Source organism: Etheostoma spectabile, unplaced genomic scaffold (assembly GCF_008692095.1).
Source record: "Etheostoma spectabile isolate EspeVRDwgs_2016 unplaced genomic scaffold, UIUC_Espe_1.0 scaffold00001853, whole genome shotgun sequence".
In the NCBI taxonomy this organism is placed as follows: domain Eukaryota; kingdom Metazoa; phylum Chordata; class Actinopteri; order Perciformes; family Percidae; genus Etheostoma; species Etheostoma spectabile.
In genome coordinates, this window is record NW_022602819.1 from 115492 (window position 1) to 187580 (window position 72089).

General features: G+C 42.1%; 2 protein-coding genes, 2 non-coding genes and 1 pseudogene across 4 annotated transcripts in view; 4 read left to right on the top strand and 1 right to left on the bottom strand.

Annotated features, from left to right (window-relative positions):
- The first annotated feature begins 12802 nt into the window (after positions 1-12802).
- LOC116675377 (zinc finger protein 91) lies at positions 12803-39799 on the top strand. Its single transcript, XM_032507242.1, has 5 exons — positions 12803-13596; positions 17968-18019; positions 23282-23362; positions 25516-26169; positions 37894-39799. Exons 1-5 carry the CDS (start codon positions 12944-12946, stop codon positions 39001-39003), a joined length of 2550 nt encoding a protein of 849 aa, XP_032363133.1. The 5' UTR covers positions 12803-12943; the 3' UTR covers positions 39004-39799.
- Positions 39800-43724: 3925 nt separating this feature from the next.
- LOC116675379 (tripartite motif-containing protein 16-like) lies at positions 43725-46589 on the top strand (annotated as a pseudogene).
- A 7151-nt stretch (positions 46590-53740) lies between these two features.
- On the top strand, positions 53741-53813 carry trnak-uuu (transfer RNA lysine (anticodon UUU)). The gene has a single exon. It is a non-coding gene; the product is annotated as a tRNA-Lys (tRNA).
- Positions 53814-56620: 2807 nt separating this feature from the next.
- On the top strand, positions 56621-56694 carry trnan-guu (transfer RNA asparagine (anticodon GUU)). Its single transcript has one exon. It is a non-coding gene; the product is annotated as a tRNA-Asn (tRNA).
- A 13391-nt stretch (positions 56695-70085) lies between these two features.
- The window catches only part of LOC116675378 (uncharacterized), a gene marked incomplete at its 3' end in the record, with an annotated part of 5470 nt that continues 3466 nt past the window's right edge, over positions 70086-72089 (bottom strand). Inside the window, 2 exon segments of the mRNA XM_032507243.1 lie at positions 70086-70771; positions 70774-71418. Of these exon segments, the coding sequence (XP_032363134.1) occupies positions 70086-70771; positions 70774-71418 (1331 nt within the window).

Consider the following 72089-nt stretch of genomic DNA (forward strand, 5'->3'; position numbering starts at 1 on the left):
TCCCAGAACAAATGCCAGACTAGTAAAATAATCATTGGAATTGGTCTATTAAGCACATTTTTTCCTACAACACTTGAAAGTAATTCTAAACAAAATCAAATACAACATAATGTAATTCAAAATGTTTTATTAACATTCAAATGAGAGGTATGAATCACCTTGCTGCAACTCAACTCCTACACTACAAAATATCCCTTTTTTATATGTATATAAAAGTCTTAATATAAAAATGCCAGGAGCCTATGTACAGTTGAACACACAGACACAGTCTCGGGGTCAGAACACAGGACCTTTAGAGCCAGCTAGAACAGCCTGGGACTCAACAGGACTAGATCCACAATCAGAGCATCAGTCATTCTCTACAAATACAGTAGGCCTATACAACTACTCCACATTCCAGCCCTGAAGATTGCAGGGAAAGATGAAGAGTTGCTCTCTACGTGTGGTCCCTCCACGCCTCTTAGGTTGAGGCAGCTTCTTCACCACATCTGCTTTGGGAACATGTGCCACATCTTTTTCTTTAATAGCAAATGTGGGTCTCTCCCACACTTTTGTGTTTCCCTGAATTTTTCTAAGGAATTGGGTAAGAATTTCATCATCTTCAACTTTTCAACCATGCCAATATACCGGACGCTCCTGTGTTTGGTTGTAAAGTTAATCATGACAAAGTCACCCACAGACAGATCTTTGTTTCCTGGATCACTTCTCTCATCCTCAGAGCTCTCTTCGTCATTATCAAGTGGGACAGGGACATCACTCTCCTCAGAGCTGCTAACTACAATTTTCCTTTTGGTTGCTTTCTTTTTCGGTTTTCCCTTTTCTTTGCTATTTTGCTTTTTCCCCGCCAGTTTCTTTTGTCTTTCTTTATAAGCCTCTTCAATTGCCTGCTTCTCGGGAGTATCAGTTATGATGGCTGTCTTCACACGCTTTCGTTTGGTTTGTGTTCTGGGGGGACATTTGGGAAGTGGTAGTATTTCACGAGGAGACACATATCCAGGTCGGCTGGGAACACGTGGCACATCTGAGTCAGCTGGCGAGGCACATCCATGTGGACCATGCACAGTGGATGGATAAGCATCAGCGGGTGAATTGTCTGCAGCGGGTGGTTCGTCTGCAGGTGGATCATCTGCAGGGGGTGGACCATCCAGATCATCTGCAGTGGCAGGCTGCAGCTCAAGGTTTGGCCGGTCTGACACCATGGATGGTGCAAACGCTTCATCAGGGAAAATGTCTTGGTTATATGGGAAAATCCCAGTGGACCTAAATCCAGAAGTGATGTTGCGTGGTGTCACTGCTGACATGAAAGCCTCATTCACAAGTCCTGCAGTCTGGTAGATGGAGACTGTTTTGCCGGGGTTAGACCTCATCAAGAGCACGGCTGTATTGGGTCTTGAACGGGCCATACACGGTCACATCGAGAGGCTGCATGCGATGGGATGTGTGGGGTGGGAGGGTGAGCAGAACAATTCCGTTGCTCTTGGACATTTCTATTGCCTTGAGTGAGATGTGAGCTTTTAGATTATCCAGGATTAGCAGCATGGGACGATCAAGGGTGCAGTTAGTGTGCTGTATCAGGTAATCAAGGAACTCAGGCCAGATGTCTTCATTCATCCATCCCGTTCTGGTGGCGGTACCTTTGGCTCCTGGAGGTGCTCCTGTCATGAAGCAATCCTTAAACTTGACTCTGGGGAAGACAAACATGGGAGGTATGGCATTTCCAGCAGCATTCACTGCACACACCACAGTCACCAGTTCTCCTCTTTCAGCCGATGTGACAGAACCAACTTGCTTTTTTCCTGTCTCTGTCACAACCTGATCAAATAGAAAGTTTAGAATCAATGGCATGTGCAACCAGTATTCTACTACTGGTCTAAAGGTACAATGAATTTCTTTTCATGTCCAGTTCACAGATTCACAACATTACCACAGCATTATACAAGTACCAGCACTTAACTGTCCACTGCACTTTTATATGCACCAGCACTTTACTGTCCACTGCACTTTAATATGCACCAGCACTTTAATGTGTACTAGAACCATACTCTTAACCTAATCTGTACCAGCATTTTAATATGTGCTAGCTCTTTAATATGCTCTCTAGTGTATGTGTAGTTTACCTGCTGTGGCTTTTGTACTGTAAAGACACCTGTTTCATCCACATTGTAAATCATGTGTGGAGGGAAGGCATGCCTGTTAAAGATGAGAGGCAAAGTAAGAACCTTCTCAGAATCAAAGCCAAATCTTACAGGTAATGCCTCCGTAAAGCATTTGCGACTAAATAATTAATTCTGTCACCTGTCCATCACTACAGCCAGATTGTCAAAGAACTCCCTGACTGTAGTTTTATTGAAGGCTGTAGCCCTTCCCAGGGATGTTGCCTCTGGAGTTCGGATAGAGAGATGGCGACGTGCTAGGAAGCTGCGAAACCAATCTTCACCTAGAGTAGACAATTCATTATTATAAGATTTAGCTGTGTGCCAAGATCAGTTGGCCTTAATTAACCTACAGAATCATGTGATCTCTTGCACACCCTAGCCTACCTGCACATTGTGTCTTTGTCCAATTGTCAGGGACAGGGATATGTTTCTTTCTGCATATTCAAAGGCCAGTTGACGGGACTTAACTGGAGGAAGGCCATGGAACTGTTCAGCTAGTTGTTTCAAGTGTTTGGCAAGCTCCTCCTCCATCTCATCTGTAATAATTCTCTTTGCCTTAGCTACTGCACCCCAGGCTACTGTTTTTACTTCCCCTTTCTCTTTTTCTTTATGAATCTTAAAAGGCTTGACTTGTCAATATTTCTGTCCCTTGCAGCTGCTCTGATAGACTTCTTTCCTTCCTTGACCTCAGCGGCTGCACTCTCCATCTCCTCGAGGGGTGTTTTGCCCCAGGTTGTCTTCCTGGTGTATTGCCTTGGCATGATGGCTTTTCTACAATGTTTATGACATTTAAAATAAAATGTAACATTACATATTAATTAATATGTAATTAATATTAATATTACATTACATATGCAATGTAATATTACATTAAAATATGTTTAAAACTAAACTTAACTTGTGCCTCATGGTGGGGTAAAGTGAGACACTGTATCACTTTACCCCACAGCATTTGTCTCAATTTACCCCACCTCCACCATTTTTGAAAAAATGACCTTTCTTAGCAATTCAGGCTAACCTTCAGCTAGCATCATCACATGGTTTTATATGTTGGTAGTTCATCAACAGGTATGATATAAGTTTTTCTACCTGAATCAATTTGCTTTGGCACAACAGTTGATTAAGTTGACAGCAAGAAAATTTACTTTTACATGCAAAAAAAACATTTTGTTGGAAAAAGCATGCTTACCTCAGCTAAATGAGCTTCTCTCCTTTATGGCCAAGGGGAAATGGGAGGAGCTTGGAAACAAAATGGTCACATGGGCACAAATGTGTTCTGTTGCCTAGATACAGGGGTTGTCTCACATTACCCAGTGTCTCACTTTACCTCACTCTCCCTACTTTTTTACTCGTGGGCGAGTGTCTCGGGCTCAGAGGGTTAATAAAAATAAAGCAGAGCACATGCAGAAGACAACGGAATAACTGTTAAACACACTTTTATTTCAGAGCAGAGCTGCAGCTGATTTGACACATGAGACTCCAGGATTAATCTTAGCCTGGCTGTTAGCCTGCTCTGGACCAGGCTAGCCTCAAAGAATAAATCTCCATGGTTACTTGGCTGGGTTTAATTCAATCTGGTTTTGTGCAACCGAGATCAAGCTAAATTCATCCAGGATAACTTGAATATCCCAGATCAATCCCTTATCCTAGTTTCGTGCAACAGGCCCCAGCTGCTGAAATCAAAGTTCAGTCTGTTCACCATCACACACACTCTGCACTGTGAAGCAGATCTGAGACTCAAACACAAAAACATTCATCTGATTTCATCTCTGGTTATCAACATTTGAACTGTTTGACTAAAACACTTCATGATATGTCACATCTAAAAAATAGTCAACTGTTATTGGTCACTATTATGTCCTTTATACTTTCAATCATATTGTAAAATATTTAAAATGTGGTAAACAAATGTTTTCAACAATCATCGTATAGTCTAATGTTTCTAAATGCTTTTAATAAAATCTATATGTTTCACCATTTGTTCATTTGATAATATCATGATTTCATTCATCAGTTGTCTCTCTTTACTGGGATTGATACATCCCCCCATGATAAAAAACTATGTACCTCAGTGCAACCTACTCAAAATAACTATTATATTTCCTTTACATACTGTACATGGAGACATTTGCACCATAAATTAATGCAGAAAAGACACAAATTGTTGCAGAAAAATAAACTAGAATGCAGAAAATGAAGTGTCCCCCCCCCCCCCATGTTGAACCCAAGGTCCCCCCCGCCTGACGTGGATCTCCTCATGTTATGTTGCCTCACGAAGTCATAATTAAAGTCAGAAAGTCAAAGGTATAACTACTATTCTAAAAGTCTGACAACATTATGGGATGGATCCCTACAGAGATAGACCTTTTAGTTAAAGAGTAAGAAGCTTTTAGTTTAACATGAATCAGCCCCGAAATCATCATCACCAAACCCACCAGACTCCATGTAAATAATCACTACTTTTAGCGTGTATAGAGCAGCATATCTCCACCAGACTCCATGTAAATAATCACTACTTTCAGCGTGTATAGAGCAGCATATCTACACCAGACTCCATGTAAATAATCACTACTTTTAGAGTGTATAGAGCAGCATATCTACACCAGACTCCATGTAAATAATCACTACTTTTAGCGTGTATAGAGCAGCATATCTCCACCAGACTTCATGTAAATAATCACTACTTTAAGTGTGTATAGAGCAGCATATCTCCACCAGACTCCATGTAAATAATCACCACTTTTAGCGTGTATAGAGCAGAATATCGCCACATTTATTTCAGCTTGAATGTGTGATACACCCTTAAGGGATAACATAATAACCAGCGTAGCGTTTAGTACGAATTTCAAATTTTATTGGTAAGCAATATTAACGTAGCGGGGAAACAAAGAAAGCGGAACCAATGTGCGGGGATCGGTACACCACGGTGCCCAGGTGACGGACACTCTTTGGAGACGAGGATGGCGGTTTGTTTTCTCACTCACTGATGCCGTAATTCTGCTTTCCAGGTTGGTACTCGGTAAAATGACAAACGACGGTTTCCCTCTGACGTGTGTATGGTGTACTGAAGCTGTGGTGGGTTAGTTATGGAGTTTATGATGTGTAAAGGCGAGCTACAGAGCCGCGTTTGTAACCGGAAACGGGTTTCGTAAACAATAGAGCTAGCGGCTAGCTAACAGGTGTGTATCGTGGTGGGATCATAGACAGCTAAAGAAATGGACCAACAGGTCCCGTTGTTGCCATGGAGACCAGTGAAGTCTATTAGAAGCTCTTTCCCGGTGATGCTGAGCGTTACTGCGCAGACTCCAACTGAGCTTGAAGACGTAGATGTGACGTGAGTCTGAAAGCTGTAAGTCTTCTGGTAGCTGTGCAAGACAAATCTCAATCATTCCCAATCAGCAGAGATGGAGAGGTAGGTATATGTTAGGAGATAACGTAGACACAGGCTAATTACTGCTAACTAACATGCTAGTTAACATTAACATAGACACAGGCTAATTACTGCTAACTAACATGCTAGTTAACATTAACATAGGCACAGGCTAATTACTGCTACTAACATAGGGTTGTGTGTGTGATTCTGGGTGCTGGTGCTTCCATTCCCTGGTAATGAGTTATTTTGTGGTTTTCAACGTATCCTGACAGGATTGTTAATGTTAAAATGTTGTTTAACTCTTAAAGGGGAGTTCCTCCTAAAAGTTGTACAGAGTATTAGTAAAAAAATGTATTATAAGTTGAACTATTATCCCAAGTGTATGATGGTTCATGTTTTGACTCTGAAGTCGTGTGAATATTTATTTTCAGCCAAGAGGGTTTATGATTTCCATGATGACATTAGTATAATGGAGGAGTTTTGGAGGTAGAAAGAAGATATATATTATTATTGAAACGGTGCAGTAAGGGTGATATTTATTTTGGGAAGGACAAGACTATTTCTGGGAATTTGAGTGCGGAAGATTAAAGAAAATGGTGTTCGGGTTCTTAAATTGAAGTGAAACATGTTTCCACGAGGGGAACGTTGTTGTTGACGACTGTTTTATGCTTTTGTGTTTGGGAGAATTTGTAATAAACAGAGATTTGGAGACGAGGACGGCGGTTCGTTCTCTCACTCACTGACTCCTTGATTCTGCTTTCCAGGGTTTCTCCTCTGAGAGTTAAGTAGTGAACCCCAATCAAGAAAAAACATTTGTTACCACGGTTACTCAATTTGAACCCCCCCTCCCCCCCTGGGGCAGACGTCAAGCTGGCGACTGGAGGAAGAAAGAAGGAGGAAGAGGAGGAGGAGCCTGCAGCAGTGAAGGAGGAAGAGGAGGAGGAGCCTGCAGCAGTGAAGGAGGAAGAGGAGGAGCCTGCAGCAGTGAAGGAGGAAGAGGAGGAGGCGCCTGCACCAGTGAAGGAGGAAGAGGAGGAGCAGCCTGCAGCAGTGAAGGAGGAAGAGGAGGAGCAGCCTGCAGCAGTGAAGGAGGAAGAGGAGGAGTATGTGGTGGAGAAGGTTCTGGACCGCAGAGTGGTGAAGGGAAGAGTAGAGTTTCTGCTGAAATGGAAGGGGTTCTCAGAGTAAGTATGAGTCTAGAATATTAATAATTGTGATTTTGGTCCTGATATATATATATATATATATATATATATATATATATATATATACACACACACACACACACACACACACCACACACACACACAGCATCACACAACAGCATCATTTTCGGCATTCTCAAAGTTGAAGGTTTGGTATTTGACACTAAGGTGCAGACCCGCAAATAACCGTACACCATGGCAACAGATAAAAGGAATGATCCAAATTAGCAGCTAGAGTGAGAATGTATTTCCTAAAAAACAAAGTGTGAGGAGATGTTCTTCTGTCTGCACTCACCTTTCCAGTGAGGAGAACACATGGGAGCCGCAAGACCACCTGGACCTGGACCTGATCACCGAGTACCTGCAGAAACACGAGGAGGAGGAGAAGAAGAAGAAGAAGGAGGGCAAGAGGAAAGGTGTCAGGGAGGCCTCGGAGACTCAGAGGAGCGAGAGAGCAAGAGGATGAAGGAGGTAAGTGAAGGAAAGAGGTTACTCCAGACTAAAGAGACCCAGGAATCTATCTCAATATTAATGAATGCACACAGACGCTTTCACAGAGAGAGAGACACACACACACACACATAGAGAGAGAGAGAGAGAGAGACACACCCCACACACAAACACACACACACACACACACACACACACACACACACACACACACACACAGAGAGAGACACACGTGCACACAGAGAGAGAGAGAGAGATAGTCTTGATAATATTACTGTTGCTGTGTTTCTTATTGCGTAGCTGATAGATTTTCAGATTGTTTAATATGACTTGTGCAGCCTCCATATTCAGGTTGTTGATGTTTAGCTTGTTTCCTAGCAACGGGTAATCACCAGTAAACAGACCAGCCTTTGGAGCCACGTGCTTCTCTGTTAAAGGTGTATTACACTGTTTGCTCCGTTATGGATGTGTGTGTTGTAATAGATGAGGCTTATTCTCAGTTTGTTTTACTGAGCAACATGTTCCAGTGTTTCCTCTGTTGGTTTTATTGTTGTGCATCGTCATGGTAACAGTTCTTCTGCCACGCTATCAGAAATGGGGCTGACGCACGTTGGCTGCCGCTCACAATACAATTGTTGAACTCATCATGCTGTTGTGTTGATGGACGATGAAACGAACATCTCCACCAAAACCGTCACCGCCCGGAGACGGCTTTGAAACGCAGATACCAAATTCAAGTTAGATGATTTCAGATGTCAGATGTTTATTCAATTAAATTTTATTTATATATCGCCAAATCACAACAACAGTTATCTCACTGCGCTTTCCATAAAGACCAGGTCTAGACCGGACTCTGGGATGTTATTTACAGAAACCCAAAAATTCACCAAGTGCAAGCTCTAGGCCACAGAGGCAAGGAAAAACTTCTTTTAAGAGGCAGAAACCTGGAGCAGAACCATGGCTCATGGTGGGGGGCATCTGCCTCGACCGGTTGGGGGTTAGAGAGAGAGACAGACAGAGACAAAGAGAGAGAGAGAATTGTAGCAGAGGGTGTCGAGCAGGAACATGGAGTCAGCAGGTGACTCCAACTACAGATCCAGACTCCACAGATCCAGAACCAGAACCACCTATGGGAAGTGATAGGAGGGAAAGGGAAGAAGCATACAGATAGAGAAAAGGTTGAGGAGAGAGGTGCTTCTAAATCATCCTAAATTGCTGAGTAAAGCAGGACATTGGTGGAGGGAATTTCTTCAAATTTTGCAAAAACATTCACATGAACTTGCAGATCAATTGACGAGTATCCCACCCAGAAAAGAGAATTTTAATGGGATGAGGTTGCATACAGATGGAGAGGAGGAGGTATGTTCAGTTATTCTTTCCAAGTGAACACAGAAAGTTGTAAAAGCTGAATTAATTCAGCCGGTGCACACATCTCTGGTTATGTCCTGTTTTCCGGTGAAGTCCACAATAGCTGATTATCACAGCTTTTATTTTCTGTATCTACTGCAGTCAGATTCACTGTGTTCACTTGGAAGGAATTTCTGCACGTGGGTAGGCACTGGAAATGCCATTTTAATAATAATAATAATATACATTTTATTTGTAATGCACTTTACATTTAAGACAAACCTCAAAGTGCTGCAGGTAAGATCATAGAAGCAAGGTAAAAACATCAGTGTAAAATATATGTAGATAGTGCAACAATATTATTATTATTACATAATTTTAAAGGTCTCCATAGTCTGTGGTTTCTTTGAGCCGTTAAGAGGCTAAAAACACGTTAATAACTTTGCCTGTTGAAGGCTGTTGTTCTAACGCTAGCAGGAGGAGAACTCGGAGTAGCAGCACCAGTTGGTTTCATTTGTCTCGCTACCGGCAGCACTACAACTTTAAAAATAAAAAATAAAACACAGCTACATGTTGAAATTGACCGGAATTTTCCTTTTAAGGAGCAACACTTCCCATAAAAACTGTCCTGGAATTTGCAGAGGAGTCTCTCCCTGGAGTGTGATTGGATGTATTTGTGCGTGTGCATGTGTGTGCCTGCCTGTGTGTTTGTGTGTGTCACAAATGAATTAACCAGTGCATTTAAACATGATTTCCTGTTAAATAGAGGACACAGGCAGATGGATTTAATTTTTTTGGCCTTTATTTGCATACTATTATTTTTAATGGTATATGACATACCATCTAATACAACACACATAGTCTGGCCTCTGATGTCTGAATGAACTGAAGACCTGAGATGCCTCCCAGGCCTTGAAGGCCCCGTAGGCGGTCCACCCATCCACATCCCCATCAGCGCTATCCGGCTGGGGTTTGGTGTCACCGGTAGTCTCCATCTTCTCCTCCGACTCCCCCTGCTTCTTGTTCACGTCATAGAGGGACTCGCCTTCCAGGAACCCACGTAGACCCCTGAACTCATCACCAAGCCCCCACCACTCCCAGTCGAGAGGGTCATCCCAACATTGCAATGACTCGACTGTTTAACTCGTCATCTGACTCCCCCCTACTCCAGTCCCCGTCTTCACTGTCGGATTCGCCTTCGCTCTCAGAGTCTTTGTCAGACCCCCCTGCTTCCAGTCGAGGTCTTTCTTGATGTTGCGTTTGCTTTTTGAGTCATTTTCTGGTTCCTGCAAGCTGAATGTGTCCTTTAACTCATCATTCATATCAGAGCGGTCCAGTTTGGGTTCCTTGTCTCTTGTGGACGAAAACTCATCAGACTCCTCTTTCCTCGGAGACTCACCTTTGCTTTTTGTGCGTTTGAATTTCTTTCTGGAGAAACTCTTAATTCTCTTCCGAAGCGAGTGCTTTTTGGGGAGGGCTTCTCCAGAGCAGACCTGGCCTGCGTGGGGGGGGGCTTCTGGATCTCCGTTATCTTCTTGGATCTCCATGTTCTTCAGCTCAGTCGGTAAAATAACTCCACGTTGCAGACAGATGTCTCTGTGCTTTTTCTACCAACAGTTCAACGTTGTGAAATGACTGAATGTGCACGGACATCCTGTATTTAAAGACTGCTCAGAGGCACCAATGATGTCACAATAATAATGTCACAATGATTCTGGTTCTGATTCTAATTCTCACATCAACGTTCTTTCATCAGGAAATGATGTCACACGGATTCTTGGACCGAGGGAACATTTTCAGTTTTTTACCCACCAGCCACTCAGCATCTCCACCAGCTGCTGTTTGGTGGGAAATTACATTTTATTCTGTATTATTTGACATCAGTTTAAGTAATCTGGAGCGCTCGCGTGTCATTTAGCAACCGGCACGCGGAGCGCACGGACCAAACGTCCTCAAAGTCAAAATGTCTTTATTAGTCTCCCTGAGGAGACATTAGTTCGGGACACTGAGTAACTTTGCTGCAAGAGTTACAGCAGACACACAACAACAAGCACAGGGTTAAACAATTAAAAGACAAATGGACTGAAACATGTGGGCTCCTGCGTCCACGTTGTCAACATAAGACCTGGGGCGTTAGTCCTTTTGCCGTCATCTTATATAAATAAGCTTTGCTCTTACGACGGGTGGGTTTTTGTCAAGTTATAAAAAAAGCTAACTGGCTATAGTTAGCCCGTTTGTATGCTAGCGGACATTAACTAACGTTGCCGTGTGTGTGTGTGTGTGTGTGTGTGTGTGTGTGTGTGTGTGTGTGTGTGTGTGTGTGTGTGTGTGTGTGTGTGTGTGTGTGTGTGTGTGTGTGTGTGTGTGTGTGTGTGTGTGTGTGTGTGTGTGTGTGTGTGTGTGTGTGTGGTGTGTGTGTGTGTGTGTGTGTGTGTGTGTGTTTTCCCTAAACAACGTCTTTTGATGGATACATTTTAAAATTCTGCAATTTGTCTCAAATAAAACGATTATATGTTAAATTACACTCTGTTCATAGTTGTAATGTTTTCTGAAAATACATGTATTTTTATATATATATGTATATAAATACATGTATTTCCTATTAACCCACGTCCAAATAACAATAGAATTCAATATTTTTTAGGGACGCCATGAACCAACCATAGGGCTACACTCTGTAATACTGGTCACTTCTTTTCCACACTCCATCTGGAGTGAAGCTATGTTGTCATTTAGTTGTTCAAATGCTCAGTACTAGTACCTACTGTAGCAGTATCAGTACTAATGCTCAGTACTAGTACCTACTGTAGCAGTAGCAGTTCTAATGCTCAGTACTAGTACCTACTGTAGCTGTATCTATAATATATGGGCTATATGTATTATATATATCTATAATATATGTATTATATGTATTATATATCTTATATTCAGCTCAATCTTTTTCCACAATGTGTTTAAAGTGACCCTGAATCAGCCTCTGGGTGGTTTTCACAGTGGAAGTATCAGAGTTAATAGAAACCATCCGTGTATTATAATCTGTCAGGTATGCATCTCGAGGGGGGGGGGGGGGGGCTTGTTAGCTGTCAGTGTGTGTCGGCCTGGTCTTAACCCACGTAGTTCCACTTCCGTCCTCTCTCTGTGTCGGCGCTTTAGTAAGTAAGTAAGTAAGTAAAATTTATTTGTATAGCACTTTTCTCAGATGAAGATCACAAAGTGCTTCACAACAAAAGGAAACATTTAACAACTCTCATAAAAACAATACATCACAAAAAACAAAAGAATAACACGTACACATAAGACCACCCTAACCACCCTACACTCTAGTTAAAAGCCTCTTTTAAAAAGCAGAGATTTCAACTGAGTTTTAAAGTTTACCACACAATCTAAGCAGCGCATGGAAGGAGGCAAAGCGTTCCACAGCCTAGGTGCAACAACTTGAAAAGAGAGGTCCCCCCTAGTTTTAAAATGTGTAAGGGGGACAACTAATAGTCTCTGGCCTGTTGATCTCAGACTACGTGAGGATGTACGCAGCTGTATCAGGTCAGAGATGTATGGGGGTGCCTGTCCTTGTAGGGCTCTAAAAGTTAGGACCAAAATTTTAAAGTGCATTCTAAATATCACTGGTAACCAATGAAGTGAAGCTAAAACAGAATTTTGGACAGTCTGGAGACGACAAAGATCCTTCTTATTAAGGCAAATAAAAAGACTGTTACAATAGTCTAAGCGAGACGAGATAAAAGCATGAATGATCATCTCCAACTCGGCTTTTGACACCAAGGCTCTTATCTTTGAAATGTTCCTTAATTGAAAGAAACAGTTTTTAATAAGTTGTTTTGACCTTGTCCTCCGTCTCTGTGTTGGGGCTCTAACCTCCGTTCCCGTACTCTGTCTCTGTGTCGGCGTTCTAACCTCCGTCCCCGTCCTCTGTCTCTGTGATGGCGCTCTAACCTCCATCATGGGTGCATCATGGGAAGTCCCCCAGCAGTCTAGGACTATAGCAGCAAAACTAAGGGATGGTTCAGGACTCTTCTGAGCCAGCCCTAACTAATTAATACTCTCTCTCTCTCTCTCTCTCTCTCTCTCTCTCTCTGTTTGTCTATTGCTCATAGAAACAGAGAAGAGAGGGACCCAAACGTCACCACTGTCAACACTGTGACAAATCCTTCACAACATCTGGAACTTTAAAGATTCATCAGAGAGTTCACACTGGAGAGAATCTACACAGCTGTGATCAATGTGGAGCAGCTTTCACACTGAAGAAAACCCTATTAATACATCAACGCAGTCACACTGGAGAGAAGCCCTACAGCTGTGATCAATGTGGTAAAACCTTTACTGATAGTAGTGGCCTTAAATCTCACCAGCTTGTTCACACCGGAGAGAAGCCATACTGGTGTGAATACTGTGGGAAAATGTTTTCTCGAAGTAATGCCCTTAAAATACATCAACGCATTCACACTGGAGAGAAGCCGTACAGCTGTGATATATGTGGTAAAACCTTTTCTGAGAGCAGTGGCCTTAAATCTCACCGACGTGTTCACACTGGAGAAAAGCCGTACTCGTGTAAACAATGTGGGAAAACGTATGTTGTGAGTAGCAGCCTTAAATATCACCAACGTGTTCACACTGTGGAGAAACCATACCGGTGTGATCAATGTGGGAAAACCTTCACTACTAGTAATGGCTTTAAATATCACCAGCGCATTCACACTGGAGAGAAGCCGTACAGCTGTGAACACTGTGGGGAAACATTTTCTCAGAGCGGTAGCCTTAAAGCTCACCAGCGCAGACACACCGGAGAGAAGCCATACTCGTGTGAACAATGTGGGAAAACGTTTTCTGTGAGTAGTCGCCTTAAATCTCACCAACGTGTTCATAGTGGAGAGAAGCCGTACCCGTGTGAACACTGTGGAAAAACGTTTTCTGGCAGTACTCACCTTAAATCTCACCAACGTGTTCACACTGGAGAGAAGCCGTACTGGTGTGAACAATGTGGGAAAATGTTTTCTCACAGCTGTAACCTTAAACGACACCAGTGCCTTCACACTGGAGAGAATCCGAAATAGTCTGAACAGGTACATTAGCTTTAAATAAGCAAAACTACAACGGGACACATGAAAGTGCAGCTTCAAGAGAAAACTATCATCTATCTATGTATTTAGAGAGATATGTGTGTATATGTTAATTTAATCAAGTATCCTGTCTTATAAATTAGGGCTGCACAATTATGGCCAAGGTGATGATTACGATTATTTGATTTTAACCAACAGCATAGTCACCAAGGCTATTTATAACTGCATCCATATTGTGTTACATTCCTCTTATGTTGACGTTGTATGTTGTACAAACCTACAGCTGCAACACATGGAACATTATCTGAAATAGCTTAGGATATATATTTTTTTTAATGTATCTCTGTGAAAGCTCCGTCACTTGTTTTCTACAATAACTGATTCAAATAGCTAGGGAGAGGGGGGGGTGCGATGGACGTACTCACAGCGAGACGCCTGACTCATTAGGCTCCGTTACTCTACCAACTGAAGTTAGTTGCGTTTAATAACTGCTTCTGTGTTTTTCGCCGTAGAGCCCTGTGAGCTAACAGACACCGACTAGCACCCTAGAGCCCTGTGAGCTAACTAGCACCCTAGAGCCCTGTGAGCTAGTAGACAACAACTAGCACCCTAGAGCCCTGTGAGTTAACAGACAACAACTAGCACCCTAGAGCCCTGTGAACTAACAGACACCGACTAGCACCCTAGAGCCCTGGGAGCTAACAGACATTAACTAGCAACCTAGAGCCCTGTGAGCTAACAGACATTAACTAGCACCCTAAAGCCCTGTGAGCTAATAGACATTAACTAGCACCCTAGAGCCCTGTGAGCTAACAGACAACAACTAGCACCCTAGAGCCCTGTGAGCTAACAGACACCGACTAGCACCCTAGAGCCCTGGGAGCTAACAGACACTAACTAGCACCCTAGAGCCCTGTAAGCTAACAGACGCTAACTAGCACCCTAGAGCCCTGTGAGCTAGTACAGTGGGGTTCGAAAGTTTGGGCCCCCCCAGTTAAAACTTTCTTATTAATGTGCATAAAGAAGCCAAGAAAAGATGGAAAAATGTCCAAAAGGCATCAAATGACAGATTAGACATTCGTAAAAAATTTGTCACAAAAAGTTTTATTTCATCATTTGGACTATCAAAATAACAGAAAACATAGAAATGACATTATTATTATTACATTATGTTGAGATCAGGAGATTGTGAAGGCCATGGCAAAACCTTCAGTTTACGCCTCTTGATGTAATCCCCCGTGGATTTTGAGGTGTGTTTAGGATCATTATCCATTTGTAGAAGCCATCCTCTCTTTAACTTGAGCTTTTTCACAGATGGCATCAAGTTAGCGTCCAAAATTTGCTGAAATTGTATTGAATCTATTTTTCCTTCTACTCGTAAAATGTTCCCTGTGCCATGAGAACAGCTGATTGTGTTCAGGGGGGGGGGTTGCGAGCTTTTGGCTAATTCTGGCATTTTTAACCCATGTATAATCATTTGTTTTATTAATTTGATCTGTCTTCTTCTTCTTAAATAAACTGAACTGAGTTGAACTTTGACATTTAGTTTCTTCTTATTTTACAGATTTAATCTTTTTTATGACACTCGTATGACATCATACTTCAGTTTACCACAAACATTTAACATCAACACACATCTGGAGATACGTGGTTTTCATTGGACAAGAAGGGGAAAAACCTGAAAAGTAACTAGAAACTCCCCTTCAGAAAATGGCGTAGTGTTGTGGCGATGTTGTGCGTCCATGTTTGGTTAAAACCTCGGCGCTCTGTATCGACTTCTCTTTTTTTCCCATGAGCTGATGTTTTTGAGGGATAACAGCTGATTCAGTTCTTAGCTCGCCGCCACAGTGGTCCGACCGTTCTCTTAATACATCCATGGGTCCGACCGCTCCCACACCTTACACTTCTTCTACTGCTTTTTAATAGCGCCTTGCCACCAGAGAAGAAGAAGCTGAATACGTTGGCACAAAAAAGAAAGCCCAGGTCTGGTGTAGTGGTTATAGACGGTGTGATTTATTTTTATTTTTCTTCTTTTCAGTTTTCATTAATTTCTTTTTACTCAGTAACGATAGGATTTGTAATGTAGCAAAATACAATCCTTCATTTAAAATCAAGTACATTTTGAAAACTACTTGAAAAGTACACAACAAAACTGCTCAATACAGTAACGTAAGTAATGTATTTTATTATTTTCCACCTCTGCCAATACCTCACTGTCCAGTGTGTATTAAATGAACCAAACTGAGTGAACTATGTGAATTTCCCCTCACCAGATATACGTATAAAGGGATGTCTTTCTTCTACATCTGTGTTACTTCTTGACATTAATAGAATAATTCTACAACGTATGAATTTCTGGTGTCGATGTGCATTTGATCCGATGACGCCGTGACGTCTTCATAACTTCAGAGTCAGAGAGACGTCAGAACCTGTCCAACCTGTTCCCAGGAATCTTATAGTTTGCCTATAATCTCTCTCTAATCTCTTATTTCTAATCATTTATTTTAGAGATGGACATATATTTTTAAATATAAAAAAAAAAATTCAAGTATTTTATTCATTAGCATGTTATTTGACGTGAGCTTTTACTTTGAAAAGTAAGAGAGAGAGCCTATTGTTTAAAGTATTTTATTCCAGATGCAAGCTTTTATTTTGAAATTTAGATCTCCGGGACGGCACCAGGTGGGACGGCATGACATGGGACGCTCCAGGCTGCAGCCATACACTCTTGGACCCACTCAGTGTGAGAGAAGTCCCCCATCAGATGATGGAGTTCTACTATCTGTCCACTAGATGGAGCTAACTGACCATCTAATGAGCTAAAGATCAGCAACTTGTACAGCAGCAGGTTTCTCTCCAAGTGGCCTCCGTGTGACATATACATCGACGTATACGTTGTACATTTAGCTTTTAATACTACCTTGATACTTCCTCCACAACAGCCCCTGTTTCTCATGTGGCCCCTTGGGAAAATGAATTGCCCCCCCTTTTCCTAGGACAACGTTGTAGAAGACTGGCTAAATTATTCACATACGTCTGCTCCTACAGGCTGTTTAACCCTCTATTGCATGTTGTTGCCATATGGCAACAAATTCTTTTTCTTAGTGTTTTTCACAATAAACCATGTAAAATGCATTGTTTTTTGTTTAATTGTGTAAATAGGTCTTTTGTTTTGAAGTTGTACTCATTTGATGACTTCACATACCCACAGAGTCCTGTTCCCCCCCCCCCCCCCCCCCCCTTTCCAGACATGTGCCACACTAAGGCTCACGCTCCAGGATCAGCCAAAATGTAGTTGTTTTTCTCAATTTTAGAAGCATTTCTTTGAAAAATAAAAAATTCAACTGTTATCTGGAATAAGTAACCTTTAATTTTTCATCATTTAAACCAGTTAAAATTTTGTATTTTTTCTGTAAAAGGCTCAAATTAATTTGTTGCCATATGGCAACGTGAAATGTGTACATTTTGCCTAATGGGCTCAATTGAATTACTATAACTTTAGGCTACTCTAACACTATGTTTGCAAATATTTATAATGTTTTGAAAGAAAAACATGAAATGTATTTATATTATGTTATTCCAGCCATTTTGTAATTAATATATTATCTAAGTTATTAATTACACACTAATGTAAATGAATTGCTCAACAATTAAAATGAGTTATTCCAAAGGAAATCATGTTGGCGCACTCAAATTATGTGTTGGTCCCCTGACATTTATAGTCAATATACCCTTCTGATTTAAAAAGGGAGTTCCTAAAGGAAGATTATGGATCAGAAATATGTTTTCAGTGGCCATATAGTTCAGTAATTGTAAGTTTAGTCAGTGTGTTGTGCTTATTTTGCCCCTAATCAAGTACATGGTATCCGTGTGTCTTGTTTCAGGTGTATATGACACACTTATTACAGTGTTATTATTAATAATTATCAAAAACTACAATTAAAACTAAACTAATTTGACTGTAAACACATTGGGCTATACATGTTGATACATATAAGGTGAATTTGTTTAGTAATTATTTCAATAAAAGCATGTTTTTGGCACTTTCCACGAATGCGCGTTGTTGCCATATGGCAACAAATTACCAACTACCCCCCCTTCAATTTTTATTTTTATTTTTTTCCTACAATTACATAATTTAAGCATCCTGGAGTAATAAAAACACATCAAGACATTTTTACCATGTTTAGAAAATAATTCATGCAATAGAGGGAAGAAGCTAGCTGTGTGACATATACATCGACGTATACGTTGTACTTTTAGCTTTTAATACTTACTACCTTGATACTTCCTCCATAACTTCCTCCCCTGTTTCTCATGTGGCCCCTTAGCATCTGTTCCCTGTAATGTTTTTGTTTCTTCAGTTTTTTGGAGCTGGCACAGCATCGTGAAAACGTTGATCTACTGTCAGCTGTTGTCAGAGGACGCAGGGGAGGGAAACAAGAAATAAAAACACAAACACTCAAAACCAAAACTGCAGATCCACTCACTCACAGTCATGAAGTCGTTTCCTGTATATCGGTAGTTTAATGTAAAAGAAATACAGACACTTTATGATCCTTTTCTGTGTGAAAGGGCCGCACACACCTCGTAAAAAACATACAGACTATAGTGTTTGTCCGCTTGTAGAGCAGATAGTTAAGTTCTGGCTGTAATAGGCCTGTGTGGTTAACTCAGCTGCAAACGCCAGTAATAGATGTCTTTGGTTGGTCTGGAGTCCGGTCAGGTCTACCCGGCAGCACTGAAGCTTGGAATGGGATAGGAGCGACAACCCTCTAATACGCACCCCCCCGCTGCTCTCTGGCCGCTGTCGCCAGTTTGGTGATTCTGGTGAAGCGTAGTGTTGAACATCAGCTCCTCTTACGTTACGCGTGCAATGGAGCCGGCCAGCAGAGTTAAAACACTTCTATTGGAGGATTATAATATATGGTCTATTGGTGAAGCTTCATTGATCACTTTAAGGGGGGGGGCACATTTAGTCCCGACCGGGCATAAAATAATACAGCTGAGTCAGGGACATGTAGACCAGTAAGGGGGTAATCCCATAGACCGTTAATATTAATAATATAATCAATATCTATACAGTCTATGGGTAATCCCACGCATCCCCTTTATTTCTTTCAGCTAGAATATAAAGTACAGCTTCCAGCATGAAGCGTATCCCACAATCCACTGCAACATGAGGTCACACAGGTGGGACGCCGCCTGTGCTCCAGAGACCCGTCGACAAATGTGAGTAGATATTAAATTTATTTCTGCTGCAGTCAGGAGAAAGATGCTTTTATTGTTTTAATTTGGAGATATTCTTCTCACCCAAGAGGGAGGGAGCGGTGAATGTAAAGGTAAATGTCAAGCAGTGAAAAAAAAAAGTACTAAGGTAGTAAATATTAACAGCTAAATGTACTTTAAGTAACAAAAGTAATATTTGACACGGAGGCCACTTGGAGAGATACCTGCTGCTGTACAAGTTGCTGATCTTTAGCTCATTAGATGGTCAGTTAGCTCCATCTAGTGGACAGATAGTAGAGGTCCATCATCTGATGAAACTCAGTACACAGAGACCTCAAACTGTCTGACAACAACAGGAAGGTGACAAATGTGAAGGAGGATCAGTCATATCCTGATCATCCAGACAGATTTGACATCTCGCCTCAGCTGCTGTGTAGAGATGGTCTGACTGGTCGCTGTTACTGGGAGGTCGAGAAGAGAGGGAAGGTTTATATATCAGTGAGTTACAGAGGAATCAGAAGGAAAGGAGACAGTGAAGACTGTGTGTTTGGATATAATGATCATTCCTGGAGACTGGACTGCTCTGATGAAGATGGTTACTTTGTCTTTCACAATAACAGAGGAACACGCCTCATGTCCTCCTCTGTCTCTAACAGAGTAGCAGTGTATGTGGACGTTCCTGCTGACTCTCTGTCCTTCTACACAGTCTCCTCTGACTCACTGATCCACCTCCACACCTTCTACACCACATTCACTCAGCCTCTCTATCCTGAGTTTTGGGTCTGCTCTGGTTCCTCAGTGTCTCTGTGTCCTCTGCAGGACTGAGAGTCTCTCCTGTGGACAGAAACACTGACTGAAGACCAGCTGCTGAAATCAAAGTTCAGTCTGTTCACCATCACACACGCTCTGCACTGTGAAGCAGATCTGAGACTCAAACACAAAAACATTCATCTGATTTCATCTCTGGTTATCAACATTTGAACTGTTTGACTAAAACACTTCATGATATGTCACATCTCAAAATTAATCAACTTGTATTGATCACTATTATGTCCCTTATACTTTCAGTCATATTGTAAAATATTTAAAATGTGGTAAACAAATGTTTCTATAAACAATCATCATATAGTCTAATGTTTCTAAATGCTTTTAATAAAATCTATATGTTTCACCATTTGTTCATTTGATCATATCATGATTTCATTCATCAGTTGTCTTTCTTTACTGGGATTGATACATCCCCCCATAATAAAAAACTATGTACCTCAGTGCAGCCTACTCAAAATAACTATTATATTTCCTGTACATACATAAAGACATTTGCACCATAAATTAATGCAGAAAAGACACAAATTGTTGCAGAAAATGAAGTGTCCCCCCCCCCATGTTGAACCCAAGGTTGTGTCTGTGTTTCAACTCCTAATTAAAAGGTAAAGTTTGCGTCCACTAAAGGTTCAGTTGTTGTCTCTGACAGACTCAGATTATTATTCTAATAATATTATGGGATGGATCCCTACAGAGATAGACCTTTAGTTAAAGAGTAAGATCCTTTTAGTTTAACATGAAACAGCCCTGAAATCACAATCACCAAACCCACCAGACTCCATGTAAATAATCACTACTTTTAGCGTGTACAGAGCAGCATATCTCCACCAGACTCCATGTAAATACTCACTACTTTTAGCATGTATAGAGCAGCATATCTCCACCAGACTCCATGTAAATAATCACTACTTTAAGCATGTATAGAGCAGCATATCTCCACCAGACTCCATGTAAAAAATCACTACTTTTAGCGTGTATAGAGCAGCATATCTTCACCAGACTCCATGTAAATAATCCCTACTTTTAGCATGTATAGAGCAGCATATCTCCACCAGACTCCATGTAAATAATCACTACTTTAAGCATATATAGAGCAGCATATCTCCACCAGACTCCATGTAAATAATCAATACTTTTAGTGAGTATAGAGCAGCATATCTTCACCAGACTCCATGTAAATAATCACTACTTTTAGTGTGTATAGAGCAGCATATGTCCACCAGACTCCATGTAAATAATCACCACTTTTAGCGTGTAAAGAGCAGCATATGGTTACATTTATTTCAGCTTGAATGTGTGATACACCCTTAAGGGATAACATAATAACCAGCGTAGCGTTTAGTACGAATTTCAAATTTTATTGGTAAGCAATATTAACGTAGCGGGGAAACAAAGAAAGCGGAACCAATGTGCGGGGATCGGTACACCACGGGGCCCAGGTGACGGACACTCTTTGGAGATGAGGATGGCGGTTTGTTTTCTCACTCACTGATGCCGTAATTCTGCTTTCCAGGTTGGTACTCGGTAAAAATGACAAAAGACGGTTTCCTTCTGACGTGCGTATGGTGTACTGAAGCTGTGGTGGGTTAGTTATGGAGGTTATGATGTGTAAAGGCGAGCTACAGAGCCGCGTTTGTAACCGCGGGAAACGGGTTTCGTAAACAATAGAGCTAGCGGCTAGCTAAAAGGTGTGTATCGGGGTGGGATCATAGACCGTTAAAGAAATGGACCAACAGGTCCCGTTGCTCTTTCCCGGTGATGTTGAGCGTTACTGCGCAGCCTCCAACTGAGCTTGAAGACGTAGATGTGACGTGAGCAACCTGTCTGAAAGCTGTAAGTCTTCTGGTAGCTGTGCAAGAGAAATCTCAATCATTCCCAATCAGCAGAGAAGGAGAGGTAGATATATGTTAGGAGATAACATAGACACAGGCTAATTATTGCTAACTAACATGCTAGTTACATGAACATTGACACAGGCTAATTAATGCTAACTAACATGCTAGTTAACATTAACATAGGCTCAGGCTAATTACTGCTGACTAACATGCTAGTCAACATTAACATAGAAACAGGCTAATTACTGCTAACTAACATGCTAGTTAACATTAACATAGAAACAGGCTAATTACTGCTAACTAACATGCTAGTCAACATTAACATAGAAACAGGCTAATTACTGCTAACTAACATGCTAGTTAGCGTAGGGTTGTGTGTGTGATTCTGGGTGCTGGTGCTTCCATTCCCTGGTAATGAGTTATTTCGTGGTTTTTAACGTATCCTGACAGGATCATTGATGTTAAAATGTTGTTTAACACTTAAAGGGGAGTTCCTCCTAAAAGTTCTACAGAGTATTAGTAAAGGAATGTATTATAAGTTGAACTATTATCCCCAGGTGTATGATGGCTCATGTTTTGACTCTGAAGTCGTTTGAATATTTATTTCCAGCCAAAGAGGGTTTATGATTTCCATGATGACATTAGTATAATGGAGGAGTTTTGGAGGTAGAAAGAAGAGATAGATATTATTATTGAAACGGTACAGTAAAGGTGATATTTATTTTGGTAAGGACGAGACTATTTCTGGGAATTTGAGTGTGGAAGATTTTGCCCACTGAAAAATGGGGAGTAAAGAAAATGGTGTTACGGTTCTTAAATTGAAGTGAAACATGTTTTCACTAGGGGAATGTTGTTGTTGAGGACTGTTTTATGCTTTTGTGTTTTGGAGAATTTGTAATAAACAGAGATTTGGAGACGAGGACGGCGGTTCGTTCTCTCACTCACTGACTCCGTGATTCTGTTTTCCAGGGTTTCTCCTATGAGAGTTAAGTAGTGAACCCCAATCAAGGAAATTCATTTGTTACCCCGGTTTCTCGATTTGAAACCACCGCCTTGGGGCAGACGTCAAGCTGGCAACCAGAGCAGGAAAGGAGGAGGAAGAGGAAGAGGAGCCTGCAGCAGTGAAGGAGGAAGAGGAGGAGGAGGGGCCTGCAGCTGTGAAGGAGGAAGAGGAGAAGCAGCCTGCAGCAGTGAAGGAAGAAAAGGAGGAGGAGCCTGCAGTAGTAAAGGAGGAGGAGGAAGAGCATGCAGAAGTAAATGAGGAAGAGGAGGAGGATCCTGCAGTAGTAAAGGAGGAAGAGGAGGAGGAGCCTGCAGTAGTAAAGGAGGAAGAGGTGGAGGAGGAAGAGCTTGCAGTAGTAAAGGAGGAAGAGGAAGAGCAGCCTGCCGCAGTGAAGGAGGAAGAGGAGGAGGAGCCTGCAGCAGTGAAGGAGGAAGAGGAGGAGCATGTGGTGGAGAAGGTTTTGGACCGCAGAGTGGTGAAGGGAAGAGTAGAGTTTCTGCTGAAATGGAAGGGGTTCTCAGAGTAAGTATGAGTCTAGAATATTAATAATTATTGTGTGTGTGTGTATATATATACACATATACGTATACAAATAACCTTACACCATGGCAACAGATAAAAGGAATAATCCATATTAGCAGCTAGAGTGAGAATGTATTTCCTAAAAAACAAAGTGTGAGGAGATGTTCTCCTGTCTGCACTCACCTTTCCAGTGAGGAGAACACATGGGAGCCGCAAGACAACCTGGACCTGGACCTGATCACCGAGTACATGCAGAGACACGAGGAGACGGAGGGCACAAGGAAAGGTGTCAGGGAGGCATCGGGAGACTCAGAGGAGCGAGGGAGCAAAAGAAAGAAGGAGGAGGTGAGTGAAGGAAAGAGGTTACTCTAGACTGAAGAGACCAGGAATCTAATCTCAATATTAATGAATGCACACAGACGCTTTCACACAGAGAGAGAGAGAGAGAGAGAGATTATTGCTAAATATATGTGGATAGGGCAACAATATTATTATGCAAGGTTAAAACTCATAAGTTCTGCTAAAAATAAATGTTTTAGTCATTGTTTAAAGGTCTCCATAGTCTGTGGTTTCTTTGAGGAGGATAGCAAGAGGATAACTTGGTGTAGCAGCACCGGATGGTTTCATTTGTCTCTCTACCGACAGAACTACTCCTTTAAAAATAAAACACAGCTACGTGTTGAAATTGACCGGAATTCTCCTTTAAGGAGCAACACTTCCCATAAAAACTGTCCTGGAATTTGTGTGTGTGTGTGTGTGTGTGTGTGTGTGTGTGTGTGTGTGTGTGTGTGTTTTAATGGTATATGACGAACCGTCTAATACAACACACATAGTCTGTGTAGGCGATCTAACCTCCGTCCTCTGTGTCGGCGCTCTAACCTCCGTCCCCGTCCTCTGTCTCTGTGTCGGCGCTCTAACCTCCGTCCCCGTCCTCTGTCTCTGCGCTCTAACTTCCGTCCCTGTCCCCTGTCTCTGAGTTGGTTCTCTAACCTCCGTCCCCGTCCTCTGTCTCTGTGATGGCGCTCTAACCTCCGTCCCCGTCCTCTGTCTCTGTGTCGGCGCTCTAACCTCCGTCCCCGTCCTCTGTCTATGTGTCGGCGCTCTAACCTCCGTCCCCGTCCTCTGTCTCTGTGTTGGCGCTCTAACCTCCATCCTCCGTCTCTGTTTCGGCGCTCTAACCCTTGTCCCGTCCTCTGTCTCTGTGTCGGCGCTCTAACCTCCGTCCCCGTCCTCTGTCTCTGTGTCGGCGCTCTAACCCTTGCCCCGTCTTCTGTCTCTGTGTTGGCGCTCTAACCTCCGTCCCGGTCCTCTGTCTCTGTGTTGGCTCGCTATCCTCTTTCCCCGTCCCCTGTCTTTGTGTTGGCGCTCTAACCTCCGTCCCCGTCCTCTGTCTCTGTGTCGGCGCTCTAACCTCCGTCCTCTGTCTCTGTGTTGGCGCTCCAACCTCCGTCCTCTGTCTCTGTATCGGCGCTCTAACCTCCGTCCTCTGTCTCTGTGTCTGCGCTCTAACTTCCGTTACTGTCCCCTGTCTCTGTGTTGGCGCTCTAACCTCCGTCCCCGTCTTCTGTCTCTGTGTTGGCGCTCTAACCTCTATCATGGGTGCATCATGGGAAGTCCCCCAGCAGTTTAGGCCTATAGCAGCATCAGACGATGAGAGTAAGATGGGGGATGTAATGTCTGTTCCCTTCCAAGTGACCAATGGTGTTCGCCAGGGAGGAATTCTGTCTCCTTTTCTTTTTAATATGTATATGAATGAGTTGTCTTTGATTTTAAATGCATGTGGTACAGGCTGTAGGGTTGGTGATTTACTGATTAATCTCCTAATGTATGCAGATGATTTGGTCATCTTCAGCCCGTATAGTGCTGGTCTCCAACAGCTTCTGAGAGTATCCACACAATATGGTGTTGATTTTGATATAAAATACAATGCTAAAAAGAGTAAAATCATGATTATCAGAAGTAGAGAAGACAGACAAGCAACCTTCCCTGACTTCTATCTGTCTGGCACTGCACTTATGGTGTGCAGTGAGATTACGTATTTGGGCCATATTATTGCAAATGACCTTTGTAATGATGACGATATCTCTTCAGAGCGTATTGTAAATGATCTGATAATGTCGTGGAGCCGTTATTTTCACCTTGGTCCGACTAGTTTATAACTGTACCCATTATTACTAAACCTAGCCATCACGCACCGCCCCCCCACACACCCCCACCAGTAACATTTCTATCTGAAGGTTAACCTGAAGAGAGTGTGCAAAGGATTTAGTTTTTAAATTGCCAATCATTAAAGTTGGGAAACTTTCCTGAAAAAATGTAGAATATTTCTGAACTTCCATAATAACATGTCTGCAACCGGCACATATTTTCCTTCATTTTATCATAATTTATTGTATGAAGAGTGAGAGCAAGTCCAGGGTTTAAGAAGGTTGTTCACTAACTCTCTCTCTCTCTCTCTCTCTCTCTCTCTCTCTCTCTCTGTTTGTCTGTTGCTATAGAAACAATCCTTCACAACATCTGATACTTTAAAGATTCATCAGAGAGTTCACACTGGAGAGAATCTACACAGCTGTGATCAATGTGGAGCAGCTTTTACACTGAAGAGTAACCTAATAATACATCAACGCAATCACACCGAAGAGAAACCATACCGGTGTGATCAATGTGGGAAAACCTATACTAATAGTTGGAGCATTAAATATCACCAACGTGTTCACAACGGAGAGAAGCCATACTCGTGTGAACACTGTGGGAAAACGTTTTCTGTGAGTAGTAGCCTTAAATCTCACCGACGCATTCACACTGGAGAGAAGCCGTACGGCTGCAAGCTATGTGGTAAAACATTTTCTGAAAGCAGTAGTCTTAAATGTCACCAACGTATTCACACCAAAGAGAAGCCGTACTTGTGTGAACAATGTGGGAAAACGTTTTCTGTGAGTAGTGCCCTTAAATCTCACCAGCGTGTTCACACTGGAGAGAAACCGTACCGGTGTGATCAATGTGGGAAAATCTTTACTCACAGTAGTGCCTTTAAAGATCACCAGCGTGTTCACACCGGAGAGAAGCCGCACTGGTGTGAACAATGTGGGAAAATGTTTTCTCGGAGTAGTTACCTTAAAAAACATCAACGCATTCACACTCGAGAGAAGCCAAAATAATAGGGGGGGGCTGCGCGGAGAGTAAGTGGAGAGATCCAAACAGGCACAGCTTTACAGATGAAATGGGTCATGTAAGGCAAAATTAAACCATATCAATTTGCTTAGTTTGTGTAGAAGCAGTGGATGCAAGGACATTACGACACTACGCTCTGCCCTGCCACGTCCTGCTGTGCCTTGAAATGCCCACAGTGCCCTGCTATGCCATGAACTACTATAAAGAACTACTACAAACTACTATTTTTTTATGACTATTATTGCCACTCTTCATTCTAACCCCAACCGGCCCGTCAGACACCGCCTTACAAGAGCCTGGGTCTTTCTCAGGTTTCTGCCTAAAAGGAAGTTTTTCCTCACCACTCTCGCACTGTTGCTGCTCTGGAGGAAACTGCTAGAACTGTTGGGTCCTTGTAAATTCGGGCGTGTGGTCTAGACCCACTCTATCTCTAAAGTGTCTCGAGATAACTCTTGTTATGAATTGATACTATAAATAAAATTGAATTGAATTAGGTGCACCGGTGCGACCTGGGAAAATGTCACCGTACGTACACACCGCCACAGACTTGAGCTGCAAAAAAGCTCTGGCCGCCCCGCCAAGAACGTTTGTCAAAAAGTACGGGGAAGCTTTGTGACGCTTTGGCCGCTCTGACGTGGCGGCGTTTTCTGTCCGACCAGTAGAAGCACATGCAGCCACGGCCAATACACTGACACTAGAAACCTTTATAAATTACATATATAATGACAGAAGTTGTATTAATTGGTCACAACGGAGTCTGTTAGCACTTAGCTCGCTCGTTAGCCGCTGAGCCATAGCGGCGTGCAGGCAGAGCAAGCAGCCGCCGGACTGATCTAGGGACCCAGACTAACCTAGGGACCCGTGCCAGACTTCACTGTAAGCGGATGTGACCGCCAGTTAGCGTTAACTTGTTCCTATGTACAAACAACGTTATATTATAAACGAAAGGTAACCCAGCGACGGCGATTATGAGCTTGTCCTCAGAATTAATGTTTTGGTAGGAACGAAAGATTACATCGTATGTTTCTCCAGGATCAGCCAGCGTGAAGGACGTCTATATTCCGATTGGAGGCTGGCGTTAGCCGCTGCTTGCCGCTGAACCGCTCATTAGCATAAAAATTGACGCCCAAAACGCGACGCCGACAGATTTGCCGCTCCTTGCAGCTGAAAGAAGCCGGCTTCCATTGAAAATGAATGACTTCCGGTAACTTTAGACGCTCAAGTCGGTGGCGGTGTGAACGTACGGTCATCCGCACCCTAGAGCCCTGTGACCTAACAGACACCAACTAGCACCCTCGAGCCCTGTGAGCTAACAGACTGGTCACTGCTGTTGTCTGAAAAACAACACAGACGGACAGATTAGATATTCGTATAATATGTCACAAAAAATTAGATTTTTTTTACATTATTTACACTTTCAAAATAACTGAAAACTAAAAAGGGACGTCTGCACAAGTTTGGGCACCCTGCAGAGTTAATACCTTGTACTGCCCCCCCCCCCCCCCCCCCTTTGGCGAGTATCACAGCTTGGAAACGCTTCTTGTAGCAGCCAAGAGTCTTTAATTGTTTGAGGTATCTTTGCCCAATCTTCCTTCCGAAAGTCTTCCAGTTATTTGAGATTTTTGTCTGTCATGCACTGCTCCTTTAAGGTCTATCCATAGATTTACATTACGTTAAGGTCAGGAGATTGTGAAGGCCATGGCAAAACCTTCAGTTTAATCTTCTTGATGTAATCCACTGTGGAGTTTGAGGTGTGTTTAGGATCATTATCCATTTGTAGAAGCCATCCTCTCTTTAACTTCAGCTTTTTCACAGATGGCATCAAGTTAGTGTCTAAAATCTGCTTAAATTGTATTGAATCTATTTTTCCTTCTACTGGTGAAATGTTCCGTGCCATGAGAACAGCTGATTTACTCAGGGGGAAGTTTGCAAGCTTTTGGCTAATTCTGGGATTTTTAACCCATGTATAATCATTTGTTTTATTAATTTGATCTGTCTTCTTCTTAAATAAACTGAACTGAGTTGAACTTTGACATTTAGTTTCTTCTTATTTTACAGATTTATTCTTTTATATGACACTCTTATGACATCATACTTCAGTTTATCACAAACATTCAACATCAACACACATCTGGAGATACGTGGTTTTCATTGGACTAGAAGGGAAGGGATGTTTTTGAGGGATAACAGCTGATTCCCGTCCATGTTAATGTCTCCCATTCAGTTCTCAGCTCGCCGCCACAGGGGTCAGACCGTTCTCTTAACACATCCATGGGTCCGACCGCTCCCACACGTTACACTTCTATTTCTTTTTAATTGCGCCTTGCAACCAGAGAAGAAGAAGCTGCATACAATGTGCATTTGATCCAATGACGTTGTGACATCTTCATAACTTCAGAGTCAGAGAGACGTCAGAACCAGTCCAACCTGTTCCCAGAGCCAGTTAGTGTAAGAGAAGTCCCCCATCAGGAATCTTTTAGTTTTCCTATTTATTTTAGAGACTGATATATATATTTTAAAAAAATAAAAAAAAATTCAAATATTTTATTCATTAGCATGCTAGTTGACGTGAGTTTTTACTTTGAAAAGTAAGAGAGATAGCCTAATTGTTAAATATTTTATTCCAGATGCAAGGTTTTATTTTGAAATTTAGATCTCGGGGACGGCACCGGGTGGGATGGCAGAAGGAATTTTTTTAGTTTGCCTATGATCTGCTTTTATTTTATAGACAGAAATATATTTTGTAAGTATTTTATTCATAGCATGACAGTTGACGTAAGCTTATTTTATTCCAGATGCAAGCTTTTATTTTGAAAAGTAGAAGCTCGGAGATGGCACCAGGCGGGGACAGCATGACATGGGATGCTCCAGGCTGCAGCCATACACTCTTGGACCCAGTCAGTGTCCCTCATCAGGTGATGGAGTTCTACTATCTGTCCACTAGATGGAGCTAACTGACCATCTAATGAGCTCAAGATCAGCAACTTGTACAGCAGCAGGTATCTCTCCAAGTGGCCTCCATGTGACATATACATCGACGTATACTTTGTACTTTTATCTGTTAATACTTACTACCTTGATACTTCCCCCACAACAGCCCCTGTTCCTCATGTGGCCCCTTGGGTAAATGAATTGCCCCCCCTTTCCCTAGGACAACGTATATAGGAGACAGGCTAAATTAATTCTCATACATCTGCTCATACGGGCTGTTTAGGTGTGATGAAGCTAGCTTCTAGTCTGGGCCTAACCCTAGTTAGCGGAGCATCTGTTCCCTGGAATGTTGATGTTTCTTCAGTTTTTTTGGAGCCGGCACAGCATCGTGAAAACGTTGATCTACTGTCAGCTGTTGTCAGAGGACGCAGGGGAGGGAAACAAGAAATAAAAACACAAACTCTCAAAACCCAAACTGCAGATCCGCTCACTGACAGTCATGAAGTCGTTTCCAGTAATTTGGTAGTTTAATGTAAAAGAAATACAGACACTTTATGATCCTTTTCTGTGTGAAAGGGCCGCTCACACCTCGTAAAAAACATACAGACTATAGTGTTTGTCCGCTTGTAGAGCAGATAGTTAAGTTCTGGCTGTAATAGGCCTGTGTGGTTAACTCAGCTGCAAACCCCAATATTAGATCTCTTTGGTTGGTCTGGAGTCCGGTCAGGTCTACCCGGCAACACTGAAGCCCGGGATGGGATAGGAGCGACAACTCTCCAATACGCACCACCACGCTGCTCTCTGGCCGCTGTCGCCAGTTTGGTGATTCTGGTGAACCGTAGTGTTGAACATCAGCTCCAGTTACGTTACACGTGCAATGGAGCCGGCCAGCAGAGTTAAAATACTTCTATTGGTGGATTATAATACACCGGGCCTAAAGTAATTCAGCAGAGTCAGGGACATGTAAACCAGAAAGGGGGTAATCCCATAGACCGTTAATATTAATAATATAATCAATATCTATACAGTCTATGGGTAATCCCATGCATCCCCTTTATTTCTTTCAGCTAGAATATAAAGTACAGCTTCCAGCATGAAGCGTATCCCTCAATCCACTGCAACATGAGGTCACACAGGTGGGACGCTGCCTGTGCTCCAGAGACCCGTCGACAAATGTGAGTAGATATTAAATTTATTTCTGCTGCAGTCAGGAGAAAGATGCTTTTATTGTTTTAATTTGGAGATATTCTCCTCACCCAAAAGGGAGGGAGCGGAGAATGTAAAGGTAAATGTCAAGCAGTGAAAAAAAAAAGTACTAAGGTAGTAAATATTAACAGCTAAATGTACTTTAAGTAACAAAAGTAATGTGTCACACGGAGGCCACTTGGAGAGATACCTGCTGCTGTACAAGTGGCTGATCTTTAGCTCATTAGATGGTCAGTTAGCTCCATCTAGTGGACAGATAGTAGAGGTCCATCATTTGATGAAACTCAGTACACAGAGACCTCAAACTGTCTGACAACAACAGGAAGGTGACAAATGTGAAGGAGGATCAGTCATATCCTGATCATCCAGACAGATTTGACATCTCGCCTCAGCTGCTGTGTAGAGATGGTCTGACTGGTCGCTGTTACTGGGAGGTCGAGAGGAGAGGAAGGGTTGATATATCAGTGAGTTACAGAGGAATCAGAAGGAAAGGAGGCAGTGAAGACTGTGTGTTTGGATTTAATGATCATTCCTGGACTCTGAACTGGTCTGATGGTGGTTACTCTGTCTGGCACAATAAGAGAAGAACAGCCCTCACTTCCTGTTCTGTCTCTAACAGAGTAGCAGTGTATGTGGACGTTCCTGCTGGCTCTCTGTCCTTCTACACAGTCTCCTCTGACTCACTGATCCACCTCCACACCTTCAACACCACAGTCACTCAGCCTCTCTATCCTGAGTTTTGGGTCTGCTCTGGTTCCTCAGTGTCTCTGTGTCCTCTGCAGGACTGAGAGTCTCTCCTGTGGACAGAAACACTGACTGAAGACCAGCTGCTGAAATCAAAGTTCAGTCTGTTCACCATCACACACACTCTGCACTGTGAAGCAGATCTGAGACTCAAACACAAAAACATTCATCTGATTTCATCTCTGGTTATCAACATTTGAACTGTTTGACTAAAACACTTCATGATATGTCACATCTAAAAATTAATCAACTTGTATTGGTCACTATTATGTCCTTTATACTTTCAATCATATTGTAAAATATTTAAAATGTGGTAAACAAATGTTTCTATAAACAATCATCATATAGTCTAATGTTTCTAAATGCTTTTAATAAAATCTATATGTTTCACCATTTGTTCATTTGATCATATCATGATTTCATTCATCAGTTGTCTTTCTTTACTGGGATTGATACACCCCCCCATAATAAAAAACTATGTACCTCAGTGCAGCCTATTCAAAATAACTATTATATTTCATTTACATACATAAAGACATTTGCACCATAAATTAATGCAGAAAAGACACAAATTGTTGCAGAAAATGAAGTGTCCCCCCCCCATGTTGAACCCAAGGTTGTGTCATATTTTCAACTCCTAATTAAAAGGTAAAGTTTGCGTCCACTAAAGGTTCAGTTGTTGTCTCTGACAGACTCAGATTATTATTCTAATAATATTATGGGATGGATCCCTACAGAGATAGAGCTTTAGTTAAAGAGTAAGATCCTTTTAGTTTAACATGAAACAGCCCCGAAATCACCATCACCAAAGCCACCAGACTCCATGTAAATAATCACTACTTTCAGCGTGTATAGAGCAGCATATCTCCACCAGACTCCATGTAAATAATCACTACTTTTAGCGTGTACAGAGCAGCATATCTCCACCAGACTCCATGTAAATAATCACTACTTTTAGCGTGTATAGAGCAGCATATCTCCACCAGACTCCATGTAAATAATCACTACTTTTAGTATGTATAGAGCAGCAAATCTCAACCAGACTCCATGTAAATAATCACTACTTTTAGTGTGTATAGAGCAGCATATCTCCACCAGACTCTATGTAAATAATCACTACTTTTAGTGTGTATAGAGCAACATATCTCCACCAGACTCTATGTAAATAATCACTACTTTTAGTGTGTATAGAGCAGCATATCTCCACCAGACTCTATGTAAATAATCACTACTTTTAGCGTGTATAGAGCAGCATATTGCCACATTTATTTCAGCTTGAATGTGAGATACAACCTTAAGGGATAACATAATAACCAGCGTAGCGTTTAGTATGAATTTCAAATTTTATTGGTAAGCAATATTAACGTAGCGGGGAAACAAAGAAAGCGGAACCAATGTGCGGGTCTCGGTACACCACGGGGCCCAGGTGACGGACACTTTCCTCCTCTTTGGAGACGAGGATGGCGGTTTGTTTTCTCACTCTCTGATGCCGTAATTCTGCTTTCCAGGTTGGTACTCGGTAAAAATGACAAAAGACGGTTTCCCTCTGACGTGTGTGTGGTGTACTGAAGCTGTGGTGGGTTAGTTATGGAGTTTATGATGTGTAAAGGCGAGCTACAGAGCCGCGTTTGTAACCGCGGGAAACGGGTGTCGTAAACAATAGAGCTAGCGGCTAGCTAACAGGTGTGTATCGGGGTGGGATCATGACAGTTAAAGACATGGACCAACAGGTCCCGTTGCTCTGGACGGAGACCAGTGAAGTCTATTAGAAGCTCTTTCCCGGTGATGCTGAGCGTTACTGCGCAGACTCCAACTGAGCTTGAAGACGTAGATGTGACTTGAGCAACCTGTCTGAAAGCTGTAAGTCTTCTGGTAGCTGTGCAAGAGAAATCTCAATCATTCCCAATCAGCAGAGACGGAGAGGTAGGTATATGTTAGGAGATAACATAGACACAGGCTAATTACTGCTAACCAACAGGCTAGTTAACATTAACATAGGCACAGGCTAAATACTGCTAACTAACATGCTAGTTAACATTAACATAGACACAGGCTAATTACTGCTAACTAACAGTCTAGTTAACATTAACATAGACACATGCTATTTACTGCTAACTTACATGCTAGTTAACATAGGGTTGTGTGTGTGATTCTGGGTGCTGGTGCTTCCAGTCCCTGGTAATGAATTATTTCGTGGTTTTTAACGTATCCTGACAGGATTGTTAATGTTTAAATGTTGTTTAACACTTAAAGGAGAGTTCCTCCTAAAAGTTCTACAGAGTATTAGTAAAGGAATGTATTATAAGTTGAATTATTATCCCCAGGTGTATGATGGTTCAGGTTTTCCATGATGACATTAGTATAATGGAGGAGTTTTGGAGGTAGAAAGAAGAGATATATATATTATTATTGAAACTGTACAGTAAGGGTGATATTTATGTTGGTAAGGACGAGACTATTTCTGGGAATTTGAGTGTGGAAGATTTTGCCCACTGAAAAATGGCGAGTAAAGAAATTGGTGTTACGGTTCTTAAATTGAAGTGAAACGTGTTTCCACGAGGGGAATGTTGTTGTTGAGGACTGTTTTATGCTTTTGTGTTTTGGAGAATTTGTAATAAACAGAGATTTGGAGACGAGGACGGCGGTTCGTTCTCTCACTCACTGACTCCGTGATTCTGTTTTCCAGGGTTTCTCCTATGAGAGTTAAGTAGTGAACCCCAATCAAGAAAATTCATTTGTTACCCCGGTTACTCAATTTGAAACCACCGCCTTGGGGCAGACGTCAAGCTGGCGACCGTAGCAGGAAAGAAGGAGGAAGAGGAGGAGGAGCCTGCAGTAGCAGTGAAGGAGGAAGAGGAGGAGTATGTGGTGGAGAAGGTTTTGGACCGCAGAGTGGTGAAGGGAAGAGTAGAGTTTCTGCTGAAATGGAAGGGGTTCTCAGAGTAAGTGTAAGTCTGTAATATTAATGCTTGGTGTTCTTATTCCATATACACACACATTCACACATACTTTCAACATAATTTTCGGCATCCTCAAAGTTGAAGGTTTGGTATTTTGACACTAAGGTGCAGACCCACAAATAACCTTACAACATGGCAACAGATAAAAGGAATAATCCAAATTAGCAGCTAGAGTGAGAATGTATTTCCTAAAAAACAAAGTGTGAGGAGATGTTCTTCTGTCTGCACTCACCTTTCCAGTGAGGAGAACACATGGGAGCCGCAAGACAACCTGGACCTGGACCTGATCACCGAGTACATGCAGAGACACGAGGAGGAGGAGGAGGAGGAGGAGGAGGAGGAGGTGAGTGAAGGAAAGAGGTTACTGCAGACTTAAGAGACCCAGGAATCTAATCTCAATATTAATGAACGCACACAGACGCCTTCACAAATGTCTTATACGATTTTTATAGAAACGACTCTGGACATTGCGATATGCACATGTCTGGTAGTCGGGCTGCAATGGATCACCAACCTCACGGCTCGGTTTGGATCAGGTTTGAGTCAAAGATCAGATACATTTTTCAGACCAGCACAAAAACGTTGTCATGTCAACAGACTTTTTGCTTTATCATTCCTTTCCCGTTTTCAGACTTCTTGAAGTGAAGAACGAAAGTCAAAACTATTCTGTAGCTCGCTGTCAACTGTCATGGGTCTTACTGCCTTGTTATCTTCAATAATGGCGTTTTTCCACTGCATGGTATCTACTCTAATCGCCTTTTTTGTTTTTTTTGGTCCCTGGGACCTGCTAGGTACTTTTTTTAGTACTACCTCAGTCGAGGTTCCAAGCGAGCTGAGGCGATACCAAAAGGTGACGTGGAAACCTGCAGACTGCTGGTTGGTCAGATCACTGCGTTGTTAGCAGACCAGAGTGTGGAGTGTGAGTCAGAAAAACAAACGCGACATTTAAAAAAAAAAAAAAAAAAAAAACAGACACCGACAGATTATCTACTCTCTGCACTATTCTCACTTTTCAACTTTATAATATTAAGGTCTATTAGGGGCTTAGGGTTAGGGTTGCACACCATTACTTTAAAAAAAAAAACAAGACAATATAACAAAGAAAAGTTTTTATTTAGCTTTTCAAGTACAGCATCAAACCCTCCCGTATTTCCCGGTCTTCTTCCTCTGCCCCCTCCCTGTGACAGTGTCCCCCCGGAAACACAAGCAGTACACAGCATAAGTATTATGGTGTGTAATCATGGTTGCTAAAGTTCATATACTTTATATAGCATATAGTAAATACTGACTGTAACCCTGAACACATTCAAATGTTAGCTAACGTTACCAGGAAACTTAACTTACCCTTTTGTGTCGTCATGTCGACGTCTGAACTCCGTCAGAATTCCCAAACTCCTGTTTGTTTTTTTTCAGTGGTGATTTTTGTTGCTTCCTTCTGCTAACCCTGAAACTAAAAATTTCTTCTGGCTGTGGCAAGTAGCCGACGTGCTGTTGTGAGTTGCGTTGAAAATTACATCATCATGCGTAGCTATGGTGACTAGCCACGCTGAGGCTTTACTCAATCTGCGATGGAAAACGGACGTAGAATGCGTTGAGTCGAGTAGAGGCGAGATGAGTCAAGCGGTTACCAGCAGTGGAAAAACGCCATAATAGACATGTGTTCTGCTACCATGTGGAAGGTTAGCCCAGGGGGGGGGGCAATTAATTTTTACAGGGGGCCGCATGAGCAACCCGAGCACTGCTGGAGGGCCACATCGACAATATTTCAATTAAATTTGGCCCAATATTATTTTTGATATAACATAAGATAAATATTAATAAAAATAATAATTTAATTTAACCTAACTTAACTTTATACAAAAGCAGATTGCTTTTGATGGTTTTATTTAAACTCTTAATCCTTAAATAATTATATTAGGCTATGTGAAATTAAAATAAGAAAACAAAAACAATCATTGTATCAATGCAATTTATTTTTAACTTGTTCACTCTCCTCCCTTGCGTGCTCTTCATCAGACAGATTCCGGTATTTATCCTCGTGCTTCGTGTAGCGGCGATTCAAATTATAATCTTTAAACACAGCAACCTGTGCACCACAAATTATGCACACAGCTTTACCTTTAATTTCTTTTTTTAGCGTGAGCGGACATCTCGGGGGGGGGGGGGGGGGGGTAACCGGGCATCACTTGTCGCTGTGCACCTTCACTCACAGGTTACGCACGGACATACGTCCATAAATGACACTTTTCAAAATAAAAGCAGCACAGTTGTATTGCACGCACGACATAGATGTTTTTTTAAATTTATTTTGTAATTTGTGATTGCCGCTGTTTATCTTAACTCACAATCACGAACGCGCATACGTCCCCACGGAAGTAATACAAATAACGCTTTTCAAAACAAAAGCAGCACCGTTGTATTGCACACTCGACATAGACATTTTTTTCATTTATTTTGTAATTTATGATTAGCCTCACGCGGGCCGGACAGGGACGCACAAAGGGCCGGATGTGGCCCGCGGGCCGTAAGATGCCCAGGTCTGGGTTAGCCCGTGTTACACACAGAGAGAGAGAGAGAGAGACAGCCAGCCAGAGAGAGAGAGAGAAAGACAGCCAGCCAGAGAGAGAGAAAGACAGCCAGCCAGAGAGAGAGAGACAGCCAGCCAGCCAGCCAGAGAGAGAGAGAGAGAGAGAGCCAGCCAGCCAGCCAGAGAGACAGCCAGCCAGCCAGCCAGAGAGACAGCCAGCCAGCCAGAGAGAGAGAGACAGCCAGCCAGAGAGAGAGAAAGACAGCCAGCCAGAGAGAGAGAAAGACAGCCAGCCAGAGAGAGAGACAGCCAGCCAGCCAGCCAGAGAGAGAGACAGCCAGCCAGCCAGCCAGCCAGAGAGAGAGACAGCCAGCCAGCCATCCAGAGAGAGAGACAGCCTGCCAGCCAGAGAGAGAGGGAGCCAGCCAGCCAGCCAGCCAGAGAAAGAAACAGACCGCCAGCCAGCCAGAGAGAGAGAGAGAGCCAGCCAGCCAGAGATAGAGAGACAACCAGCCAGCCAGAGAGAGAGACAACCAGCCAGCCAGAGAGAGAGAGACAGCCAGCCAGCCAGAGAGAGAGAGAGACAGCCAGCCAGAGAGAGAGAGAGAGACAGCCAGCCAGAGAGAGAGATTATTGCCTAACCTGGATCTGGTCTCATCGTTAAGTATCTGATTGGAAGACCTCGATTGGAAGACCTCGGTGCCTTGGCAGGAGTGATGTGTAGACGCTCCGATAAATAAGAAGTCAACAACCCATTTAAAATCTTGAGAAATACGCTTTTAATGGAGCGTGGCCAAAACAGGTGTGATGTGGTCCTGCTTTTTGGTCCCGGGTTAAAAGTTGAGCAGCTGTGTTCTGGACTAACCAACCAACGGAGGAATGACTGATCCAATCAACAACAAAGAGTTACAGTAGTCTAATCCAGACGTAATAATGCATATATGACTCTTTCTAAGTGATTGTGCAACAGGTAAGGCTTGACCTTAGCCCAAAGTCTCAGCTGGAAGAAAGTGGTTTTAACAACAGAACTAATCTGTTTGTCAAATTTAAAAGCACATTCTTGGCAAAAGGACGAATATTGGAGCCTAAAGAACATCTACACAGGCATTACCAACCAAACTACAACCAAACAACAATGTCAGTCTTATTTTCATTGAGACGGAGATAATTCTGATCCAACCATATTTCAGATCCCTCAGGCAGTTCAGCAAAGGCTGAAGTGTATCCTTATCACTGATTTTTACAGGCAAATAGATTTGTATATCGTCTGCAAAACAGGGTTTAAGAAGGTTGTTCACTAACTCTCTCTCTCGGTTTGTCTGTTGCTATAGAAACAGAGAAGAGGAAAGGGACCAAAATGTCACCACTGTCAACACTGTGACAAATCCTTCACAACATCTGGAACTTTAAAGATTCATCAGAGAGTTCACACTGGAGAGAATCTACACAGCTGTGATCAATGCGGGGCAGCTTTCACACTGAAGAGTACCCTAAAATTACATCAACACAGTCACGCTGGAGAGAAGCCGTACAGCTGTGATCTATGTGGTAACGCCTTTACTGATAATGACTTTATAAGACACCAGCTCGTTCACACCGGAGAGAAGCTGTACAGCTGTGAACATTGTGGGAAAACATTTTCTGAGAGCCGTAACCTTAAATCTCACCTGCGCATTCACACCAGAGAGAAGCCGTACTGTTGTGATATATGTGGTAGAGCATTTTCTGAGAGTGGTACTCTTAAATCTCACCAGCGCACTCACACCGGAGAGAAGCCGTACTCGTGTGAATGTGGGGAAACGTTCTCTCAGAGCTGTAGTCTTAAACGACACCAGCGCATTCACACTGGAGAGAAGCCGTACTGTTGTGATATATGTGGTAGAGCATTTTCTGAGAGCGGTAGTCTTAAATCTCACCAACGTGTTCACACCGGAGAGAAGCCGTACTTGTGTGAATGTGGGGAAACGTTCTCTCAGAGCTCTAGTCTTAAACAACACCAGCGCATTCACACCGGAGAGAAGCTGTACTGTTGTGATATATGTGGTAGAGCATTTTCTGAGAGCGGTAGTCTTAAATCTCACCAGCGCATTCACACCGGAGAGAAGCCGTACTCGTGTGAATGTGGGGAAACGTTCTCTCAGAGCTGTAGTCTTAAACGACACCAACGCATTCACACTGGAGAGAAGCCGTACTGTTGTGATACATGTGGTAGAGCATTTTCTGACAACGGTAGTCTTAAATCTCACCAACGTGTTCACACCGGAGAGAAGCCGTACAGCTGTGATATATGTGGTAGAGCATTTTCTCAAGTTGGTAGCCTTAAATCTCACCGACGTGCACACAATGGAGAGAAACCGTACCGGTGTGATCAATGTGGGAAATCATTTTCTCAGAGTAGTAACCTTAAATCTCACCAGCGCAGACACACTGAAGAGAAGTCGAAATAGTCTGAACAAGTACATTAGCTTTAAATAAGCAAAACTACAAAGAGACTTATGAAAGTGCAGCTTCAAGAAAAAACTATAAACAATTACTACAGTGGGGTTTGAAGGTTTGGACACCCCAGGTAAAAATGTGTATTAATGTGCATAAAGAAGCCAAGAAAAGATGGGAAAATCTCCAAAAAACCTCAAATGACAGATTAGACATTCGTATAATACGTCACAAAAAGTTGGATTTTATTTCCATCATTTACACTTTCAAAATAACAGAAAACAAAGAAATGACGTCTGCAAAAGTTTGGGGCCCCCTGCAGAATTAATACCATGTACCCCCCCCCCCTCCCCCTTCTTGTAGCCAGCCAAGAGTCTTTAATTCTTGTTTGAGGTATCTTCGCCCATTCTTTCTCCAACAGTCTTCCAGTTCTTTGAGATCTGTACCTGGATCTGGTCAGTCACGCACTGCTCTTTTAAAGGTCTATCCATAGATTTTACATTATGTTGAGGTCAGGAGATTGTGAAGGCCATGGCAAAACCTTCAGTTTACTCTTCTTGATGTAATCCACAGTGGAGTTTGAGGTGTGTTTAGGATCATTATCCGTTTGTAGAAGCCATCCTCTCTTTAACTTCAGCTTTTTCACTGATGGCATTGAGTTAGCGTCCAAAATTTGCTGAAATTGTATTGAATCCATTTCTCCTTCTACTCGTGAAATGTTCCCTGTGCCATGAGAACGGCTGATTGTATTCAGGGGGAGGTTTGCGAGCTTTTGACTAATTCTGGGATTTTTAACCCATGTATAATCATTTGTTTTATTAATTTGATCTGTCTTCTTAAATAAACTGAACTGAGTTGAACTTTGACATTTATTTTCTTCTTATTTTACAGATTTATTCTTTTTTATGACACTCTTATGACATCATACTTCAGTTTACCACAAACATTTAACATCAACATACAGCTGGAGATACGTGGTTTTCATTGGATAAGAAGGTAAAAAACCTGAAAAGTAACTAGAAACTCCCCTTCAGAAAATGGCGTAGTGTTGTGGCGATGTTGTGCGTCCATGTTTGGTTAAAACCTCGGTGCTCTGTATCGACCTCTCTTTCTTTCCCATGAGCTGATGTTTTTGAGGGATAACAGCTGATTCCCGTCCATGTTAATGTCTCCCATTCAGTTCTCAGCTCGCCGCCACAGGGGTCAGACCGTTCTCTTAATACATCCATGGGTCCAACCGCTCCCTCACGTTACACTTCTTCTACTTCTTTTTAATTGCGCCTTGCAACCAGAGAAGAAGAAGCTGCATACGTTGGCACAAAAAAGAAAGCCCAGGTCTTGTGTAGTGGTTATAGACGGTGGGATTTATTATTTTTCTAGCTTTCAGTTTTCATTAGTCTAACTTCTTTTTACTCAGTAACAATAGGATTTGTAATGTAGCAAAATACAAGCCTTCACCTTAAAATCAAGTACATTTTAAAAACTACTTGAAAACTACACAACAAAACTGCTCAATACAGTAACGTAAGTAATGTATTTTATTATTTTCCACCTCTGCCAATACCTCACTGTCCAGTGTGTATTAAATGTTCCAAACTGAGTGAACAATGTGAATTTCCCCTCACCGGATATACGTATAAAGGGATGTCTTTCTTCTACATCTGTGTTACTTCTTGACATTAATAGAATAATTCTACAACGTATGAATTTCAGGTGTCGATGTGCATTTGATCCGATGATGGCGTGACGTCTTCATAACTTCAGAGTCAGAGAGACGTCAGAACCAGTCCAACCTGTTCCCAGAGCCACTCGGTGTGAGAGAAGTCCTCCATCAGGTGATGGAGTTCTACTATCTGTCCACTAGATGGAGCTAACTGACCATCTAATGAGCTAAAGATCAGCAACTTGTACAGCAGCAGGTATCTCTCCAAGTGGCCGCCGTGTGACATATACATCGACGTGTACTTTTACATCTAGCTTTTAATACTGTTGGAGCTAAATCCTGCTCCGGTCTCAGGGTTCAGTCAATTAGTAGTCAGAATCTCAGATGTTGATGTGTGAATCCTTTTTATTAAGTAGAATATTCTAGAGACAAATATGGAGTCAAACTAACCCAGCTCTCCCCCAAATTTGTCTGGCACTTTGGCTCTAACACCCCTAGATTTATCCACTAAGGGTGGGGTCTCCAGGTCACAGTGATGTGTTTGTGTGCTTATTCGTTATCTTTTCAGTTGGAATGTGACTGAAAGTTTATGACCCTCAGTTCAGGACTTGCAAAGCAAAAGATCAATGAGCTGTTAAAGAGGGACTGAAACCAGACTCAGGATGCGTCCCTAACAATCAATTACTTCCGACACATTTAGGAGAGGCTGGATTATAATGGAATCTACCAGACCACCTTATCTTAGAGAAAAGGAGTATTGCAAACAACTTAATGCATGACCAACATGTCTTCTTTTATATTGAAATAATGCTTTTGCCTTTTGGCTTAAATGTATAATCTATATTGCAACTCCCTCACAATGTTTAAACACATATAACATTTTAAATTCCAGCAGGTGGTAATGAGTTCCAGGGATGGGGAGCAGAACAGCTGAATGCCCGCCGCACCAGCTACCTATGGAAGCAAATGGTTTGATTCCATGGTGCAGAGACGTGCCTCAAACTCATTAAGCCTCGCCGCCAGAGCAGCGAATATACTCCATTTATTACATGTACCATTGTCACTAAAGGAGGCAGAGGAATAGCTAAACATTTGACACACAGAGCAGGAGAGAGCAGGAGAAGGACAGAAATAAGCCATAGCTTATGGCTAAACTGGAGTGTGAACTGTGTGATCAGAGGGAGTCGCTGTAAAATAATGAAACTATAAGTGCTTGAGTATAACTAGTGTTTAAATACAATCAGGCACTCAGCCACCAGACCTAAGCAATAAAGCAGAGGTGAGTAAGATTTTGCTGGAGCAAAAAAATATTGTCCGTGAGATTGGAGCACCGGAAATGAGACAATACGCTTACCGTAAACATCATTTCTTTGTATGTTTTTGTCAGACCCGGCTGGCAGAATAACCCAAACGCAGACAAGGAGAAGTTCAATGAGAGTTTATTGATACTAATCCGTGCACCAGATGACCAACCAAGGTGAAACAGAGGGAAATGCTGTGACGGCAGGTGAGTGAAGACAATCCGGGGGTGAAGAGTGTTGACGGTCCGTAGCAGGAGAACTGGAGGTGAAGACAGAGAGACAGACGTTACCAAACACGAAGACAGACACGGAACAAAACGACGACAGGCAAAAGTCAGATGAGGCGCCAAACACATACTGAGAAGACTAACGATCCGACAGGGACTGGATGTCAGGTCATGGTATAAGAGCTGGTGGTGATGATGATGAGACACAGGTGGGTGCTGGTGATTAGGCTGAGCAGGAACAGGTGATGGTGATTAGGCTGAACAGGAACAGGTGATGAGTGAAGGAGGCCACACCTCCCCAGGTTGCATAGCAACAGGAACAATGATGCACAGACAGACAACAAACAGGATCAGAGCGGGGGATGCCTGACAGTTTTGACATGTGAAGAAATTGACAATAAAGCAGACTTTGACTTTGATCACGTCACAAGGTAACAAGACTTTGTAAATGGCGAAATCCATCGTCAGCCCACTAAAATGACAATAACAAGCGTGGGAGCAGGATTGGTGTGGATCGCGCCTGAGTAAGCTCTAATGGCAGGCATTAGCCGTGAGGATTTAACTTCCTTTTTTAAACTGGTCTCACTTGTAATTTGTGTTGAATGCAGTGGTAATATGTTCCAGTTTTCTTTATGGCATTCATTTTAGGTAACTCACTTCCCTAATGTTGAACCTTTTTGTGATAGAACTAAAAACTCTTCTCAAGTCACTTTGATTGTTAAACAAACAACAAGTATTAAACTTGTAGAAACTGTAGAGCTTTTTCCCTGAGACCTCACACCAAATGGGATTTCATATGATTACATGTAACTCTTTATTTCTTTACGTAATGAATCTGTTGTTTTATTGTTTGTATTGTCTCCTGTGTTTTCTATTTATTTCTTTGTGAGAATTACACTTAAGGTTTTTGTGCTATTGATGTTTACCGGATTCTTTGTGTAAAGACATATTTGAAACTCCTGAGAGTTTCTACAGGGTGATGGTCAAAGGTTTCACTTTATCTTGTGTGTTGCTGGATAAGATAATGTGTTGTAGAAAGGTGAAGTGTTAGTTTTGGGTTTTAAACTCAGTGGATTACAGAGGAAATAACAAAGGGCATTAAATGGTATCTTGTTATGCACCTGTGTTCAGAGAATTTATCTCTGACACCTTGTACACACATTCTAGGATTTTGAGATTATTATACAGCAATTTAAGGGTTTATGACATTTTAGTTTGACAACTTTTTAGTTGATTTTAAACCAGGAAAAGGAACATTTAAGATTGAGTCAGAGACATACGGAGACATCAACAAAACCTGAGGAGAAGAAAAGGATTTTACAACTAGAAATGTCATGTTTTCTAATGTTGAGGACGTTTTAACTGAGGTGTCATTTAAAATGAGGAAACAAAGTCCAACGTCAAGGTGCCAGTACACATCCTGGCATGAGTCAATGTTTGAAAACCCCTCCCTGTATTGTTTAATGACAGCAAAGCTGAACCTTGGACCTGGATCCCTTGATAACACAGTCACGCATACTGTAGGTCACAGTCAGAGTCAGTCATCACTGAGAGGTGAGATGGCGCAGAGAGGGGTTCAGCTGGACCGGGAAACCTTCTCTTGTTCCATCTGTCTGGATCTACTGAAGGATCCGGTGACTACTCCCTGTGGACACAGCTACTGCATGAACTGTATTAAAAGCCACTGGGATGGAGGGATGGTGAGTACAGCTACACCTGTCCTCAGTGCAGGAAGACGTTCACACCGAGGCCTGTCCTGCTGAAAAGCATCATGTTAGCAGATTTAGTGGAAGAGCTGAAGAAGACTGGACTCCAAGCTGCTCCTGCTGATCACTGCTATGCTGGAGCTGAAGATGTGGCCTGTGATGTCTGCACCGGGAGGAAACTCAAAGCCATCAAGTCCTGTTTGCAATGTTTGATCTCTTATTGTGAGAAACATCTTCAGCTTCATTTTAAATCCCCAGCTTTTAAGAAACACAAGCTGGTGGAGCCGTCAAAGAAGCTCCAGGAGAACGTCTGCTCTCGTCATGATGAGGTGATGAAGATGTTCTGCCGTACTGATCAGCAGCTTATCTGTTATCTCTGCTCTGTGGAGGAACATAAAGGCCACGACACAGTCTCAGCTGCAGCAGAGAGAGCTGAGAGGCAGAGAGAGCTCGAGGGGAGTCGACTCAACATCCAGCAGAGAATCCAGGACAGAGAGAAAGATGTGAAGCTGCTTCAACAGCAGGCGGAGGCCATCAATCTCTCTGCTGATGAAGCAGTGGAGGACAGCGAGAAGATCTTCATTGAGCTGATCCGTCTCCTAGAGAAAAGAAGCTCTGATGTGAAGCAGCAGGTCAGATCCCAGCAGGAAAGGGAAGTGAGTCGAGTCCGAGAGCTTCAGGAGAAGCTGGAGCAGGAGATCACTGAGCTGAAGAGGAAAGACGCTGAGCTGAAGAAGCTCTCACACACAGAGGATCACAACCAGTTTCTACACAACTACCCCTCACTGGCACCACTCAGCCAATCAGCATCCAGCATCCAGATCCGTCCTCTGAGCTGCTTTGAGGACGTGACAGCGGCCGTGTCAGAGCTCAGAGATAAACTACAGGACGTCCTGAGAGAGAAGGGGACAAACGTCTCACTGACAGGGACTAAAGTGGACGTTTTACTGCCTCAACCAGAGCCCAAGACCAGAGCTGGATTCTTACAATATTCACGTGAAATCACACTGGATCCAAACACAGCAAACACATATCTGTTATTATCTGAGGGGAACAAGAAACAACGTTAATGAGACAAGAACAGTCTTGTTCTAGTCACCCAGACAGATTCCTTGAAGAGAATCAGGTCCTGAGTAGAGAGAGTCTGACTGGACGTTGTTACTGGGAGGTGGAGATGAGAGGGGGAGGAGTTTATGTAGCAGTCACATACAAGAATATCAGCAGAGCGGGGGGGTTGGAGGAATGTGAATTTGTTTCAATGACAAATCTTGGGCCTTAGATTGTGACAACAACAGTTATGCATTTTGGTCAGACAATGTCCAAACTCCCGTCCCAGGTTCTTTGTCCTCCAGAGTAGGAGTGTACCTGGATCACAGAGCAGGTATTCTGTCCTTCTACAGCGTCTCTGAAACCATGACTCTCCTCCACAGAGTCCAGACCACTTTCACTCAGCCCCTCTATGCTGGACTAGGGTTTGATTGGTATGGAGCCTCTGCTGAGTTGTGTAAAGTGAAGTAGACAGAAGTCATTTAAGGGTTAAATTAAACTCTTCGTCTTATTAAGTCTCCATGGTTACTGCTGAGAGCTGATTGTTGTCATTCTAGTTTTCATGTGTTTCCACGTTCCGTGTTGGTTTTCTTTTTTTTTGTGGCTTTTATCTAAATTTTTTGACACTTTCTTCAACATTTCTTTTCTTTTCTAAAGGTTTTTGTAAATTAGTTTGAGGTTTTTTGCTTGTATTGAGGTTTTAGAAGTGATGAAATTTGTTTTGTTTGAGAAAATCATTTGGGGAGCCCCAGAAGCTCTGAATGAGCTTGGTTTAGATCTGTTATTTTACCTGCAGAGGGTAAGGCTGAATCCCATTTCTCCATCTTACCCATACCCCTTGGCCCTTGAAACCAAGGGGTCTGTTTCAGACCCCTGTTTCAGTTATCCCTGTTTTGAATGGCATGGATGTTTACAAAAACATTTTGGTTAACAGAAATCTGTCGTTATTATCGATAAATTAAACATAACAGGGAAATTGTTATAAAATATAATAAAATTGAATGAAATCACACTGGATCCAAACACAGTATTCACATATCTGTTATTATCTGATGGGAACAGGAAAGCAACGTATCATACAGTAAGAAGTCACCAATTCTTTTATATTTATTATAGGTCTCAGGTCCTGAGTAGAGAGAGTCTGACTGGACGTTGTTACTGGGAGGTGGAGATGAGAGGGAGAGTTTATGTAGCAGTCACATACAAGAATATAAGGAGAGTGGGGGGTCGGATGAAAGTAGATTTGGTTTTAATGACAAATCTTGGGTGTTATATTGTTTCAACAACAGTTATATATTTTAGTACAACAAAGTCCAAACTCCCGTCTCAGGTCCTGAGTCCTCCAGAGTAGGAGTGGACCTGGATCCCAGTGCAGGTATTCTGTCCTTCTACAGCATCTCTGAAAGCATGACCCTCCTCCACAGAGTCCAGACCACGTTCACTCAGCCGCTCTGCGCTGGACTAGGGTTTTTTTGGTCTTGGTCTTGGTTTTCTGGATTCTCTGCTGAGTTGTGTAAAGTGAAATAAACAGAAGTCATTTAAGGGTTAAATTCTGAGTTTTAACTCTTCGTCTTATTTAGTCTCCATGTTTGTTGCTGACAGCTGATTGTTGTCATTCTATTTTTTATGTTTTTCATGTGTTTCCACATTTTGTGTTTTTTTCTTATTTTTTTGGCTTTTATCAACAAGCTCTCAATGAGCTCAGTTGAGATCTGTTATTTTACCTGTAGAGAGAAGTCCATATATGGTCGGACAGCTGTGTTGGGAGGGGTTGACCTGCAGAAAGACAGTAGACACAGAGACATACAGAGACACACAAAGACACACAGAGACGAACACAAAGAGACATACAGAGCCAGAGACACACAAAGACACACAGAGACAAAGACACACAGAGACAGAGACAGACATTTCCAGAAGAGAAATCTGAAAATTGTAAAATGTTCTAAATTCTTCTTTTATTTTGTTGACATTTTAGAGTTTTTCCAGACAGGATTTGGGAAATCTCCTTTCATCACTGCATCAATGACAATATGGTGGCAACAGCCATAAAAAACCCCTGTTGACAGGTTTTTAGATATGAAATGTTCCATAAATCAGTTTCTGAATGATGTGTGAACACCCCCCTCTGTAATAACCTTCATAATATAGATTGGAGTGAAACTGGGAAGTTGGGTGCATGGAAGTGCTGCTGAAGTGGAGATTTTTGGCTCAGTCTGAGGAAAAACCCATTTAGAGAAAACGGCCTTTGAACATCTGGATTATACATAACATAACATTAACATCTGGTCATTATAGGAGAAAAGGGTCTAATTAATGAACTAACACATATCAACAGGAAACTTCCCCAGTTAATTACTTACATTAACACAGAGACATTTTACAGATTTTTGGATTACTACTTTTCTGAAATGTCATGTTTAAATATGCAAATGCTAACTTTTGGTGAATTTAGGAGAACTTTGAACGTGCAAATAGACATGATCACCTACATGTGTATTTTGGTATGATGGTTTTTAATAAATCTCATTTTTCTTGTAACTGTTATGTTTTCTTTCTCATTTTCTCAGCTTGACATTTTTAGTATGGAATGCAAATCTAATGCTTCTAATGATAAATTATTCCAACTTGATGTCAGATTGAGTGGGTTCAAATCCCACCTCTGCCATTTGCATATATTACATAGCTGGAAGCCAACCAATGTGATGTCTTACAGCTGTGTCATTTGGGCTGAACTTGGTGAAGTAACTAGAATCATCCATCACCTTGCTGAGATTGTTCCATGTTAACCTGAGGTTTTACGGTGGTGAAACCTTCCTTTCCAGCACTTTGGACTAGAAAATCAACAAATAATTGTGATAATCTCCATATTGATCAAAATAATCGTGATTATAACTTTGGCCATAATCGTGCAGCCCAAAGAGATCTAATGTTTTATCAAACCAGGTTGAGCAAGTAACCTTCCTGCTGACTTCTTGTAAAATAAAGCAAGTAACATCACTCAAAGAAAGCTACTGCGATGGCTGGGAATCAAACCCAGGTCAACTGCTTGGAAGGCAGCTATGCTCACCACCATACCACCATCACTGGGCAGTACAATGTTCACTTCAAATCTTGCAACACATCTGGGCATTGAGACTGTGAAGTGTGCTCTATTACTGAGCTACAGCCCCTGACGATTCAGAAATTCCCTCCAGGGGGTCCTGTGTTATCACATTCACAAGAATGGGAAGTGCATTCATCTACATTATTGCCCTTCGGTAGCTCAGTTGGTAGAGCAGAGGACTGTAGAGTTGTATGAAATCCTTAGGGTCGCTGGCTCGAAGGAGTACTCTTTTCCAGAGTTTCCCTTCAGGGATCCAGAAAGTATTTCTGATTTTGATATAATATAAATATTACACCTGAATCTGTCAACTCTTGACCATTCCCTGACTGGGAATTGAATCCTAGCCACTAGACCATCAGGGAGCCTCACCTAACAACTTTATCTTTGTAGATGTGAGTTTCCTTTTCACTTACTGGAATGACTCATGTTGTTTTAGGCGAGGAATGGCGCCTGGCTAGAGCTTCAGAAAGCAGGACATGACAGATTACACATCTGTCACACAGTCAGTTTGTATTCTTAAATACCAAGTCTCTTGCTGTTCCTTGACTAGTTGGCCACCCCTGCTTTGCATCGCTCCAGGTATGTAGAAAGCAATCTGTTATGCACCTTTGCATTGCACTAAAATGTCAAAATTTGGACCCGAATCCAACAATAACATTACTTGAGACTCACATACTGTAAGTCATTTAGTTAGCTAAGCGTTCAGAGGATGTGGGAAAAAGCAAGTCAAGAACAGGTTTTAAAGGACTTGCCACAGACACTGAATACTGCAGTAGATATGTCTACTGTGTTCAAACACATGGTAACTTTACATGTGTTGACAATAAAGATTCTCACAAAAAAGCTTAACTTGCAATTGCGCTTTTTGCGCACATTCATGTCTTCTTAAATAAAAATAATTTCTAAGTACTTTATTCCTAATATCATGTCTCAGACATTAGTTCCAGATGAAAACACTAGTTGTCAAAAGTGGGATTTGAATTCCCATGCCTCATGTGGAGACTACGACCTAAACGCAGCGCATTGGACCGTTCAGCCATCCTGACTGATTCAACAGATATTCAGTAGGACCTGTCTCAAAAATTATAATAGTGAATTAAACATGTCATGATATAGTAGGTTCTCAGTCATCCATGTCATAGTTAACAAGGGAAGGTTTTCAACTGTCAGCCCAAATATATGGGCGTTCATGGAGACATGGAAGAAAGTCACCAGGGTGGCCATGTGCTTGACAATGGCAATACATTGCACGGTATTTTGAGTCCAGATGTGTCCGTTTTGGTTCCTGATCCATGCTATTACCCCAAAAGTTCACAACTAGGCCAAGGGCAACTGGACTTGGTGAAAGGTTCTCCGCAGAAGTTTTGTCCCTCATCCAAGAGACTTCTTTAGTTGTTTTTTTACACAGAAAGGGTTGGACACAGAGCCCACTCCCCCACCCATATCTGATAATTGAAAGCTGTGGGGAAAGGGGGGTTCCAAAGCTAATAGACCATTCAACAAGCAATTCTGATGCACTATACTGGTCCATTCAGGATGAGCACTGTATACTCTGACTGCAGCAACACAAGTTCCAACTTCAGTGATACCTAATTATTATGGTGATTACGAGACTGAATGCAAAGTGTGTATCCCCCATGTAACTCAAAGCCTATCACTTCCAGTCAATACCGTCAAATTTGGAGCTCCTTCCATTACATTAACAACCAGGTGACTCCTCACGTGCCCCCACCAACATACTGTTTACAGTCTAAGTGGCCAAAGACATCAAACCTGTAAGCTTACTTTAAAGTAGGTGTGGAAAGTTGAAAGGTTGATTTTTTTCACCTGTGCTGTGGCTGAAAAACCAGGTTCCACCGAGATTTGAACTCAGATCGCTGGATTCAGAGTCCAGAGGGCTAACCATTACACCATGGAACCTTTAAAAGTGTTGCAAGTGTTTGCTAGGCAGTTTCTTTCATAATATCCACATAATATTGATATGATATGATATGAAGGCACACAACAATCACAACAAAGATGAAAAAGCAACAATTATTGGCCAACTTAGTCATTTAGTTAGCTAAGCGTTCAGAGGATGTGGGAAAAGGCAAGTCAAGAACAGGTTTCCCAAAGTAGAATGGAGCCAGAGCGTTCCTCTCCTGTGGAACCAGGTTCCAGTTTGGGTTCAGGAGGCAGACACCATCTCCACATGTAAGAGTAGGCTTAAGACTTTCCTCTTTGATAAATCCTCTGGTAGGGCTGGCTTGGGTGAGTCCTGAACCATCCCTTAGTTGTGCTGCTATAGGCCTAGACTGCCGGGGGACTTCCCATGATGCACTAGTTACCTCTCTCCTCCTCCTTCTCTCCATCTGTATGCAACCTCATATGCCTTTGAGATACAAGAACTTCTTCACTTGCGTAAACGGCCTATTTGTGCATACAAAAGGTGGAAACAGATGATCTTAAGTGTAGGCTTTGGTGATCTTATTACCCCTAAATTGTCTGCAGGTGCTTAGCATTATTAGCATCACACTCAAACCATCTGAGCTAACCGGCCTGCTTTTTAAGTGTTTGAAAAATAAAGATTTCCGGAAAACAAACCAGGCGAAATCAAGCAAAATTGGGGCAGTTCTGGATGGGCTACCTGGTTGTGTATGGTTTGTAGGGACTGCATATGTTTTCGGCCTTGCAAAAAAAGACATGGAAAGCATAGCCATAGAGTCCAAACCAAGGTGCTACATGCTCCCATTCTGTTTCTGGAGGTAGACAGGAATTTCTAACCACGAAGGGACTTGAACCCTCAATCTTCTGGTCTGAAGTCAGACACCTTGTCCATTAGGCCACATGGTTGCAAAAAAAAAGTAATATTTCCAAATCTGAATTGCTATTGTTTATCTGAAATTCAGGAGCGAGGTAACATTTGTAAAAAAGGCAGACTAATTAGGTGGCCAGTTAGCTTTTGGTGAAGGAAATAGATTGAATGCTAGGCACATCAGTTACCTGTGACTCATATTTGCACTTGCTGAGCAGACAACCTTACAACTGTATGTTTTTGGCCTTGCTACAAAAGACATGGAAAGCAGAGCTATAGAGATTGAGACTTGTTTTGCGTTAATGGCAAATTTGTGCATAAAAAAGGTGGATACAGATGATCTTGGGCGTAGGGTTTGGCGATTTTAGTACCCCTAGTGTCTGCCGGTGCTTAGCATTTTTAGCACCACACTCAAACAATCTGAGCTAACCGGCCTGCTTTTTAACTGTTTAAAAAGAACAGATGTCCAGAAACAATTAAGGCCAAATTGAGCAAAATTGGCAGAGTTCTGGATGAGCTGGATGAGTTGTACACTTTGGCAATTCTGAACACTTTCAGACACTGTTGTCTCATGTAAGTAACATGCACAAGTCTTCAAAAAGAATTGTGGCTGTTTTTCATGCAGGTTTGCATCATAACAATGCGGGTGCTATCTCTAAATGAACAATGGCCAACCTACATCCATCTTGATAGCACCCAAATCTCTGTGCTGATCTCCCTGCTTGGATGGCAAGTCATCTGGTGGATTTTTCCCGTCAAGAGGAAGCTGATCAAGAGGGAGTGTTGTTTTATTGTACCCACTAGCAATAAAGTTTATTTGTCTAGAGCCGTAAAATTGCATTAGGTTATCAACGTTTTGAGCGAAAAAGAATACCACAGCTCAAGTCCCTGGTAAGGCAACAGCTTGATTGTGGGATATGTATGAAGTGCTCGCCATCATCATCTGTCCTGCAGGTTTACTGGATGTTCACAATCTGCTAGTGGCCATGATGAGTTGTGACTTTGAGCTTTTTAACCGTTTTGGCCAATTTTGCCAATTTTCAACAGTTTGTGCAATAACAATTGGTGTTCTCAGGCATTGTGCAAATCGTGGTCTACCCTCCTGCTGTCTAGAAGACAGTGATCATGGCAACAGTTTAATGGTCTTCATTTACTTAAACTTCAATCTGTAGTTCAGGAGATTATTTTTTCCACAGCCAGCAGTTTTAGAAGCCTGAGTAGCTCAGTCGGTAGCGCATCAGACTTTTCATCTGAGGGTCCAGGGTTCAAGTCCCTGTTCAGGTGTAGAGTTGATGTTCTTGAACACTTCAGATACTGCCATATTGTTTGTGTTCCATCCATAAGTCTTTAAAAAGAATTGTGGCTGTTTTTCAAGCAGGTTTGCATCATAACAATGTTGCTGGTAAGTCTAAATGTACAATAGGCAACCTATGTCCATCTTGCTAGCACCCAAATCTCTGTACTCATCTCCCTGCTTGGATAGAAGGTCATCTGGTGCATTTTTCCTGTCACAAGGGCTAAGTGTTGTGGTCTGATGCATTCCCAACCTGTGTCGTGTCTTCCCTTTCTTCTGTGTGTCTTGTCTGTCTTGCCGTGAGGGCGTTCCAGGGATCTAGAGGCGTGGCTTTCCATCTACGTTCCGTCATCCACTCAGCTGTTCCTCATCACTCATCACCCACTGCAATACATAAACCCGGCTGACCGCCTCTTCAACGCCAGATCATTACATGCACTATTGTGGTAACTGGGCTCCTAGTCATTTGCGCCTGTGTTGTTGTTTGTTGTTGTATTCTAGTACTAACTCTGCCTCTCCTTAGATCCATCCGTTGTCCCTCCGAGCAGCCTTCCTCCCTCACGCCGACCAGCCACCTGTCTACACCAGTGTTTGAACCCCTCCGTGCTCATTAAACGTGCCTTTTGTATCTCTATGGTTCTGGGTCTTACTAACCGTAACACTAAGAGTATAGAAGCGGAACAAGAGGGAGAGTTGTTTTTTTGCACCCACCAGCAATAAAGTTTACTTGTCTGAAGCTGTGTTGTTTGAATAAGGTTATCAATATTTTGAGTGAAAAAGAATACCACAGCTGAAGTCCTCGGTAAGGCGACAGCTTTATTGTGGGATATGTATGAAGTGCTGATCTCTATGCTTGGATGGCAAGTTATCTGGTGGATTTTTCCTTCCATGGCAACAGCTTAATCTTCTTCATTTACTTGCACCTAAATTTATAGTTCAGGAGATTGTTTTTTCCACAGACCTCTGTTTTCGAAGCATGGGTAGCTCAATGTTGGTGGTACGTCTAAATGAACAATGGGCTACCTACGTCCATCTTGCTAGCACCCAAATCTCTGTGCTGATCTCCCTGCTTGGATGGCAAGTCATCTGGTGGATTTTTCCTGTCACGAGGGCTTTTGATCAAACTACGTATAGTGCTTCCGCATGAGGACACTAAGGGTATAGAAACGGAACCAGAGGGAGAGTTGTTTTATTGTACCCACTAGCAGTAAAGATTATTTGTCTGTAGCCATTAAATTGCATTAGGTTATCAACGTTTTGAGCGAAAAAGAATACCACAGCTCAAGTCCCTGGTAAGGCAACAGCTTGATTGTGTGATATGTATGAAGTGCTCGCTATTGTTATCTGTCATGCAGGTTTGTAGGATGTTCACAGTCTGCAAGTGGCCATGATGAGTTGTGACTTTGAGCTTTTTAACCGTTTTGGCCAATTTAGCCAATTTTCAACCAGTTTGTGCAATAACATTTGGTGTTCTCAGGCATTGTGCAAATCGTGGTCTACCCTCCTGCTGTCCAGAAGACCGTGATCATGGCAACAGCTTTTTGGTCTTCATTTACTTGCACTTTAATTTGTAGTTCAGGAGATTGTTTTTCCCACAGTGCTCTGTTTTAGAAGCCTGGGTAGCTCAGTCGGTAGAGCATCAGACTTTTAATCTGAGGGTCCAGGGTTCAAGTCCCTGTTCAGGCGTAGAGTTGCACATTCTGCTAGATGAGTTGTCCATTTGACATGCCTGTATGGACATGGACAAATTCAGACACTATCATATCATGTATGTTCCATGCACAAATCTTTAAAAAGAATTGTGGCTGTTTTTCAAGCAGGTTTGTATCATAACAATGTTGCTGGTAAGTCTAAAGGAACAATGGGCAACCTACATCCATCTTGCTCACACCCAAATCTCTGTACTCATCTCCCTGCTTGGATAGTATGTCCAAGGACATACCACATATGTTCTATAACCCTTTTCATTGGTTTGCTACCACTCTTAAATAATTCCTTTCATTGTATCAATCTCAGAAATAACCAAAGAATAACAAATTCCATTCATGTGCTAGTGCCAGTATTCAACCACCTGTCACTGTATTGTCCGCAGCAGTAGTGTTTTTTTGTTTTTTAAAACACCTGCCCCATGTGAGTGTTGAACTCACAACCTTCAGATTATGAGACTGATGCGCTGCCTACTGCCCCAACGAGGCTATGAAAGGCATTGCAATGGTTCGCAAAATTTCAGAAAAACTAACAATTTGGTCTTTAATCTCAATAAAAACAATGTTTCTGGAAACCTATGTACTCACACAAAGGCTAAAATTGACCCTAGATACTTTGTCATGACCCCATGAAAAGGGGAGACAAAAGACTGTGTGCAAAGGTTGTATACATGTATGCAAGGTGTATGCATGGATGAATGTGAGGTATGGTGTCAGTAATTTTTGCTGGACAGTGTAAAACTAACAAAGATGAGTGGGAGAGGCGCTGGACTGAGAGCACCTCTAGGGCAATCACAGATGCACAACCAATAATAAAACACTACTGAGTGAATAAGTTCAGAAAATGAAGAACATTGTTCAGAAAGCTTAATGAAGCTTCATTTGACCATAACTATTAACCAGCTGAACCTGGTAAAAGGTATGAGGTACTCCTGCATAGCTAGCCAGTGATTTACCTCCTGTAGATGGTGGTCGGCATGCCAACGAGGCTTGGAAATTTGCAGATGGTGATTCAGAGGAGATGTAACAGTTTAAAGTTTAAAGTAACTTAATTTTCTAAATTGTCCACCTACAGTGCCAACGAGAGCTCTTCCCTAATATTACCGGGTACGCAATAGCTATTCAACTTTAGAAGGTATTGTTGATCTCAGAAACAACGATAGACAGCACCATCTTATCACAACGCCCATGTTTGTGTTCCTTCAAAGTTTGCAAAAACATTCATCTGAACTCGCAAATCAATTGATGAGATTTTGGAGGTCAAAGGTTCAAGGTCAAGGTGACTCTGCCCTCATGTCTGTCCATCCGATTCTTGTGAATGCAATATCCCTGAACGCCTAGAGGGAAGACCTTTAAATTTGGCATACATAACCACTAGGAGTCGCGGATGAACTGATTTCGATTTTGGAGGTCAAAGGTCAAGGTTACTGTTTCATTTCATTTCTCCTGACCTGGTGAGCTTTGGAGATGTAAATTTGTGGGTTCAAGTCCCATCTGGGGTGACTTTCAGCAGATTGGCACAATGGAAGCGTCCTGGGCCTCTGACCTAGAGGTTGATGGATTGAAACCATCCTCTGCTAACGCTGATTTTCATGGTAAGGTGAATCATGATATAAATGCTGGAAAAGTTGTTGACAGCCCATAAAAAGTGGCAAGTCATGTTCTGGCAGATTAAAAAATTGACATCCACTACCCTGTCAGGATCCTGTAGTAATGTGGTTGGACTGTTTAAAGGTTTTGATCATATCCATCGGTTGCATGGATGGGACATCAATACCCCGGTTCTATCACCTGATCGCTGTCTTGTCTTTGTCGCTCAACGACTATTTGGGCTCACACCTTAACACACCTGAAGCATCTCAGCCTAAAATCACGCTGCACCTCAAAGGACTCTCAAGCACTCCCAGCTGTGCTTTTGCAGAAGAGTGCCTTGTTTTCTTTTAGCTTGGGAAAAGGCTTTAGCTTATGACAAGGTAAACAGATTGCACCATTGTGCTACTCATTAGTGGGTCCACTTCAGTTATGTATTGAAGCACATCCTTAGAGCTAATGGCCCTCATTTATTAACCTAACGTACGACAGGCTTCACGTGAGATTCATGAAACGTTCGTATCACACCAATCAGAGCGTAAGAATGATCGTACATTGATAAATGCAGCGGCTAGAAACGATTGTAATTTAAATATCACGCCCCAATATATTCTCAGGTTTTGAGATCGCAGGTTCTCATGACTGAGAACCTACTATATCATGACATGTTTAATTTACTATATAATAATTTTTGAGACAGGTCCTACTGAAGATCTGTTGGATCAGTCAGGATGGCCGAGCGGCCCAAGGCGCTGCGTTCAGGTCGTAGTCTGCACTGGAGGTGTGTGTTCAAATCCCACTTCTGACAACTAGTATTTTCATTTGGAACTACTGTCTAAGAGTTGATATTGGGAATAAAGAACTTAGCAGTTCTTTGTATTTAAGAGGACATGTGCATGAGAAACGCAATTCCAAGTGCAGCGTTTTGTGAGCGTCTTTATTGTCAACACATGTAAAGTTCCTTAGGGACCCGTAGTGGATGAAATGGTAAAACACTTGGCCCTGGATGCATAGAATTCCTGCCATATTGAGCGACAAAGTTTAAGTGTCCTGAAAAAAGGGTCTTGAACTCTATCTCGCCGACCTCTTTTTTTTTACTGTTTCTTGTTATGTCACGGCAAGAAGTATTATGCTTTTGAGTCGTTTTGTCCATCTCTACATCAGAATCAGAAATTAAAAAAACATCAGACATATGCAGTCTCTGTGGCGCAATAGGTCAGCGCAGTCGGCTGTTAACCGAAAGGATGGTGGTTCAAGTCCACCCAGGGACGCTTCTTGCTTAAATAATCTGGAGTGAGCCAACTCTGGGATTTATCCTTCTTCAGGAGACCATAGAGCAGCCTGAAGATAACCCAAAGCCTTATGTCTATCAGAAGATACAGTTCTGGAAACCATGTACATAGTCATCTTTACAGTCATCAGAGATGGGAAGTAACGAAGTACAAATGCTTTGTTAACAAAATAACGAAGTACAAACACTTCATTACTGTACTCAAGTAGATTTTGCGGATATTTTTACTTTACTCTTTATTTTTTTTGGCGACTTTTTACTTTTAGTCCTTACATTTTACCACAATATCGGTACTTTCTACTCCCTACATTTTACAAAATTGGCTTGTTACTTTAGTTTTGTACTAAAGGTCGTCTATCAGGTGTGATTTGGAGTCCATGTCGGAGAATAGCGCGGACACGCACCTCACACCACGAGCAGGCGCGCACGGCACACGGAGACAAAAGTGAGAGAAAAGAAAAAGAGACTAGCTGTCTGGAGGATAATCAGCTGAGATCGTGTGTGTGTCTTTGAGAACTGTAAGTCATAGAACTGATGTTGTCAGTTCATCTAAGCCTGTTGTTGTATTGGTCTGTAGTTCTGGTACATTTAAAAGTTAGCTTGTTTACGTTCTTCTACTGTTGGCTAGGTTACACCTGGCTGTTGATTCGATATAATGGCGATTGTTGAACGTCCTTGCTCATTAAGATAATGTAATTAGTAGTTGGTTTATTGTTATTATTTACTAGCATATATGATTCCTATACATTGTGTATGGTAGCCTTTACAATGTTGTTTATTTCATTTATTACCACACACACATTCATAGCAGAGCTGCCCCCCCCCATGTTTATACTGATGATTGATTGTAATAAATCAACAGAGAGAAGTTGTCTCCGTCTGTGTTTTAACAGACACACCTGGGCCGAAGTTGGAAACCACAATTAGCTTTAAATCCAGTTCTAATCTAGTCCTCACTAAATTTCAAATAATTTCCCTGGAGTTACCATTACAAAATTTAATCTAATTAAATTGGAACATACACAGACTTCTCACAAAATCACACTTGAATTCATATCTTGCTACTCGGTCAGAATCTTATTAACCTGGAGTCCCAGTCTCTGTCAATATAAATAGGCTATATGTTTATATACAGTCCCTGACAAAAGTCTTGTCGCTTATCTATTTTGTAGAAACACCTGCTATTAACCTGACTTTTAATTAATCAGTTGGTGTAAGAAATAGCTCATATGAAAAGCTAAAACCCTCCCAAATGATGTTCAATGCACTGAAATAAATTAGTTTCACTGAAACAAGCTTTATTATTTAAACAAGACAGAAAGGTCAAATTTTGGCAAGACAAAAGTTTTGTCGCCTATACAGAAATTGAACAAATTTACTGCAAATACTAAAATATGTCAGCAAATTAAATAGTGGTGCTGTGAGATTCAAATTTAATATCTTGTATGACTTCCATGAGCTTGAAGGACTGCATCCATGCGGTTTGGCAAGGATTCATACAATGTATTGATGAAGTCATCAGGAATAGCTAGGAAAGCAGTCTTGCATGCCTCCCAAAGTTCATCAATATTCTTTGGTTTGGTCTTCCATGCTACCTCTTTCATCCTACCCCACATATGCTCAACGATGTTCATGTCTGGTGAGAGATGATCTGGATGGATCATATCTTGATCTTCTTCGCCTTGAGGAACTTTGAAGTGGAGATGGAAGTATGCGATGGAGCACCATCCTGCTGGAGAATTTGGCCTCTTTTATGGTTGGGAATATAAGAGGTAGCTAAGATTTCTTGGTATTTGAGACTATTGATGTTGCCTTTCACCCTGCAGATCTCTCGCACACCCCCATACTGGATGTAACCCCAGACCATGATTTTTCCGCCAGCAAACTTCACCGTTTTCTGGGTGAATCTTGGATCCATGCGGGCTCCAGTAGGTCTCCTGCAATATTTGCGACAACTGTGGTGTAATTCAACAGAAGATTCATCTGAAAAATCCACTTTCTTCCACTTCTCCAGCGTCCATCCTTTTAGCAGGCTGTGGGCCTTGGCAAATAGCACACGGTTTTTCAATTGTCTTTTGTTTAGTGCTGGCTTCTGGGCACTGATTCGACCAAGGAGGCCATTTCGAGACAGAATCCAACAAACTGTTCTGGTTGACACAGGGACTTCCGGGGACCAGGTCTTGTGGAGCTCTGCTGCAGTGGAAAACGGGCTGGCCTTGGATTTTCGAGCCAACAAACGGTCCTCTCGAGCAGTTGTCTTGCGGGGTCTGCCTGACCTGGGCTTGTCAAAAACATCTCCAGTGTCTTCAAATGTTTTTTTAATCCTCTGTACTTGACGCTGAGACACATTGAAGGTGTCTGCCACATCAGCAGTGGATCTGGTCTTCAGCCTCTTGATAATCCAAACTTTAGTCTCAGGGTGAATCTTAGGCATGTTTGCAGAGGTCTAGTTGCAGTTGATGTGTATATGCATTAATCTAAAAGGAAGTTGTGTACATGCAATAATTAAAAAGAAAGTTGATTTGTATTTGCATTGATCTAAAAGAAAGTTACCTTGCAACTGCCTCCGGAGTCCTCCGGGTTAGCATATCCCGGAAAGACTCCTTCTTCAGTCGGACGGCTTCCCTGACCACCGTGTCCACCAGGGTGTTCGTGGGTTACCGCCCCTTGAGGCACCTAAGAAAGTCCATGACTAGCACAGAAGTCCAACAACAGACAACCACTCTAATTTAGATCAGGGAGTCCGTTTCTCCCAATCACGCCTCTCCAAGTATCTCCATCATCACCCACGTGTGCGTTGAAGTCCCCCAGCAGAACTATGGAGTCCCCTACTGGAGCCCCATACAGGACCCCATTCAAGGTCTCCAAGAAGGCATGCATGCAGGAATGCACAAACAACAGTCAGAGTTTTCCCCCCCATCACCCGAAGGTGTAGGGAGGCGACCCTCTCGTCCACCGGGGTAAACTCCAACGTAGCGGCGCTCAGCCGGGGGCTTGTGAGTATCCCCACACCCGCCCGGCGCCTCACACCATGGGCAACTCCGGAGTAGGACAGAGTCCAACCCTATCCAGGAGTACGGTTCCAGAACCGAGACTGTGCGTAGAGGTGAGCCCCACCAGATCTAACTGGTAGCGCTCAACCTCCCGCACAAGTTCCGGCTCCTTCCCCCACAGAGAGGTGACATTCCACGTCCCCAGAGCCAGCCTCTGCCGCCCGGGTCTGGTCTTTCGAAGCCCTGACCTTCGCTGCCACCCTTACGGCAACGCATCCGACCCCATTGGTTCCTCCCACAGGTGGTGGGCCCATGGGCTGGAGGGAGAGGTGCCACGTAGCTTTTTCGGACTGTGCCCGGCCGGGCTCCGTGGCAAACCCGGCCACCAGGCGCTCGCTTACGAGCCCGCCGTCTAGGCCTGGCTCCAGACGGGGTCCCCGGGCTTCCACCGGACCAATAGGTTTTTGAACCATTCTTTGTCTGGCCCCTCCCCTGAGACCACTTTGCCATGGGAGACCCTACCAGGAGCACAAAGCTCCAGACAACACAGCCCTCAGGTTCATAGGGACACACAAACCTCTCCAGCACGATAAGGTAATGGTTCCCGGAGAGGCTGAATGAGATGAATTTTGATGATGATAGAAGGAATGGGGATTATATAATGAAAAGAAAGTTGATGTGTATATGCATAAATCAAAAAGAAGGGTGATGTGTATATGCATAAATCTAAAAGTAATTTGATGTGTATATCCATAAATCTTAAAGAAAGTTGATGTGTATATTAGGGATGAGCCGAATACTCGGCTGAAACGAGTATCCGGTACGGATAAAGCACTTTTGCCGAGTAGAAGTATAATACGAGTAATACGAGTCAATATCCGTGCTCGGATTGAATAAGTCTCCACTGACTGTGTCTCCATTCTGTGATAGGCTAGTCAAACTGCTAGTCACAGCGCCTCTCCCCTACACTATTCTGTGATAGGCTAGTCCCAGCGTCCCTCCCCTACACTATTCTGTGATAGGCTAGTCCCAGCGTCCCACCCTACACACAAAGATTCCTCCTGTTGTTGTGTCCCACCGGCCCTGCTCACACACGCTCAGGACACAGAGAAGTGAACGTCTCTCTTCTCAGGTCCGCGCGCTTTTCTGTTAACATTTAGGGTTTCTTTTATACTTCGGTTCAAACTAGTACCTAGCAACCAGGAGATTTCTGGTAAACGTAGGGTTTGTTCAGACATAGTGCTTGGTAGAATGCATCTCTGCCGTCGGAGTTTTTTTTTTTTTTTTTTTAACTGCCTGCTGGCTCTAACCAGTTTTTTTGAGTGTCTGAAACTTTCTTGCTGTGTTTTATAAAAAAAATAAAAGGCAGTTGCGGTATAAATGAATAATATTATAAATTAAGATACACACACAAACACATTCAAACCCCCCGCCCCCCTCTCTCTCTCTCTCTCTCTCTCTCTCTCTCTCTCTCTCTCTCTCTGTATCTCTTACTCACTCATAGACACACACACTCACACAAACCTGTGAAAATGAAAAAGAACCCCCCCCAAAAAATGATTAAGAGTTAAAAAAAGAAAGTTATATTATTGAGTATGAAAACTCTTGTTCATTACAATTTACTTTATAATTGCAACCACATTGTTGTATTTATTGTTGCAAAACTTGTTATATACTGTGGGCCTATATAGTTCGTTTGTTACCATGACAACACCACTGATCTGAAGCTCAATGCTGATGCTGTCACGGAAATAGTTTTCAAATCAGCAAAAAATATAACAATTTCTGATCAACCCATATCAATTGCATGCTTAAAATAACAAACCGGTTAAAGCCCCGCCCATTTCAAGACAACCCGACCTACTTCCGGGTTGAATCTGACCACTTCCGGGTTAGGCCCCGCCCAGTCCAAGTACGGATACGGATACAGATAATTCATGTGGTAAACAGATACAGATACAGATAATGCTGTACTCGCTCATCCCTATTGTTGGGGCAGTTGAACATGACAATGCTACAGACTAACTGAAGATGGATGTCATTGTAATTACATTCAGATCACCTCAAATGGAGACACTGATGATTATTGTGTTCATAAGTGCTTCTCTTTGGGGTTGTCTTGGTTGTGAGTTCATCATCAGACATATCACTGAAAAAATGCAGAGACAGTCTATTTCACAATTCTTCCCAACACTAGCAAAATGAAATCATCTGACAGCAAAACTACCCAAACACAAGCACTGACTTGAGTCATGTATGCAATAAGTGCTACTTGTTGGGGTAGTTTTGCTGACCTCTGAATTCTAGGATTGCCTCCAAGAAGAAAGTTATAAAAGGATATTCTTCCTGGTTACTGGTTGAACAATGCTAAAATGTTATTACTATTACCCTAACTTTAGTATTGACTTGACTGTTGAATTCAGTAAGTGCTACACTGATGATTAATGGGTTCATAAGTGCTTCTCTTTGGGGTTGTCTTGGTAGTGAGTTCATCATCAGACACTAACACATGCAGAACAAGTACATTTCACCAGTTGTCCCACCGCTAGCTAAATAAATAAAAGAATGGGGGTTTTGGAATAGATATTCAGCACTAACTGGTACTTTCTAATGCTGAATGAGCTCTATCTGGAGGAAAAAGGAGTTGCCCCAAAGAAAGTTATTGGACTCTAATTGACCACTCATAGACTGTTAATGGCATACGTTGGGATGATGGTTGTCTATTCATGAAGCCATTCCTTACTTACAATAGACAAGACCACTGAAACTTGATCAAAAAGAAGGTGTGGTTGAGTGAAAATGGCTGCATTCAGTATTTAAGATGGCACATCTGTGTAAGGAACCACTTCCACAACACAGAAGATGCCAGAAGAAACATTGGGACTATGGAGAAGATCATGGGCAAAGAAAGTTGCTTACTGTAACACTTTGACGTTGGTCTAACTCAAGCATTGGCATTGGATTGATTTTAGTTATTGCTAATCTATGGGGTTGTTTTTCTGAGAACTGATTCCCAGTATTTTATCGAAAGACTTAACAGTAACAGCTATTTTACGTTGTATTACTAGTTGGACAATGCTAAAATGTGATATAATTCATTCTAGATTGTGTCTCTGGGTAAATGATTGTTTTGGTAAGTCATTCTTATTACTCTAACTTTAGCATTGACTTGACTGTTGAATTCAGTAAGTGCTACTTGTTGGGGCAGTTGAACATGACAATGCTAAATACTAATTTTAGATGGATGTCATTGTAATCACATTCAGATCACCTCAAATGGAGACACTGATGATTATTGTGTTCATAAGTGCTTCTCTTTGGGGTTGTCTTGGTAGTGAGTTCATCATCAGACATATCTCTGAACAAATGCAGACACAGGCTATTTCACAATTCTTCCCAACACTAGTAAAATGCATTCATCTGGCACCAGAACTAACCAAACCCAAGCATTGACTTGAGTTGTGTATGCAGTAAGTGCTACTTGTTGGGGTAGTTTTACTGACCTCTGAAGTCCAGGATTTCCTCCAAGAAGAAAGTTGTAAAAGGATATTCTTCCTGGTTACTGGTTGAACAATGCTAAAATGTTATTACTATTACCCTAACTTTAGTATTGACTTGACTGTTGAATTCAGTAAGTGCTACTTGTTGGGGCAGTTGAACATGACAATGCTACAGAGTGTAAATGAAGATGGATGTCATTGTCATCACTTTCAGATCATCTCAAATGGAGACACTGATGATTAATGGGTTCATAAGTGCTTCTCTTTGGGGTTGTCTTGGTAGTGAGTTCATCATCAGACACTAACACATGCAGAACAAGTACATTTCACCAGTTGTCCCACCGCTAGCTAAATAAATAAAAGAATGGGGGTTTTGGAATAGATATTCAGCACTAAGTGGTACTTTCTATTGCTGAATGAGCTCTATCTGGAGGAAAAAGGAGTTGCCCCAAAGAAAGTTATTGGACCACTCATAGACTGGTAATGGCATACATTGGGATGATGGTTGTCTATTCATGAAGCCATTCCTTCCTTACAATAGACAACACCACTGAAACTTGATCAAAAAGAAGGTGGAGTTGAGTGGAAATGACTGCATTCAGTATTTAAGATGGCAAATCTGTGTAAGGAACCACTTCCACTGCTTCTATATCACTACACAGAAGATGCCAGAAGAAACATCGGGACTATGGAGAAGATCATGAGCAACAAAGGTTGCTTACTGTAAGACTTTGACTTTGGTCTAACTCGAGTTTTGGCATTGGATTGATTTTAGTTAGTGCTAATCTATGGGGTTGTTTTTCTGACAACTCATTCCCAGTATTTTATCTAAAGACTTAACAGTAACAGCTATTTTACGTTGTATTACTAGTTGGACAATGCTAAAATGTGTTATAATTCATTCTAGATTATGTCTCTGGATAAATGCTTGTTTTGGTAAGTCATTCTTATTACTCTAACGTTAGCATTGACTTGACTGTTGAATTCATTAAGTGCTACTTGTTGGGGCAGTTGAACATGACAATGCTTCAGACTGTAAATGAAGATGGATGTCATTGTAATCACATTCAGATCATCTCAAATGGAGACACCATTGATTAATGGGTTCATAAGTGCTTCTCTTTGGGGTTGTCTTGGTAGTGAGTTCATCACCTGTCATATATCTGAACAAATGCAGAGACAGGCTATTTCACAATACTTCCCAACACTCGTAACATGCATTCATCTGGCACCAGAACTACCCAAACACAAGCACTGACTTGAGTCATGTATGCAGTAAGTGCTACTTGTTGGGGTAGTTTTGCTGACCTCTAAAGTCCAGGATTTCCTCCATAAAGAAATGTTTAAAAGGGATATTCTCCCTGGTTACTGGTTGAACAATGCTGAAATGTTTTCTAAGTCATTCCTATTACTCTAACTTTAGCATTGACTTGACTGTTGAATTCAGTAAGTGCTACTTGTTGGGGCAGTTGAACATGACAATGCTACAGACTAACTGAAGATGGATGTCATTGTAATCATATTCAGATCATCTCAAATGGAGACACTGATGATTGTTGTGTTCATAAGTGCTTCTCTTTGGGGTTGTCTTGGTAGTGAGTTCATCATCAGACATATCACTGAACAAATGCAGAGACAGTCTATTTCACAATTCTTCCCAACACTAGTAAACTTCCTGTCCCTCTGACGGAGAACATGAGCCGTGCAATGTCAACATTCTCGACACCATGATCTGCTCTTACTCTAATAAAAATATACACAAAATTTGTTGCATATTGATAAATGTGGTCCAAGGCCATTGAACTCCTGATCTTTCCAGTTTGTATTAGCATACCACTGACACTACAACCTTTACAACAAGTAACGTCATGAATAACTTTTAAGTTCACTGCAATCTATCATGCAGATTCTTTAAAAATGTATTGCATGTTAAGAAATTACATTTTATTGTGTAATCTCAATATTTTTATAAATTACACATACAATTGTATTGGCAGGAAAATCAAATAATAGAAGATACAATGTAATATGGTGGCCAAAATAAATGCATTCGTCATGATAATGACAAATAGTTCCTTTATTTACCTTAATGGAAATCCAAATGTGTCCACTGATCGCTGGAAGAAGGCAAGGGCTGTTGAGGACAAATTGTTGTTTGCAGCACAAAGGTACATGATCTGCAGAAAATGTAAACAGAATGTACAGTTTTATTTCTCTAACTATAATAGTAAAGGATTTCTCTTTTACATTACACATACCTTTCTTGAAAAGCCATCAATGCCCCCAAAGATTACAATGTTGTATCTGTGTAGACAAAACACAGTACAATAATGCACAGAATTAGTGCAAGTAAGTCTCATTTGCATAGTTCTGAATTTCTCATAACATCTTTCAAACAGAGCAGGTAAAAACCTAAATTTAATTCCACTCTTTGTAACAAATTAAAAGATACACACCGAACAAGTTTGTGGTTGGTGTCGATGTGCATCAGAGATTTTGGAGCAGGAACTGAGTAGGTGCGCCGCACAACACATCCTAGCTGGGTCATCCGGCACAGGATGCCAACAGTATCTATTCGGTGCATGGAGGCCCGCACCCTTTCCCACTGGACTCGGAACCCTCTAGCCTGCAATGCTCCCTTAACCAAGCGATACCCAGCATGAGGCATATCTTTTTTTATGTCAGATATCAATTGGTCTAGCTCTGAGTCAGAACAGGTGCTGTAGAGGGCTCTAACAGAAAAGGCAGACTCTCCCATTCTTCTGTAGATGGTACGGGTGGACACGCCCAATAGGTTGGCAATACATGGCACTGGAAGACCTTGGTTTAGAAGATGTAAGAGGGTATCAGAAGATATATCAAATCTTGGACGTCCAGTTACTCCATGGGTAACCTGAACAGACACAGTAATGGCCTGATTTTGTCTCTCTTGCACAACTAAAGTGTGCAAGACTGCCAATGCATTCACTATGGCCTCGGGGATGTGAACCTGATCAGACACAACACTAAAAAGAACTACTTCTTGGGAACACACAAACTCAAGGTAATCCAGGTTGAGTGGCTGCTGATTGACCACATGTTGAATTCGTGTATGAAGCCTCTCCAACATGCTCTGTACAAGCAATTCCTAAAAAGAAAAACAGATATCTAAATTTTGTATTCTGGTAAATTCAAGTATTTTCTTGTAGGAATTTAAAACATTTATTCATTTTTTTATTTGGGAAACTAAAACTGGTTCAGAATTACTTGTTAAATGACTTTGAGACGGGCAGCAAAAATGAACTGATGAAAATCAACACAGAACAATTTACTTAGGCTGATTCTTCTGTATGATAGGACATGCTTTAAAACCCATGAAACATCAACATCTGTGCTTTAGTTTTCTTGGAGAGAACGTTTTATACAACAGTTATTGATGTGCAACACAAGGTAGATCTGAAAAGTAACAGATTGACCCATGCCTTTAACTGAAACAGAAAAAGTGATGACGTCATTGAGGCGACTCGCTGGCTCACGAGGAGGTCTACTGTTGTAGGCTTCAAGTGCCTACAGGAATCTGTCTATTCTTGTAGGAACTTGAAGCCTACAACAATTTTTTTTGTTAAAAAACAACAACATAAAACACGAAATTATGATCTGTTAACAATGCTTTTATCTGGGTATCCACTCTGGTTCTATCTATTTAAAATACCACAGTAAAGGGAGAAGCTAACCAGAGGGGCTAAAGCAAAAGCTGTTTTAGCAGTGTTCAATTTCAGGCTAGCTTTCATGTTATTTGATTTGAAAAGTAACACGGTCCCTTGCCGTGACATAGCGGTGCCTTTAACTGAAATTGTAAATGCTCTATCATTTATCTAGTCAGATATTCATTTTTCACCGTGAAAGTTTGGAAACTCACCTGTGGGGTGCTCATAGTGGGGTGCTCATGGTGTTAGCTGTGAAATGCCGTCTGTCTTCCTCAGCCAAACCGGGCGTTTCAGTTGTTTTGAGAGCGCCCCCTGCTGTCACAAAGTCTGAACTACTCCTAATGGATCACGTGACTTTTGGCAGAAATTTGCCGCAGAGGGGTGTGGAGTTGTTTCGTACTCGAGGAGAGGCTGTTTTGAGCGAGCAGAGACCGTTTTGTACTCGGGGACAATTTATAAATGATATTTTGAGTGCAACGTTTGGGGACAGTTTGTAAAACAAGTTTTATGCGTGTGTAACGTTTGAAGACAGTTTGCAAAACAACTTTTATTTGTGTGCAACACATTTTTTTATGTACAAACAACTTTTATTTGTGCGCAACACATTTTTTTGTGTACAACCTTTTGGCAGGAATCTAACTCCATAGAGCCGGTTACCTGCAGGATCTGTGCTAGGCTAAGCTAATGCTGGGGGCACCAGACAGAGTTACAGTAGCACAGAGATGAGAAGGGTATGTATGGACTTGTCTAGCTTATTCACCATTGCCCCCAGAGTTAAAGTCCTAATAAGTCAGCATGTTCCTTTAATGTTTTTGTAGGAATAGATGGCCAAACCACAAAGCAACATAGGAAGTTCTGAGACAACCTATGGGTCAAAGTGGATCCTAATTTGAGAAACACCAAACATAAAATACATTTGAACCACCACAATGGTTCAAACCTATAACCAGGGCCTGAAATCAACACCCACCCATGCGCCGAATGAAGGTGAATTTTGCAATTCGCAGGTAAAACTGTCAATCTACAAAGTATTTGTCACTTACTGTCGTTCTTTTCACATTTTAACCAAGTCTGTCATTTCCTAGAATTGAGCTAAAAAAGGTGGGGGCACATCATTGGGGTGAAGAGGCCGGCTCAAACAATCCACCAACAGAAAGACGAGGATCAGTCAAAGAAAAATAAAAGAAGACGTTTTCCACACCAAACGGGACAGTTAGCAACAATGGCGTGGCTGATTTACGACAGCAGTTAATCATAATAACGTGATAACACTTAAATGTGTATTCTTAACAAGTTCCAGAACGATGCTTGTGCATCCTTTGAGGCAAAACATTGGCTGCTAAAACGCCTGTTTGGCCAAAAAAGTTAACTTCAGGCCCTGCTGACAATGTAGTCTTCAGCAAGTTTAAAGAGGCAAAGTTCATGTGAATGCTACAGCCTGGTGTCCTAATGAGCAGAGCTAAAACTGATCCAAACTCATCTCCCTATAGATCAGTGTTTGATGGGCTAAATGATCGTTTACTTTGTTGTGTATATTGGGCATCGTCAGACACAAACAGTCTGGTCCCGGTAGATCTAATCTGCCTCTCTGTTAACAATGACTTACAGCCCATTAGTGGCTCCTAAAGGGGGTGTGCTGATCCCCTCTGGACAGGAAGTTCTTTCACACCTGTATGGGTTAGTTAGGTGATGCCATCTCGACCAACGAGGTGTCTGCAATTAGAGGTGTGAAGACAAACAAGAGTCAGCATGAACCCATCAACAAGTGATGCAATCATTACTGAACAGGACTGTTTTTTCAGTTGATATTGTGTCTATCATGAGTACAATCATGTATTTTATCGAAATTATCTAGATCTTTAATAAGGTTTACTACATATTTGCTGTCATTCAAATCCATGACAAAGCATCTGTGACTGAATCTAGTTTAAAATCTCTATTTTGTAGCATTTTGAACATTTGCAGTAAAATAAAAATGGTGCATTTCTTTGTTTGTATTGACTTCGCACAATCAAACTCTGCGAAGTTAAACTCTCCATGAAATTCACGGAAAAATCTCCCTGACGTGAAATCGTGGCCAGGCCTACCGAAGTTTCCCCAGTGCAGTAGTCATCACATTCAGAGATTCAGGAATATCCTGTTGAAAATTGATGCAGAAAAACTAGTCCACGCATTTGTTACTTCTAAGCTGGATTACTCCAGTTCTTTATTATCAGGTTGCTTAAAAGAGTCCATAAAGATTCTTCAGCTGATCCAGAATGCTGCAGCACGTGTTCTGATAGGAACCAGGAAAAGAGATCACATCTCTCCTGGTTTGGCTTCTCTGCATTGGCTTCCTGTAAAATCCAGAATAGAATTTAAAATCCTTATTTTCAGATATCAAAGCTCTTCATGTTCAAGCACCATCTTATTTTAAAGAGCTCATTGTACCTTATTACCCCACCAGAGCACTGCGCTCCCAGAATGCAGGGTTCCTTGTGGTTCCTAAAGTCTCCAAAAGTAGAATGGGAGCCAGAGTGTTCAGCTATCAAGCTCCTCACCAGGTTCCCGTTTGGGTTCAGGAGGCAGACACCATCTCCACATTTAAGAGTAGGCTTGAGACTTTCCTCTTTGATGAAGCTTATAGGTAGTTCTGGCTCAGTTTTTTCTTGCCTCTTTCGCCTAGTGCTTGCTCTTGGTGGGAATTTTCCGGTTTCTGTAAATAACATCACAGAAGATGGTCTGGACCTGCTCTTTTATGAAAAGCGCAATGAGATAAGTGTTGTTGTGATTTGGCGCTATATAAATAAAATTGAATTGAATTAAATTACCTGAACCTCAACTTATAATAATAATACATTTTATTTATAATGCCCTTTACATTTCACAAGGAAATCTCAAAGGGCTACAATTAATAGGGAGTTAAAAACAGTTTCCAGAATACAATAACAATTTACAAGCAATAATAAAACACCATAAAACTAAAATTAAAACAATAACTATTTAAAAGGCCTTTTGAAATAATAGTGTCTTTAGGCCCTTTTTAAAAATCTCCACCGTTTGTGGGACCCTCAGGGACTCTGGGAGTGCGTTCCAGAGCTGAGGGGCGACTGCCTCGAAGGCCCTGTCTCCCATGGTAGACAGTTTAGTCCTAGGTTGGAGCAGGCGATAGGTGGAGATGGAGGAGTGGAGGTTTCGTGAGGTGGTGTGTGGGGTGAGGAGTTCACTGAGGTAGGTAGGGGCAGTTCCATGAATGCACTGGTGGGTAAGTAGACAGATTTTGTATTGAATTCTTTGTTTAATGGGCAGCCAGTGGAGGGATTTCAGGACCGGGGTGATGTGATCATATTTGCGCCTCCTCGTCAGGACCCGGTCAGCGCAATTTTGAATATGCTGGAGCTTTTGCAGGCTCCTGCCAGGGATCCCGACAAGGAGGGCATTACAGTAGTCCAACCTGGAGGAGACAAAGGCATGGATCAACTTCTCAGCATCTGGTTGGGAGAGGGAGGGACGGAGTTTGGCAATGTTTTTGAGGTGAAGGAAGGAGACCTTACAAAGGTGGCGGATGTGGGTGTCAAATGTAAGATTTGAGTCTAGTCTGACTCCAAGGTTTGTAACAGAGGTAGACAGGGCGATGTGATGACCAAAAATGGATATACTGCTGAGGGAGGAGGACTGGGTTTGGTGTGGGGTACCGATCAGGATGGCTTCGGTTTTGCTGCTATTTAATTGAAGGAAGTTGTCAGACATCCATGCCCTTATCTCCTCCAGGCAAACCTGAAATGCAGACGGCAAAGCTGAGGGGGGTGTGGAGTCCATTTTTATGTATAGTTGAGTATCGTCTGCGTAACAGTGGAATGAAACTTTGTGTTTATGGATGATGTGGCCGAGGGGTAGATGGTGAAAAGGGTTGGAGCGAGGACGGATCCTTGTGGCACTCCACAGCTGACTGTGTGGGGTGATGATTGGGACTGTCCTAGAGCCACATGCTCCGTCCTGCCTGTGAGGTAAGACTGGAACCAACTTAGTGTAGTCCCAGAAAGTCCTACCACAGACTGGAGACGGTGGAGCAAGATGTTGTGATCCACGGTGTCAAAAGCGGCCGACAAGTCCAGTAGGAGGAGGAGAGATGGTGAGCCTTGGTCAGCAGTCATATGTAGGTCATTCATGACGCGTACCAGGGCTGTCTCAGTGCTGTGTGCTGCTCGAAAACCGGACTGAAATTTATGGATATGAAGGTGATTGTGGAGTTGGGCTACAACAACTTTTTCCAGGATTTTAGACAAAAACGGCAGGTTTGAAATGGGTCTGTAGTGGGCCAGGATGTCAGGGTCGAGTGACAGCTTTTTCAGATGGGGGCGGATGACTGCAGTTTTGAGAGCTGGAGGAACCTGACCGGATTTGAGCGACTGATTGAGGATTTCTGTGATCAGTGGACTGATGGCTGTAATATTGGATTTTAATAATGATGTGGGGAGAGGGTCCAATGAGCATGTGGAGGTTCTCATACACTTCATGATCGTCTCCACTTCTGTCTGTGAAGTCCCTGAGAAAACAGAAAATATGTTGAGCGGGTTTGTGAGACTAATTTTGGAGGAGGGTGAAACAGTGGCAGAGAGGTTGGACCGGATTGAAGCCACCTTGTTGGTGAAAAAGTCCATGAACCTATTGCACTGGCCTATACTGGTGTCAGCAGGTCCACAAGTAGGTGCTTTGAGAAGAGAGGTTATTGATGCAAACAACTGTTTAGAATTTCCAGTGCAGTTTGAGATTTTTTGTGAAAGATATTGAGACCTGGCTGTGGTGAGTAATTTGGAGTATGATTTTTGGTGTTTACGGTAGGCCTGTTTATGTACATGTAAACCACTGGAGATGAATTTCCGTTCCAGGGCACGCCCAGTTGTTTTCAGCCTACGGAGCTCTGTTGTGTACCAAGGAGCTGACCTGGAAAAAGAAACTGTTTTAGTTTTGATTGGTGCATGTAACTCAAGGATATTGTAAAGACTGGAATTATAGTAGTCAACAGAGCCATTAACTGATGGGAACTGTGTGACTAGTGGAATTTGCTGTATGTCTTGGTCAGAGATGGGAAGTAACGAAGTACAAGTACTTCGTTACTGTACTCAAGTAGATTTTTCTGATATTTTTACTTTACTTTACTATTTATTTTTGTGGCAACTTTTTACTTCTACTCCTTACATTTTAACACAAATATCG

What these genes read in the sequence shown, in the direction of transcription:
- LOC116675377 (XM_032507242.1), top strand. Translation starts at nt 12,944, where the DNA reads ATGTTTTCTCGAAGTAATGCCCTTAAAATACATCAACGCATTCACACT. An exon ending in TTGATCTACTGTCAGCTGTT is followed by an intron (nt 18,020 to 23,281) that starts GTCAGAGGACGC and finishes CAGAGACACGAG; the next exon opens with GAGACGGAGGGCACAAGGAA. An exon ending in GCAAAAGAAAGAAGGAGGAG is followed by an intron (nt 23,363 to 25,515) that starts GTGAGTGAAGGA and finishes CTGTTGCTATAG; the next exon opens with AAACAATCCTTCACAACATC.